We start from the raw sequence: 72,089 nt of genomic DNA on the forward strand, positions 1-72,089 counted from the left end.
ACGTCTTCGCATTACGCGTGTGGTGCTCTTACGAATTGAGATACCATGGCGCCGTGTTCTCATCCCCTTTCTGGAGCATTTACGTTTTACTGCTAGAACTAACCCTACGTGTGTTAGCCAGTGCCACCATTCACAAACATTGGCAACGGATGTGGAACATCACGCCGGAAGCATCACGAGTACGTGATCTATAAATGTTACGACAACTAGTCGATAAACCCACGCATACTACCAGAAGGCATGAACGTTGTCGGATTAGGGACCCTCGTAAGATACTGAATGAGAAGAAAGGGAGCAGAGGGGCCCGATTTTCATTATTCATATCACAAGAAGCTGGCTCTTAATGGATGGCAGAATGGCGCCGCAGTAGCTTAAGTGGAAAGAATATTGCACGGGTAATGCGAGGGCGGGAGTTCGAAACCCATCTGCGGTCAGTTATTTTTTCATTCGCTTTCATTTCCAATTATTTATTATTTCTTTAGCGCAAACGGTAAGTACAAGTAATATACCCTATGCTGTCTTAGGGGTGTTTTTCTGTTGGCTTCTTATGATTAATAAAAATCGGGCCCCTCGGTTCCCTCTTTTCACATTCATAACTTTACGAGGGTGGCGACTCCGCGAACGTTGATGCCTTCAGGTAGCATGTGTGGGTTTATGGACCAATTGTCATCGCCCAAATTGATCACGTATTCGCGACGCCTGTGGCAGAAAGGAAGTTCGACATCCGCCGCCAGGGTTTGTGAGTGGTGGCACTGGATAACACTCCCAGGTTTATTTCTTGTAGTAAAACATATATACCCCAGAAAGTGGATGGGAAGACAGCGCCAGCTATAGCTATGTTGGTAAGAGCATCGCGCTCGTATTGCGTGGACGTGGGTTTGTATCCCGCATGCAGCCAGTTATTTTGTCATCAACTTTCATTTCCATTATCAAATTAATACGCAATTACACTGTGTCGTATGTTGTCATGGGTGCACCATGGTTTTGTTTGTTGGCTTGTTATGACGTGATTAATAAAAAGTGTCCCATGGTTCTCGTGCTGCTCTTTCAATGCATATATATATATATATATATATATATATATATATATATATATATATATATATATATTGTCGCGAAGCACTTTGGGCAGTAAGCGTTCGCGACTAGAACGTTGGAGCAGCGAGAGGTAGTGTAGCCGACCGAGCACCGAAACAAGGTTGTTCTTTCTCGTCGTCGTTGTCTCTCTCCTGGCCACAGCCCCACTGCTCCTTATTTTACAGTACAGTTATCTCCCCCGCGGAAAAGGAAGCCGTCCCGGTGACCTACGCGTAGGACAGCACAGGCGGATCATAGTAGGGCTTGAGACGCTGGGCATGCACAATTTCGCTTCCACGACGGCGATGATCCAAAGGTAGCTCGAGGGGTTCCACAATATAGTTGACTGGAGACGTTTGTTTGATCACGCGGTATGGGCCTTGGTACTTCGACGCGAGTTTCGGTGACAGTCCAGTGGTAGAGGCTGGAATCCAAAGCCACACTAGCGAGCCAGGAGCATAGGATACAGGAGCATTGGAACTTTCTCGATGGTGCTTCTGGCGTTGCTGGGCTTCTGACGTAAATATACGGGAAAGCTTGCGACACTCTTCTGCGTGTGCAGCGGCTTCGGATAGGGTAGTTGTTTCCGTGGAGTCAGGGCGGTACGGAAGGATAGTATCCATTGTGGAAAAAGGTTCGCGTCCGTACAGGAGAAAGAAGGGCGAAAATCCCGTGGTAGTCTGCGTGGCGGTGTTGTAAGCGTAGGTCAGAAAAGGTAGAACATGGTCCCATTTGGTTTGGTCGGATGCAACGTACATGGCCAGCATGTCACCAAGAGTGCGATTAAAGCGCTCGGTCATGCCATTAGTCTGCGGATGATACGCAGTAGTGGTGCGATGAATGATGCGGCATTCTTTGAGGAGAGCCTCGATGACGTCGGAGAGGAAGACGCGGCCTCTGTCACTGAGTAATTCCCTGGGAGCTCCGTGGCGAAGGATGATGAGGCGCAGGAGAAACCAGGTGACGTCACGTGCAGAAGCGCTGGACAAAGGGGAAGTTTCCGCATAGCGCGTAAGATGGTGGATGGCCACGATTACCCAGCGATTGCCATGTGATGTGGTTGGCAGAGGGCCATAAATGTCGATGACTACTCGATCAAAAGCACGTGCTGGGCAAGGCAAAGGCTGCAATGGGGCGGTTGAACGACGAGGGGGATATTTACGGCGTTGGCAAACCAAACAGGAGCGGACATAATGATGGATGAATCGATACATCCCCCGCCAGTAGTAACGAAGGCGTAGACACGCGTATGTCTTCAGTACCCCTGCATGCGCACACTGGGGATCGTCGTGGAACGCTGCGCAAATATCCGAACGCAGGTGTCGCGGGATGACAAGCAACCATTTGCGGCCGTCCGGTAGGTAGTTGCGACGGTACAGGAGCCCATCGCGAATGGAGAAGTGAGGTGCTTGGCGACGTAATGCGCGATTGTTAGTGGGTGTCGATGGGCTGGACAAAAAACGCACCGTGGACACAATCCATGGGTCTTTCTTCTGCTCTAGAAGAATGTCCGTGGCAGCAAGGGAAGACTCGGACAACGAGGCGTTCGGGAAGCTAGCCTCGTCTGTTAGTGGCGAACGAGACCAGGCATCCGCATCCGAATGTTTGCGGCCAGAACGATACAGTACGCGAATGTCGTACTCCTGCAGGCGAAGGGCCCATCGAGCAAGACGACCAGACGGTTCTTTTAAAGACGACAGCCAGCACAGCGAATGGTGATCAGTTATGACGTCAAACGGGCGGCCATTAAGATACGGACGGAATTTGGTTATGGCCCAAATTATAGCTAGGCACTCCTTTTCTGTGACAGAATAGTTTGATTCAAGTTTAGTGAGTGCACGACTGGCGAAGGCAACGACGTACTCATCGAAGCCAGCCTTTCTCTGAGCGAGAACGGCCCCAAGGCCAACGCCACTGGCATCCGTGTGTATTTCAGTTGGAGCACTGGGGTCGAAATGGCGCAGGATTGGTGGTGACGTCAAGAGACGACGCAGCTTTGTGAAGGCGGCATCGAAATCCGGTGACCAGGTTGAAAGGTTGTGGCCACCGTGAAGAAGCTGCGTTAAAGGTGCTATTATAGTGGCGAAATTGCGGATGAAACGGCGAAAGTATGACGCTAATCCAATGAAGCTGCGCAGTTCTTTCAAAGTCGTTGGTCGGGGAAACTGGGCAACAGCCTGTAGTTTCGCCGGATCAGGAAGTACACCTTCTTTCGACACGACATGGCCGAGGATGACCAGCTGCCGGGCAGCGAAGTGACACTTCTTCAAGTTAAGCTGGAGGCCAGCATCGGCGATGCACTGTAGGACGCGTTCAAGTCGAAGTAAGTGGGAAGGAAAGTCCGGTGAAAAGATAACGATGTCGTCCAGATAACACAGGCATATCTGCCATTTAAGGCCGCGCAAGATGTTGTCCATCATTCTTTCAAATGTGGCAGGCGCATTACACAGGCCAAATGGCATCACGGTGAATTCAAATAAACCGTCAGGTGTGATGAAGGCCGTTTTCGGACGGTCTGACTCAGCCACTGGCACTTGCCAGTACCCGGATCGTAAGTCTAAGGATGAGTTGAATTCAGCGCCTTGGAGGCAGTCTAGCGCGTCGTCAATACGGGGTAGCGGATAAAGGTCCTTGCGTGTGATCTTAGTAAGTCGCCGGTAGTCCACGCAAAAGCGAATTGTGCGATCTTTCTTTTTTACCAGCACTACAGGAGAAGCCCAGGGACTGTGCGAAGGTTGTATGACACCGCGTTGGAGCATGTCTGCAACTTGCTCAGCGATCACGCTACGCTCCGTGGCGGATACACGATACGGCCTATGGCGTAAAGGCGCATGGTTGCCGGTGTCGATGTGATGGACGACAGTGGAAGTACGGCCTAAGCGAGATTGTTGTAGGTCGAATGACGTGCGAAAGCGGTCTAGAAGATGGACGATCTGGTCGTGCTGCGCTGGAGTGAGGTTGGGATCAATACTCTTGTAAAATGTTGGGTCACATGGCGGCGTGGGAGGAGAAACTTGAAGGGCCATAGCGTCAACCGGAGGAGAAGCCGGGTCGTCAGGGACATCGGAAAGGAAGCTTGGGTCGACTTCGTCGGCATAACCAAGACACTCATTGTGGAGCAGCCTAGCAGGGCAAGGAAACAGGTTCGATACATAAAGTGCGCTCGAACCTTGTCGAATAGCAAGAAAGGCGAAAGGAAGCAAGAAAGGATGGCGGCGAGCAACAAGCTTAGACGGTGTGAAAATAATTGTGGAGTCGGAAAACCCAACGCCGGAAACGGGCACAAGTGCGGCAGAGTATGGAGGAATCTCGGTGTCGGCGGGTACGAACGCACGACTGGCAGTGTCATCAGTATCGTCAAAAACGTTGGTGCCGAATGGCGACAGCGCGAGTTCAGCACGGGCACAATCTATAACGGCATGATGAGAGGAAAGAAAGTCCCAGCCTACAATCATGGCATGGGAGCAGCGAGGCAGAACAACGAACTCAATATGGTATAAAGCACCGCTTATAACAACACGCACGGTACACTTCCCTAAGGGCTCAATCGGCGCAGCACTTGCTGTACGTAATGAAATGTCTGAATAAGTCGTCGCGACTTTTCTAAGGGTATGACGAAGCTGGTCCAAATCACTGATATTGCTGCTCCCGTGTCTACAAGCGCATGAACGGCAATGTCTTCTGCATAAACTTCAAGGACGTTCGCAGGAAATAATTGAGGTCTTGAGGAGTTCGCTGAGATCGCAGTTCTTGCCTCCGGAACTGCGGTCCTTAGTTTTCCTCTCGGATAGCTTCAGGACGACGGATAAGCGGCGACAGAGAACGCCGACGGGGAGACGGAGACCGAGGGGTATTGAAGTGTCGGGAAACAGGAGACGAGGCTTCGAAGGGCTGAGCGGCAGGAGCAGAACGGGACGGAGAGTCGAAACCATTACTTTGTGCCCTCGGAGAATCCGAAGGATACCATCGACGCCGGCGGCAAAGCCGTGCGACATGCCCAGGTAGGCCACACGAATAACAGATAGGCCGATTGTCATGGGTGCGCCATGGATTGAGAACAGCGGGCGTAGACTGTTGGAAATATTGGCGAGGTGGGCGCACGGGCTGCTGTGGCGGCCAGTAGCTGCTTGGAGGGGCAGGAGAATATGTTGCAGCTGCTTGCGGAGGTGAGGGAAAGGCGCTGGTAAGTCTGGAGTGATTACCTGCAGAAGGAGGCCGTGGATTAGCGACAATGGCAGCGTACGTAAGTGGCACAGGCGTAGGAGGCGGTTGATGAGCAAGTGGTACTGCGTTAGCGACTTGTTCTTGTATCAGGTGACGGAGATCTGGAGACAAGCGCGGTTCTGAGGCTGGAGTGACTGGCAGAAGAGAGAGTTGGCGCGCCACTTCTTCTCGTACAAATTGCTTGATTCTGTCGAAAATTTCTGAACTGCAAGGAGGAGAAGTGACACCATCACTCAGAGCTGAAAGCACGACGTCTGGAGTGAGAGCTCGGCGCGTAGAAAGTCGCTGTTTGCGCAGCTCCTCATAGCTCTGGCAAAGCGTTATGATGCCGTTGACCGTCTGAGGATTCCTTGCCAAGAGTATTTGGAAGGCGTCGTCCTCTATGCCTTTCAAGATGTTCTTGACCTTGTCATTTTCGGTCATATCTGGGTCTATACGCCGGCAGATGTCAACTACATCTTCAATGTAGCTCGTAAAAGTTTCGCCCTTGTGCTGTGCACGACAGCGAAGCAGTTGTTCAGCCCGAAGTTTGCGCACAGCAGGGCGACCGAATACTTCTTGAAGTGCCGTGCGGAATGCTGACCAGGTGGAAAAGTCAGCCTCATGGTTGCGGAACCAAAGATGGGCGACACCGGAAAGGTAGAATGGGACGTAGCCAAGCCTGTCAGCTTCAGACCATTTGTTGTGGGCACTCACTCGGTTGTATGGTGACAGCCAGTCATCTACGTCATGATCGTCAGTTCCATTAAATATGGGAGGATCCCGTTGGCATGGCGCACCAGGACAGACGACTGGAGGCGGAGCCATGCGTGGCGCGGTAGGGCTAGTCTCCTCAGGCATGGGAGATGTGACAGGGATCGTCCGGCTTCGGAGTTCCAGGTTGGCAATAAGTCCAGCACCTTCCACCAAATGTCGCGAAGCACTTTGGGCAGTAAGCGTTCGCGACTAGAACGTTGGAGCAGCGAGAGGTAGTGTAGCCGACCGAGCACCGAAACAAGGTTGTTCTTTCTCGTCGTCGTTGTCTCTCTCCTGGCCACAGCCCCACTGCTCCCTATTTTACAGTACAATATATATATATATATATATATATATATATATATATATATATATATATATATATATATATATATATATATATATATATATATATATATATATATATATATATATATATATATATATATATGTGTGTGTGTGTGTTGAAAAGAAGTAGACGCGCCCCTGTCTATATGCCGGCTGAACAGGAAGGCAAAGGACCGTGCCGTGATCGCGAGCGAGCCCCGTGCTACGGACAGCCATTGCCATGCCTTTATATACCCAGCGTTCCACAAGGTTCTGAACAACAATAAATCTGGGCGCATTATATATATATATATATATATATATATATATATATATATATATATATATATATATATATATATATATATATATATATATATATAGTCAATGATACAAATTGAAATGTTGGACCACATTCAACTGGAGCTGGTTCGAAACTAGAAAGAAAATGTACTGCATTCTTAATCAAGAAGCCCTCTTGTACGTAACGGCCACCCCTCGTGGCGGAATAGTGACTATGATGTTGGGATACTAATCTTAAGGGCATGGTTTTGACCCGAGCCGCAGCAGCTCCAATTCGATGACGGTGAAATGCAATAACGCTCGTGTACTTAAGTGCTGGTGCGCGGTAAAGAATCCCAAGTTGACAACACTAACCAAGAGACCCCAACTACGGCAGGCCTCTTATTGAGATCGTAGTTTCAGGCCATAAAATGCCAGAATTTATAGGTAAATATTGAATGCCGTCGGTAACAGTTGCTCGTCACGTATGTCTGCGTGCAGTCAAACCGTAATGAACGTCAGAAGGGCGCGGACGCACGCAAACCAACATTTATCGAAGATGGTAATAGTAAAACAAAACAACCAGTAAACAAATAGTAGAGAACGAAGGCAACTAAAACACCTGCCTACATGAAGTCCGGCGCGCAGCGTTTAAGAAAGGAGTGAGAACGTCTCACAGGTTCAGTTCTAATGGTGACGACGATCGGTGGTAGAACTGTCGCGACGATTCTAGTTGAAGGTGAGCCGAGGCACGATCATACTCGTGGGAGGCGAGCCAACACAGGCTGATGGCACTGGTCGTCAGATGAGGCAGCCGACGCCCTCCGACTGCATCACCGTGTCTAGCGCACTCGCACGGGGGTGAGGCGGGTGGCTTCCACCCCCACAACTCTACTTGACACCTCGCGCAAGGGGCGGCCTCAAGCAAAGGCCTCGGGTGGGCCTCAATCAGGCCTCATCCCGGACTCGGCTTTACGCTGCAACGACAGGCGGCTAAGAGTGGGAAATGGGCAAGACTGCTCCAAACGATGTCACAGGAGGCGCCACTCCACATCTGCACCAACATGCAGGCGCGTCCTCCGGGCCGCCTCAGCTACAGCAGCAGGAGATCCCGGAACAAGCACGAGCCCCTCGCCTTCTCGTTTGGCACCCGTCTCTCTTCTTCTATGCTCTTGATTCTGCCAAGTGCTCAAGCTGTCCCTGGTGCGCCTTCTTCTGCTTCTTCTTTCTTCATCCGTTTGAAACAAAATTCAACACCCTCAAAAGTTCTCACAACGTCCACGCTCACACAAATTAGGCCAAACTAAGTCCCTTTGTTAGAATTGTCCCCGACTTCAGGAAGTTGCTTGGGAAACAACTGGCCCACGGTGCGCACAATTGGAAAACATACATAAACATGATTTGCATACCGCGGTACACATCTGTCCAATAGTAAATAATCAGAAAAATGAAGAATTCGTTGAGCAGAACAACGCTCGACTATGTCACAGATGGCTAAAGTAGTCAGGACCTATGTTGTCCATACCTTTTATATACTCCACCGTAATATTATATTCAGTAAGGAGCTAACTTTGGCGGAGTACTCGGCCGTTCATCTGTTTTGCAGAGTTTATGTAAGCGAGTGACTGGTGGTCAGTGTGAAGAACAAAGCGTTTACCCAAGAGATAAACGTGACACTTTTGAATAGCCCATACAAGAGCCAGTGCTTGTCGTTCAACAGTTGAGTAGCGGACTTCGCGTGGTAAAAGTTTACCGCTTGTGTATGCTACTAGGTGATACACACCGTCATGTCGTTGCATAAGAATGGCTCCGATGCTCGATGAAGAGGCGTCCGTTCGTGAAATAAAGGGTTTGTGTAAGTTCGGAGAATGTAGCACAGGGCTAGAGGATAGAAGATGTCGCAGTGTCTTAAAAGCTTCATGGTGACATTCATCTGAGGTGACCTTGTTTGGTGCCCTTTTCCTAGCAAGTTGCGTCAAGGACGCTGACACTTCGGCGTAATTTGGCACAAAGTCCCGGTTGTAACCAATTAAGCCTAAAAACTATCGAACTTTCTGCTTTGTTTGTGGTCTCTTCCTGGCTTGAATCTTGTCTGAGGTTTCTATACATGATCAAAGGAGGTTGTGGAAGACAATGCACCCTAGGAACTTCACTGAATTGAAAGCAACTTCACTCTTTGACGGTTTCTTCGTCAACTGTGCTGCTCTCACGTGTTCAAGAAATTTCGTGAGCATCACAATGTGCTCATCCCATGGTGTACGCATAACACATGCCCAATATGGTATGTGTTAGGCATCCCCTCAACCACACGTCTGTTCAGGCGGGTAAAGACTGCAGGAGTGGTCTTGATGCCGAAAGGCATGAATTTTCAATTGATACAGTGCCGACGATGACTGAAACACACTACAAACAAGCCTTTTATTCCTCTTTCATTGGGACCTACCAATAGCCCTTTGTGAAGTCGAACTTGGAAAAGTAAAGACTTTGTCCCGGTTTAGCAAACATCATATCGATTCGTGGAATGGGCTCATTGTTCATAATAAGCTTGCTCGGGGATATCTCGGTAGGCGAAAAGCAGTGGGGCCAAGTATCTATCCCATCTTTAGGGCACTCCTGGCAAATAGGCCGAATCATTTGTTTACGCGTTCCATTAAACATTTCCACAAGATCATACGCAATTAGATTGTACGGTGTTGTGGGCAGTTGTTGAAATGACAGCAGTCATCCCAGTTCCTGCATTAGGCTGAATGGGGAAGACTTGCCACGATTACTCACTATACCGCGTGTACCACCAACATGGGAGAACATTTCTAGTAAGCCTGCTGCCCGTTCTTTCTCATACTTGGTAATGTTACCGCATCGGAGTAGCGTGTAGCAAAGTCGATCATGGTCAGCACATAATTATTGATAATGCAAAAGTTTGTAATGATTCATTTGCGTTATGATTAATTGTAGCGCCAAAACTTCTCTTCTGCAATGCACTTCGCTGAGACCACAAATGTTTCAGCAAAAAAGGACTACAATACTCTATTTTGAAGTTTTTCTGCGCTCAACTCTTTTCTTCTGCAGAGCTTTCAACAGTACTCTCCTCGTATTGCACACACATAAGTATGCAATACTACAACAAAACAAGTTATAGTGCAGCATTATTAACAGAAGGTAGTAAGCGTCATTAAATGGACTGAACTACTACGAAAGCAAATTAATTTATTCAGACGTAGTCAAACCATTAATCGTTACACTGGCTAAAAAGGACAATAAAATTAACAAAGGTCGTATGAATGACAAGAAACAAAAAACAAAAAATTTCGAATTTAGAAAAGCATGCTACGAACAGGATAGATGGAAATAATGAAGTGCAATAAACAATTCCATGTGTCTTGCTGATACCCATTAGACCAAGGTCACACCTAGATAAACAACTCTACGAATCGCATACTGTAAAGGCGTCGTGATAATCAGGAAGAGAACGTTTCCAAAACCATGCTTTTTAAACCATTAAAATATTTATGGGATGAGCTCCATGTCTGTAACGACAAGCAACACTCAAATAATAACGGTGGAGTAGAGCACACACCAGATTAGTCGAAATCTGAACCAGCACGACTAGCGCGTCTGCTGTATAGGTGTACACAATACTCATCGTACATTCTAGATTAATGGCTGCTTTTGTTCACCTGTATGTGAGAGCACAGACACCGCTCGTCACGTGCGCACTAGCTGATAATACACTTTTTTGCTCTAGAATTTGCGACAACGTTGAGAACATTTCAGGCACTGTAAGTGTTCCCTTTGTCGCGCACAAATTTAATGGCAATGATAATCCCCTGAAAATGAACACCTGCCAAAAGTGATAGTGACGCACGGCAATCACATGTTTTAGAATATTTATTTCACACTAAGAAACGATGACAGGTGGCTATTGTTTTCTTTTTTGCTTTCTCCAGGGGCTAAATGTAACCCGTGCCACCAAGTTAGGTCTACGGAACAAGCGACCCATCTAATTATGAGAAACGTTTGTTAGATGCAACGAAAAATGTCTTTACCACGATAACTACAATGAAGCTGTTCGGCGGCTCAAAAATCATAAAATAATTGATATGACTAGAAGTCGGGTACCGATTTATAATTTTCGGAGTCTTTATAAATACGTGTAAAATAAAAAAAAAGCAGCATGCGCATAGACGTCTGCGCGCAGCATAACTACTGCCCAGTAGTGTACATTGTGCCTAAATGGGGACGGACTATATATGTATACAAATACCTGGAAAACGATGGACAGAGATTTAAGAACTAGTATATTCAACAGAAAATTGACCTCGTCGATTGATAGGAGCCATCCAATATATATCTGGCCTAATGAGTTACAGCAGCGTGACCTAGTGATACACCACACATGGCAATTTTTCAGACAATAAATTTTTTGGATGGGCGTAATGGGCCAAAAGGTAGGGGCTGGTCGGTGTATGGTGATATAGTAACTCCTAAGTTTATTGATTCTGTGCGGCTACCCCCAAACGTGTTTTCTTTTTTGTTTTCTTTTTCCTATTCTAACTGAATATATTATATCACGCTAAATATATGATACTCGCGAACTAATATTTGTCGCTATGAAGGTAAGCTACGGAGGTAACGCGCGCAAAAGTGAGAGCGCTTCTGAAAAAAGTCCCACGTTTTCATCAGCGTTAGTTTAAACTAAGGAACAGAAAACTGATACACCTTATTAGCGAAAGTAAAAAAATATGCAAAACATAGCACTGAATCTAAAAGTTTATTCATTTTGCGGCTTTTCCGTTCCGCGTCTGGGTAAACGCGAAACCATCGCAAGTGCCCTCTTAAGCAAAATTACACGCTTTTGCCACACAACGATAATCATCACCTTTGTCCGCATTTCCTTCCTTTAACACGGCGAGCCCGGTACTTCCCAGTAACGAACGGCATGCGCGTTATCAGGATGACATAGAATTCCCGATAGGAAACTAGCGGGCGCGGCGTTTTCAATAAAGGAAACGCAAGCAAGGAGGATGACGGTTATTTCTGTGTGGCAGATATCCATCCCAAAGGGTGTGCTTTTGCCTAAGATTGTGGAAGCTGCGTGGATTCACCCTCTGTTCCGAGCCGACGTTGAAGAAGCTGAGCCGACGCTGAAGTCAAAGGAAGATTTGACGTGTCGAGGTAACATCGGTCTCGACAGTTATCTTGCTTGTGTATCATTCCTTCCTTGTAGATATAGTAAATACATCTTTACATGGTGACTTCCGCAACTAACAATATCTTCCACACATTTTTTTCTGAATATGTGACGACGATTATAATAAAAGTATACGATTGGCGGGACAAAACCTCCGAGTCACCATATAAGATATATGATAGGTATTTTGGGTTTAACACGACGTCAACGACAACTACTCAAGTGCCGACTGTGCTTCCAGATAAGGTAAGTAGTTGTTTTCTCAATACACAGATCTGATACCGTGAACCAAAATCACAATACAATGGTGGCGTGATTACAGACATGCAATATATGAGGAGATACAGGCCTAAATTTGAAAGCATGTGTATTATCACTTCTATTTTTGAAAGAAAAGTGATTAGAACAATGTGAAACGCGATTTTAGCACCGAAGCGAGGTAATGACGGAGAGTTAATCATATGCGAGTGAGCACCCTCCCGAACCGTCTAGGTGGCGCCCATTTTGAAACACATGCATCCCCGCTAGCGTTGGGGTAATCGACAAACATGGGCGAAAGTAATGCATAAGAAGCATGCGAATTCGCCCGACACAAGGTTCACGGACGTGGCTATGTATACCGGCACGGACGCTCAGGCCGTCAGCGTCTTGAACCGGAACCTATGGGGGATCACCCTGGGCGACAGTGTTAGGCGCTCCCGCCGTTCACAAAACCCCATTTCACAGGCCATTGGAGCAAATTATGGCAGGCAGCACGTTATTGTGCTCACCAACCCACATACCCCTGGCAGAAGTTACACAAGTTGTACAGTAGGGTATTTAGTGTTTTCTATTCTACGCATGTCTGCCCTAACAATAACAGCCACGATCATAAGCACTCCCCCTCCCGCCCGTCACGAATCGCTAACAGGAAATCTGAAGTATCATACCAGTGCATTAGGGGATACTAGAAGCCACCTCCAAACAGTTTCACCGCATCCTCCAAAACTTCTGTTCTGCAGGACGGAAATTACCCCTACTTCAAACATTCTTCACTACAGACGAGGCGATCTCGTCGAGGCAATTCTAGAAAAACAGATTTCAATATCGAAGGCTGTTTCGCGTGATGTATTCCACACAATACCCATACACTTGTCCCGATTACAATGCGCCGGTCACGCTTTACTACGCCACATGTTCCTCCGAACTGTCAAAATCGATACCGTGCAACCAACATATTACCTGCCTTTAATCAATGCACAAGAGTGGTAAGTTTTGTTGTCGGCAACTACTGGAGTTTGATCGATCTGATCAAGAGAGTGCACCAGGCGCCTGCGGCTCGAGAGGGACAGGACAAAGGGCCTCATTCATGGCGGTGGCCTCCCAGTTGGGAGCGCACCGTTATGGGCATAAAGATGGGCACAAAGATGGCACCTTATTATGCGAATTATTTCTTCAGATAACACATATACGGAAACTCCAGGCGCATTTCGGCCGTTGCTGTCACCGTGATGCACCATAAAATGTCCAAGGTCGGTAACATAATTTCCGCGCGCAGTATGCTGCGTGTACGAGTGAAGGCGTGCAAGGATGGCGTAACAATCATGCGCACGCAAGGGTGGAAAGCGGGGAGTCCACGTGCCGTCTTCCGTCGCGCGCAAGGCACAAAGAAGAGCGATGAGAGGGGTGTTCTACTCCGGAGGCAGCTGGGTATACCGCGGCCACGCAGGCCCTATCTAGACAGCAATTTGTGATTGACACAGAATGCGCCGTGAGCTGGTAGCTTCGGTTGCGCTGTGTTCTCGTTGAAACAAGAGGCAGCACGAAGAGTGCGCATTTGGGCTGCTTGGTTCATAGTTACGAGCAAAAAAAAAAGGCCTAAACAACAGGACGGGTGAAGCCACACAGACATCAGCGCTGTCTAGCAACCAAAGTGCCTTTATTCGTTTAGTCAGCATCTATATACTCCGCCGCTATCTCAAACCACAGAATCAGCAGAATTGGGCATGCGCAGGGGGGAATTGCAATAATGTGATGGAAAGGCAATCTCCCTCGGAAGAAGAGAAATACAGGGAAGGCTTACACATCCTTCGCCGCTAACATGAATGTGGAAAGCTTCGGAAATAAGGCTTGCGCGGTCATCGCGGTATTTTGACAGGTAGGTCACATCTTTAAAAGACGGCTTGCAGCCACATTCATTGCAATGCAGTGATGACTGACTATCTTTAGCTCGTTTTTTAACTTTGTTTGAGTGCTCGCGCATGCGGTCATTTATGCACCACCCTGTTTGGCCGATATAAAAACGCTTGCATGAAAGGGGATTCTTATACACCACACAGTCACAACAGTCACCAACAAACATCTGTCTGTGCTGCTTTTTGCAACATTTTTTTTTGTTGCTCTCGGTTACCCGATCGACTTGATGGCACAGGCTACCTAAATTATTTTTGGCAGTGAGCAGCAACCTGACACCTGCCCTGCTGACAACCTCTCTGAGATTATGCGCAATGGTGCAGATATGGTATAACCGCAACCATTTGCCGTGAGTGATTCTCAGATTGAGAAGCTGCCGACTGCTTTCCTTTAAGGCTTGTTGCGAGGCTTTCAGCGATGCTGGTCAAAAGCGGTACCGGGAAACCTGCGAGCTTCAGCCTGGCTATTTGCTTTTCGAAGCTTGCATCCACTTGGTGGTCACAAGACCTTATGAGGACCGACATCATGCAATATCTTGCAATACCGCGCTTGACTATCTTTGAGTGCGAGGACGAAAATGGGAGAAGGGTCTTATAAGACCGAGGAGCGTAACCCCAACATATATGATTGCTTGAGAACGATAGCTCCAAGTCTAAGAAACGGAGCTTGTAGTCTGACGGATGCTCCATGGTGAATTCAAAGGAATCTAAAACTACGCGCAACAGGTCAACTATTATAGCAGCAGCAGGCTGCGCGTCAGTAGTGTGAGTATTGTAAAAAATTAAAAAGTCATCGATGTATCGCATCACTTTTACGGTGCTTGTATGGCTGAGCTTAGTTCCAATATTGCGGTCGTAGCTGGCTAATAAAATGTCACTAAGAACAGGGGCTATACACGAACCGATGCACACTCCTTTCTTTTTTATAAAAAGCTTATCCTCCGAGGAAACAAAAGTGGAAAGCACGTAAAACCTTAAAAGCACTAAATACTTGTCGACATAGATACCACATGCATTCTGAAACCTAATAACACCACATTTGTCAATGCAATGGTCGACTTCAATGGATATATCTTATTGAGGCAAAGAGTAATATAAGTCCTTGATGTTCACGGAAAAGGCTCAGACAGCCTTTGGACATTCCTCGCGGAGAAAGGTGGAGACAGTACCTGGTGTCTTTATGAGGAAGGGGTCATCGATGTCGAGGAGGCACAAAAACGTTTGCAGGAACACTCCCACTTGTCGTTGCCAGGCTTCGCCCTCAGAAACAATGGCCCGAAACGGGCACAGTTCCTTGTGTGTCTTGGCGCTGAAAAACACCGAGACTGGTTCCATTGCAGGCCTTTATGGAGGAGGCCAGCTTGGAGAGTCCGGCTTTTTCGCAAAGCTGAACAGGCCTTATTTTCACATTCGCAAGAGCCACTCCATGCACTTCCTTGGAGTTGCCTAGAATGGCTGAATCTACTTTGCTCTTGTACAAGCCACCAGGCATCACGTCAAAACCACCTTCTTTGTCGGATAGCAGCAGCTTGAGCACCGCATCCCGAAGGACGGTCACTACTGCGCGGAGCCCAACTGTGTTGCCTTTTTTAACCTGCTGCAACAGGCAGTCAACACCTTCTCTGATGCATCTGTCAGCTTCATCTGTTCTTGCTCTACCAACAGCTGTCCTGACGAGGCTGAGCAGTTCTGTTTTGTCCAGAGCAGAATGCTCAAAAAATTTAGGACCATTCTTGAGTAGATCAGCAACATTGTTCGGGATTGAGGCATCCCCGATTGTAGTCACCTCTTGGCCTTGCCCCGGATTCCTACGTTCTCTCCTAGGCAGTCGAACCACCAAGTTGCCCCACAGGAAGTCGGCTGTCTGAGACGCCAGTCAAAAATCTTGAAGAAACTTCTTCTGAGCACTGCGGAAATGCAGCTCATTCTGGTTTGCGACCTGCAAGCAGTCGGTGTATAAGTGTACCTGTAGAAATGCTTCCGAGAACAAAATTCGGAACATTCTCTTTATGTGGTCCTCCGAAGGCATCAGTGCCCCGAGCAACACGGCGACTTCCTGCGGTAGGTAAGAATGCTTGCGCGAGTAAGTGTAGAGGCGAGCTCTACAAGTAATGGTGGCGAGCGAATTGATGCAAATGACTGAAGAACTGAAACACGAGAAAGGTAGACACGAAGAAAAAGAGCCCGATGTAGGAGAAATAAACTGCAGAAGAGTACGCATTGGGGCTGGTTGGTCCATGATTACGAGCACCGATGATCGACATCGATGTCCTCTTCCTCATATGTCATCGATGTCCTCTTCTTCCTTCGTTTCCATGGAGGATAAGCTTTTTATACAGAAGAAAGGAGTGTGCATCGGCTCGTGTAAAGCCCCTGTTCTTAGTGACATTTTATTAGCATGCTATGACTGCAATATTGGAACTAAGCTCAGCTAGACAAGCACCGTAAAAGAGATGCGATGCGTTGATGACTTTTTAATTTTTTATAATACTCTCACTACTGACGCGCAGCCTGCTGCTGCTATAATATTTGACCTGCTCCGCATGGTTTTAGATTCCTTTGAATTGACCACGAAGCATCCATCAGACAACAAGCTCCGTTTCTTAAACTTGGAACTAACGTTCTCAAGCAATCATGTGTCTTGGGGTTACGCTCGTCGCTCTCATAAGAGCCTTCTCGCATTTTCTTCTGCGCACTCAAAGATAGTCAAACGCGGTATTGCTAGATCTTGCATGAAGTCGGCGCTCATCAGGTCTTGTGGCCACAAAGTGGATGGAAGCTTCGAAAAGCAAGTAGCCAGGCTTAAGCTCGCAGGTTTCCCGGGTACCACTTTTGACCAGCATCGCTGAAAGCCTGGCAACAAGCCTTAAAGGAAAGCAGTCAGCCGCTGCTCAATCTAAGAACCGCTCATGGTAAATCGTTGCGGTTATACCATATGTGCACCAGGTTGCGCATAATCTCGAATAGGTTGTAGCAGGGCAGGCGTCAGGTTGCTGTTCACTGCCAAAAATCAGTTAGGTAGCCTGTGCCACCAAGTCAATCGGGTAACCGAAAACAACAAAAAAAGTTGTAAAAATTAAGCAGCACAGACAGAGGTTTGTTGGTGACTGTTGTGACTGTGTGGTGTATAAGATAGCCCTTTGATGCAAGCGTTTTCAATCGGCCCAACGGGACGGTGCATCAGTGACCGCATGCAGAAGCACTCAAACAAAGTTCAAAAACGATATAAAGATAGCCAGTTATCACTGCCTTGCAATGAATGCGGCTGCAAGCTGTCTTTCAATGATGTGACCTACCTGTGAAATTACTGCGGTGACCACGCACGCCTTATTTCCGATGCTTTCCACATTCATGTTAGCGGTGAAGCATGTGTAAGCCTTCCCTCTATTTCTCTGCTTCCGAGGGAGATTGCCTTAATATCACTATAACTGCACCCCCCCCCCCTTGCGCATGCCCAATTCTGTTGATTCTGTGGTTTGAGATAGCGGCGGGGTATATAGATGCTGACTGAAAGAATAAAGGGTCTTTGTTTGTTAGACAGCGCTGTTGTTTGTGTGGCTTCACCCGTCCTGTTGTTTAGCGCTGTTTTTTATTACAGCACGAAGGTCCAATTCGCTTTCTGCTGCTACCACACTTACTTCCTCTTTTTGGCGGTGAGTTCCCACGGTCATCGAGCATCTCGGCATAGTGAGTTATCGAATATTTATAGCTTTACAGGGCTCATAGAACCACTAACCTTACTTTGCATAGCTGTGTACTAATTGGCTATCACAACGGACGCTTTGCCTTTCGGGCGGAACTGCGACACTTCATGGTATCGCTTGAAGAACATTTTGATGGGCCTAGATCTTGGAAGCCGCTCATCTACTCTCATCTCGCCCCTGTACACTAATCATCTTATAGGAGATAACATTTATCTGGCACCATGGCGAACAAAGTCTCCTGAGATTCATAGCGAGTTTTTATTCAGGTCATACGGCAAAATATTTCACAGACAGTTATTCTAAATCAGCTGCAAGCTTTCTTGATATCAGTTTACAAATAACGATAATAGCATATTCATAACTAATGTAAAAATCCAACAGACCACCACCGTTACCTTCATTTCAAATTAGCCATCTACGAAATTGCAAGACAACCATCCCGTATTCACAATTCCACCGATTCCGCCGCATTTGCTCTGACAGAACAAATTTCGAAAGTCAGGCAAAGGAGCTCAAAGTGGCAGAGGACTACCCGGAAATTTTATTCATGATGCTATTAGCGGAGCACTAGCCTTAGACGTAAATGAAATCTTATCGGGCTCAAAGTGGCGCCATCCGAAAATCAAACCAGCCTTGTCCTGATTTACTTGTATACACTAGCGCACCTCAACAACATCCTATTCAAATCTAAGAGGCTGCTCTTTAGAGCTAGAACAACCTAGGTTCAAAACATGGAATAGGACTTTAAACCTTCTGGCAAACAAAGCTCGCAAAGTCTGCAAGGACATCACTTGGATCTGCCTTGCTAAAGCTATTTCAGCTACCTTTACATTAAAAATTAAAGAACCTCTTAATTGTCACAGCCGTAATGATGTGTATATGTGTATGCTCCATTGTGATGCCTGGGACCAACGGTATATAGGCCAGATTGGGACTGGATTCAGGCTCCGTCTTCCCTTTTGCTTGCGAGTTCCACGCAAAATAGCTGAGGTAGAACAGCGAGCAGCTGCAGTGCTACAAGTTGACATGAGCAAAGCTTTCAATCATGTAGCCCGCCCGTTTTCGTTTGCCTTTCTAGAGGCAGTCAGCATGGAAGCTCGATTCTGCAAATAAATGAGGCTATGTTATAGCCATTTGAGCGCGCATGTTCATTAGTGACTACGCATCATCGCCGATAGCAGTACATTTCTTTGCCCAATTAGGGTCTTAAATTCACCTATCCTACTTTCGCTCTATATGAAGCCTATCTGTCGAAAGCTGTTAGGGGATGGGTTCAATGGAATTGATCTGGGTAACGCAAATGTTAGGGTGGTTGCATACACAGATGATATGACTGCTATCCGCTCCTCTGGATCCGAAGTGGGAAAAGTACTTGCTCTTCTAAGCAGCTTTTGTGCAAAGCCGGCGGCACATGTAAAGTTGTCGAAGACAAAAGAACAAGTTGATGACATAGCCACGCATGCTTGAAAACTTTCTGGGCATCACGTAGAGAACAGAGGTAAACAAGCATCTCGGCATAGAGCTCAGAAAAACTGCAATACCTTCCACAGGAACGGAAGCTATTGCCTTGAAAAATATTAAGGAAAAACACAAGCTTGGCACGGACACTGCGTGTCATGCTTTAACGGTAGTTTCACCTGCAAGAATGTTCTGCTTCTCACTGTGTAGTATGGCGTTCAAGTTGGTCCGCGTTACAGTGTACTATGGGGGGGTAGTGTGTTCAGGGGCGGCACGCGCCATGCATTGCTGTGAGGCGGAAAGCGTCGAAATGTCAGCCACTTGAATGCCAGCCTATCCGACAGCAGCGCCGCCGCCAACATCACCGCCACCGTCACTAACCTCTGCTGTTGTCACTTGTGATGGTTGTGCGCCGCTATAACGTGCGCGTCGAAATTTGGGTGTTTAGTGATTTTTTACAGCCTAAGCTGTTATGGGCTCATTCCAGTAGCCCTTTCGGTGGGCGACAGCGTGCGAGCCACCACCGATGTCCATAGCAGCTATCACCGGGAGGGAGAAAAGAAAGAAAGATACCCAGTTGCCGCCGAATTGTGTCCGGGCCCACTGCGTGGGAGTCAGCCACTCTACCATTGAGCCATGCCAGCGTTTGTTAGGATCCTGACGAAAAATGCACTATAAACGCGTACTTACGCGCGAGGAAACACGCGAGGTCACATGCGTGCCGTGTAGCGTCGATGCCTGCACACCGGTGCCTGGACAGGAACGCAGGCACCACGTTGCCCGGGTACCTACGTTTACTCTTCTGTTCACATTATGGCACCTCCTCGCAAGGTACAAACCGCCATCGAAAAATCGAATCGCAGAGCTAAGCGGGCGGCTACTACCAGGCAGCATCGGCCTTAGCAGACCGCTCTGCATAGAGCAGGACAAACAGGCAGGGCATGGTGCCCTAAATAGAGCTCCTATGGAGCCTATGAAGCCTCTCCTGCTTCTGGTGTGACTGTGGTGCCCGTACCGCGCATGCCTTTGACTTTTTTAACTTTGAGGATCTGTGCGTTAAGACTTGGGCGGAACGTACATGACTTCTGGTTCCTTGGTGTGCAAACTGCCCTCTATATGTTGTGGGAGAAGCTTTGCCATATATATGCGTTTCTTGATTGTTGTAGTGCTTACCTTTTTGGTTGTGACTCCGTGCCATGCTCATCATTGAATTATATCCATACTCATATATCACTAAAAACCAGATTGGCGGTACCAGCCGCAATAGTCACTGCTATAAAGTCTTGCTGCTTTGGAGCCTTCTTGCTGTTTGAAAAGTGAAGGGTGATTACGCTATGGCAAGAAAAAAGGCGAAAGCCTACGTCCTTGCATGTAGACGGATGCCGGTGCACTGGCATGCTGGTGCAGGCCAATCGTTCAAATGGCAAGGACGACTGCAAGCCTCTACAAATTTAGCAGAGGCAAACACCTGGGCCTCGCTGAAGCAAGCGAGGCCCAGCTCATTTCTCCTCTTGAAACTTTGGCAGACGAACTGATGCAATCTTTCGCTTGTATCAGGCAGCCAGTCCTTCAGATTGAGAACACCACTCGGCGTCGTCGCTGCTAGTTCCATTCTTGAAGCCATTGCTGCGTCGCCGGGACCATATACACTTCAGCATTCGTATCCCAGTTAACGAATGAATTGATTTCACTCTAAAGTGGTTCTTTTTATGCCACCCACTAAGTCCTCGTGCGCACTGCTGGGGGCGATGCCGATGCCAGAAAGCACGTGCATAACTTCCCCCACAGGTTTGCCATACATATCTGACCATTCTTGCTAACTTTGATATTGGTGAAATTTCTAGTTATGCCACTGCTGCGTGAAAAATTTCACGCCGCTTTGTAGAAGTGAATTATAGAAGTTCAGGAGCGCTCAATTACGGAATTTATTGCGTAAGAACACATGACCTACACACAACCTTAAGCGTGCACTTTAGCCAAGTGTAAAATTTTGTGACCTTCAGCACTACTGATAACACTGCCGACTACTCGCATGCGCAATTTATTGCCAATGTTGCAATTAAACACCAATTTTTAACTCTTCGAACCCATTGGTCATAACCTGTCCCTTATTTTTACAAGATATAGCCATGCTTCTTGTATGATTCAGAGAGGACACTGGCGAAACCAAAGGCAAACGTGTTACGACACATCAAATTATGAAGAAGCCAGTGATATGTAATTATTTGCAACGCTTGTACTTAAACAAGAAACACGAAGGGGTCGTCACGTATTACACAAAACATTTTCGCTTATTTCACCGAACTTGAAGTAGGTGTGTTTAGCAGTTGACTTTGTACTTTGGGATATGTAGCGAATATTGGCAGGCTAGCTCTGTGGAACGCTTCAATAAGTAGCTTTCTACAAAGGCTACAGTTAAGCTACAGCGATAGAGCGTTTGTCGTTCTTCACGCAGGACGCACAATATAATTCTATACAATATAAACATGATGCGCGACAAAGTTCGCGAGACACCGGTGAACACCATCTACATGCGTGTATAAAGTATAAAAATTGTGATACAAAAATAATTCAGTAATTATATCCAAAGCACCTAATTACCATTGACATTTCAAACAGTCAGTAAACGTCGGCTATAGGTTCTTTGTCTCTGAGTGGAAAATTTCTGCCGTAAATGGACCTACATGGAGGAGGGAAGCTTTTCATATAGCACTTATTAAAGATACAAAATGGAGGGTTTGATAGATTTTGAATAACCGATAATAGAAACACACCTTTCAAAATTTGGCTGGTTATTGTCTTTATGAGCCCCAACAATTGCGTAAATTACCGACTACTTGAGTTCAGTTATGTAGTTTTCTTATCAAATTGCGACAATGAACCTATAAAGCTTTTGAGCGCTTCTTGTCGCATAGCGGCTTAAAGATCTGGCACAGTTATCCTGTTCGTCGATGCTGATAAAGCCCTAAGCACGCAAATAAGGAGCACTGTGGTTCCTCCGATTAGTTTGGATTCGCGCTTTGACGGTGTGAAATGGAACAGCGGCAGCCAGATCCAACCGCACATGCAAGAAACGTGACTGCCAGTTGACGGTCAGGAGTGAATTTCTTGCGCGCGCTGTTTTTTTTTTTTGGCCTTCACAGCTCAATACACCAAGTTTTCGAGCACATTGCACATGTTCTGTTTGTTGCGTCCCGTGCACTACCTAGCTCTCACATTTTTTTTTTCTGCGGGCGTTCGTAAGGCTTCGATTTTACAGGCGCCAAGGCTCCCAGTACAGCGCGCACCCTTCAGAAGCCCTGCACACGCGCGGTTAGGCGCACTATCTAGCGCAGCGTCTCACTGTCCAAGCTCAAAACGGTGAAATGCACGGTAAATAAATGCGAAAATCAAGTACGCAAAACTGAGGCACATTCGCTTGAACAGAACGCTGCGTGGTAAAGGCGCGACAATTCTATCATATATCGCGCGAGCCTTGTCGATCTCAATGCCGATGACGAACTGCTGTGAAAGTGTGTAGTGTGATGTGCACCGCAGTCGTACACCCCATTTTTCATTTTTCAAGCATGACGAAACCAAGTTTTAGGTACTTCGTCGAGCTGTCTTGGCTTTTATTGTATAAATGGCACAAATAAATACTTCATCTGCATGCCCACGGCAACGTGTGAATGTGTTTTATAGTGCGAATCAATATACAAATTTTAATATCGTAGATAGCGCTGTATTTTATAAATGACATTAAATATTTTCAGTGCTTCGAAGATACTTAGAGCCACTAGTGTGCCACTGTAACTGGAGGAGTGCTCTTGATTCCGTTCACGGAATTATTATTTGCGACTAATTCGCTGAACACGCATAATCACGTGTTTCATATAAAGCTTGCTTTGTGTATAAAACATCAGTGGTTCCTCCTTTATTATTTAACAAGATCTTTACCTCTTATTTAGATTGAAGAGGCGTTCGGAAATAAATATGAATGTAATTAAATCATTGTCCTTGAGAGTTAAATTAAAGGAATCTAACGTGTTAAAAAAATATGTGTACATTTATTATGCGCAGGAATATAGGAGGAGTAGGCAGGAAAATTCTGTCCGTCCATCCGTGGTTAAAAATTGCGAAGCTAGTAAAACAATAGGGAGACCGTGGCTCGGTATTGAAACCTTTCCCATTACAGGAGGAGAGAGAGCAGTTTAAGGACATTGTATGGGCGCTTGCCTGCATCGGTAGGTGTGACATGATAGCGACTCATTGCCCGTGCAAACGCCCTCTACGGACGATTATGTTACTACCACAATACAAGCAGGAGTCATTGATTACGTTACGCACGTGGTATTCACTACCTGAAAACACGAAGCTACGTGTCATACTTCCGCACCCATAGACGATTACTCAGCAGGCTGAGATCAAACACGTACAACAGAAAACACGAGGTATGAGACTGATACAAGAGCGAAATAGAAGAGTGTTCGTGCATGTAGTGTGGAATGTGAAATACAAGACTACTTCAGTGAATAGTGGCGATGCACCATAAGCACAAGAGATCTTGTGCAAAGGAAGACGAAGACAGGCATGAGCGTTTCGCATGATCTGGTTTTCAACGTGGTCTCCGGCTGGAAGACTTTGTGAATACATCGTAATTACCTCTTTCGTTTGTATCTCTCCGCACGTAACATTTTGGAGGGCGTTCGCTATCCCTGTCCTCGCCAAAGAGATGCGCAGCGGTCGCAATATCGCTCTCGCTACCACGCCTGATTTTTTAAATATTTCTGGTGCTATTGCATATTGTCGCAGTACAACGCGGTCAGTAAACAGGCAGACGTTCAAGCACCGCAGGACAACTTGTTCAAATACAAAACAGGCCAGAGGCACGTCTTCGTCCTGGCCGAATCCCCGTCCGTGACCGACTGTCCCTATCTTCGTTGTCGTCTGCATAGAAGAATAGATGCGTCATTTGTCCCTCCCTAAGAGAGCATCGTCCCGATGCTGTCCTGTCCCATGTCCTCATGCGTGAGCGGTGTGTCCACAACCTTTCGCACTCCAGCAAGCGTACGTGTAGTTCAGCCTTAACTTCTCTTCGAATACCTTCCTCTGCTTCTCCTCACTCTCATGGAGGAAGTAAAATTTCGACAAGCCCTACACCATCTGTACGCTTGGAGGAAAGTATGGAGGAATCCACGTGGTCTCATTGTTGCAGGAACCTTTTTTGTCACGGCCCAATGGCGGTATTATTAAAGTAGTGTATGCTGTTCCACGCGTCTCGTAGCGAGGCAAAGGCATCGTGTATACACGTTTTCATTACTCTCCATGCTTTGTGCGGCAGTCTTAGCTTAACTGTGTTTCTGCGCCTGTTTCTACGATATTTAAATGCAATCGCGTTCTACTTTTGAAGACGTAGCTTAGGCTTCCTCCACCTTTTTCGAGCAGCCGCAACCAGCATACGGGTTTGTACTCATAAACTGCAGATGAGCTAGCCACATTTCGCAGTGTCTTCATGTGTGTGAAGGACGCTGTAGGTAATCGAATGTGCTTACTTGGAGTGCAGCGAGATTGGACAGGTTTATTTTGAAAAAAGCCGCCAGAAGCAGCGGTGACCAGCCTCAAAGTCTGATTTGTGGAGTTCATTAGGAAATTGTTTCAACGTTACAATAGAATATTCCGGCTACATGTCTTCGGCAATGGTATCGTGCTGCCAGAAGTAGATTTGTTGGTAGGATTGCTACTGCATACGCGTGAACGCGCCGCCCGGCCCACCCCGCGGGCTTACGCCCTGTAGGTGAGAGACGTAATCAAGCAGGAGAATATGCTATGACAAGATGGCGGAGTAAAACCAACTGCCGCTGTCACGGATGCTTCACAGAATGTAGTCTCCTCAGCGTTTGAAGCGAAGGCTTCTTTGCCTGTTCATTCGACGTTTCCGTTAATCCTACTGGTGGAAGAACTGTAAATAATAATAATAATAATAATAATAATAATAATAATAATAATAATAATAATAATAATAATAATAATAATAATAATAATAATAATAATAATAATACTGTTACTGCGCCACCCAAAGTGATGCTATTCAGAAGACGATTTATTGTGTGCAGGTTGAATCGACCTCGACAGCCATCTTGTTTATGCATCGTTGACTATTGTAAATAGATCTTTATAGGTGACTTCTGCAACGTTACGAATGGGTGAAAGGTGCGGGGTCACTGCAATTATAAGCATCAGAGCTCCGCAGTCGTCGTCACCTCGGACTGGACAATATGACGGACGAAGCAGAACCCCACATTGTGTGGACCACACCAACACCTACATCCCCAGCGGTTGTGCTGGTTAAGCCACGGAATCCAGGAACATTGAGTGGCACCATGCACCTCGTCATGGAAGACTTAACTGCCATGTATGCGAGTATAAGTGCCCGCAACAAATCGGATCCGACGATTATAATGGCCAACTTGGTCTTCTACCTAGAAAGCACGGCGAACGTGCAGTATGACAACCACGCAGAAGAGCTTAATTAAGACTGGGAGGCGTGCAAAGAGAAGCTGGGGAACTTTTCCTGCTGTCCCGCCGGGCGGGACAGTACCGCTAGGAAACTACTAGTCACGAGCACCCAGATGTCCACAGAATGATACGTCTCTTCAAGGACGTGCTGGCTCTGTGTAGCAAGGCCAACAGCGATATGGCTGAGTCAGACAAGGTTGGACATGTACTGAAGGGGATCGCTCACGATGCTTTCAACCTGCTCATGTGCAAAAAATATGGAACAGTATAGGACATCATCAAAGAGTGTGAACGCTTTGATCAGGCCAAGAGTCGCCGCCTTGCAACGCTGTTCGCACGTCTGCCGAACACACCCGCGACATCCACTTGTGACAACAGGCTAGGAGTGCAGCGACCATCATCATCAGATGACCTGACGCGGATGGCGCCCTTTCGGCCATTTTACCACCCCAGTGAGTAGAACTTACCTACAGCGCCATTTGTGCAGGAAATAGACCGCGAAGAGGGAGCTAACGTTGGAATTCATTCTGTATGTGCCTTTGCCGTTTCAAGGCTGTCTCATGCTCCAGGTCCATATACTAGTTCGCGATATCGTGCACGCTACCAAAATCCAGTCGACTGACAAACCACAAGCAAACGGCCAATCTGTTTCGCCTGCAGGTGTATCGGTCGGGTTGGTCGCCATTGTAACAACCGTACCGTTTCCTTGCCTCCGAGACCCCCATACACTAGTTGTAGCCCCGAAGAGAGCGAACCTCGTTACAGCCTTCATTGGTAGCGCAAAAACCAAGCAATGACGTTCCTGCTGCTTTAAACAGTCCCTCGTCGTCATCCCGACGTCACCAGTCCCGTTCGCCACTATCCCACCGGCCATCGTCGCTATCACCGCACGCTCGTTGCCCACCGCGCCCTATGCAGCCCCGACGCTCGTCTGCAGAAAACTCAGCAATGCAGCTCCCGGAGGTCACGCTGCATTGATGACTCGACCGCAGCAGCCTCTGATCACTTTGCCGACCGAGCAGAACTTGATGGACGTTTTAGCTGTTGGCGTCAGTGTTCCAGCACTCATTCACACTGGCGCGCACGTATCCGTGATGAATGCGCAAATGCACCGACACCTGAACGCAGTTCTCACACCCGCTGGATCACGCTGACGGAGAACGCCTACCATGCCTACCACGCCTAACGCCTAACGCCTACCATACCATGTGTGCAACGCTCGCATTGACATCGCGGGGCGCCTAATGACAGTCTTGCTTGCCGTTTTGGAACAATGCCTTTACGACGTTATACTCGCCATAGAAATTTTATCGCCCACGAAGCCCTCTCTCATTGTGCGTCTAGTGTAATTCAGCTTGAACTGGCGCATGGCTGCTACTGTCCATCAGTCACACAACCATGGTTATGCTCTCCCAATGGCATCCGCCTGTCGCCTCAAGCCACTACGCACGTCTCTGTATTGTCGTTACCATCTGTTCCTGACGGAGTCTATTTACTATGTCCCACGACTGACATAATAGTTCTGCGGAAACCCGCAAGGTGGAGAGAAGTAATGAATAAAGGGAAAATAATACATCCACCCAAACGTAGCTAAGTGCTTCACGTTTGGGAGGATGTCTCATTATCCCTTTATTCACCACTGACACACTGCTTGAAAGAAATTTGACCGTTCCCCATACCGTGCTCACTGTTACAAGCAATAAAACTTCACTCTTTCTCCATATCATTAACTGATCGACTCAAATTCCTGCCAGAGGCATGTCCTTGGGTGACATCTCAACTGTGAACGATTGCGAGATATCGGCTCTTGAAGCAGAAATTGCGTCGCCGTCTACAGGAACCTCAACTCATCTACTCTCACAGACGAAGTTAGCATCGTACCTGCTCTTCTCCCGGCACAAGCTACTGACCTCCACCATATCTTGGAAACTTCCCGCGACATTCTTGACCCTGATAGCCGCCCTTTAGCCCAAGCATGGGTGGTCCCTCATCGTACTTACATTGGACACGTCATTCCGATACATCGCCGGTCGTACCGCATTTCACATGCTGGACGCCAAGTGATACAACAAGAAGCCGATAAGATGTTGAATAAAGGCGTTATCGAGCCATCATGGGGTCTGTGGGCGCCCCCTGTTGTCCTTATCAGGAAAAAGGACGGCCGTTGGCGGTTTTGTGTGGATTACGGACACTTCAACAAAGTCACAATCAAGGATGTCTACCATTGCCACGTATTGATGACGCCTTGAACTTCTTGCAAGGAGCAAAGTACTTTTCATCGATAGATCTCCGATCAGGCTATTGCCCAATCTCGGTAGATAACATGGGCTGTGAGGAAACTGCTTTCCTAACACCTGACGGACTCTACCAATTCAAGGTTATGCTGTTCGGGATTTGTAATGCTTCCGCACATTCGGGATTATGATGGACTACTTACCTCGCATCTACAAACGGTCCACATGTCTGTGTTATCTAGAAGGTGTCACAGTCTTTTCACCAAGTTTAACGATTCATCTAATGCGTTCATCGGCTATTCTTGCCGCTTTCCAACGCGCCGGCCTGCAACAGTTACCGCTCTTGGCCATCTCGTCAGTGCCGCTGGCGTTCAACCCGACCATGATATGATTCGCGCTGTCCAGAACTTTCCTGTTACGTCTGCTGCCGGAAACCTCAGAACATTTGCTGGGCTATGCTCGTATTTCGATCGCTTTATGAATAATTTCGCCGAAACCACTCGCCCACCCATCTACTTAATTATTAAGGACGTTCCTTTCACCTGGTCCAAGCCAAAGCCTTCTCCACCCTCGTACGGTTGCTTACGGATCCCCCTTTGCTTATCATTATGGTCCATCTGCGACCACTGAACTTCACATGGATGCCAGTGGCCACGAAATTGGGGCTGTACATTTACTATGGCAGCGTAACGATGAGCGCGTTATTGCATAAGCCAACCACCTCATGTCACCCGCCGAGAGGGTTTTTTTAATTACCGAACGCGAGTGGCTGGCGTTAGTTTGGGTAGTCGCCAAATTGCGCCCTGCTTGTACGGCCGCACATTTTCCGTCGTTACCACTACCAATCACCATGCCTTGGACTGGTTCTCCTCGCTTATAGACCCCACTGGACGACTGGGCAGATGGGTGCTGCGCTTCCGAGATTATTTATTTGCTGTTTTATACAAGTAAGACTATTTGAACAAGGATGCCGACTGCCTTTCCCGTCATCCTGCCGACCGACATGAATATGATGAACATGACACAGACTATTGCGTCCAGGCCATTTCAGATCTGCACGACATTCGCACTGAACAACGGCGTAATGACTGCTTCCGTGTTCTCACCGATCGTGTCAATTCTGAACATTCGGAGCCCACGCTGCGCACGTTCGTGCTCCGCGACGACGTTCTCTACCGTCGCAGGTTACCCCCCGAAGTACCAGAATATTTATTAGTTGTACCACGCCATCTCCGCTCATCAATTGTTGAGCAGTCGCATGACGCCCCTACAGCAAAGCACCTCGGCGTTTCGCATACATAAGACCGTGTACGGCGCTGCTTTACTCGCCTGGTCTGCATCGCTCTGTGCATCACTACTTCGCAGTCTGTGCGCTCTGTCAGCGCCGCAAGAAAGCTGCAGTACTATCTGCTCGACGCCTTCGCCCCATTGATCTGCCCTCAAAGCCATTCTTTCGCGCCGGTCTCGACCTGCTCGGCACTTTTCCGACGTTGAATTCTGGCACTAATTGGGTCGTTGCCGCGGCTGATTACGCGACCCAGTACGGGATCACTTGAGCTTTGCGCACAATCTGTGCAACTGAGGCGGCAGATTTTCATGTACATGACGTCATGTTCCATCACGGCGCACCCGGGCAGCTCCTCACTAATCGCGGCCGCACCTTCTTGTCGAGAGTAGCTGAGGGCCTAATCCGCTCCCGCTCATTCCAATGCTTAGCACAAGCTTTTCACCTCCTAGCACCAGCAGACAAACGAATCAACGGAACGGCTCAATCGCACGTTAACAGAAATACTATGTCTAAAAAGAACTAAATAAAAGTTGACTTTCTCGTTTTTAGCTCTCAATAAAATCGCTTTTATTTTTGACGTATTTATAGCTAGCGAGTTGTTCAAACTCCAGGTATGCAGTTTCGCGAGCACGTTAGTTGCTCTGGTTTGAACTTCCAGTAGATCGGATCCTAAAAAAGTAAGCTGGTATCGTCAGCATAAAATATAAATTGGGTATTTTCATCTATCCTTACTACGTCATTAATATAAACATTTAAAAGTAGAGGCCCTAGGATGCTTCCCTGCGCTACTCCGCTGTTTAGGGGTCGGAAGCTTGATTTGTAGTTCAGTTATTAAGTGGGAGAAGTATGCCTTTGCCTTGCAGTGGGCGCAACCAGGCCGATGATGACGATAGCTATTCAGTTGTACCTGCTACTAGCGAGCACTCAAGTAGCACTGCATAAATGTCTAAAATGCCCCACGGAATCCGTAATCCTCTAGGTTTTTTAAAAGTGTGGTCTGATTAATCCGATCGAAAGCTTTTGAATAGTCGATAAATATTCCAACTATGTAAAGATGACGCTCGAAACCATCTAATATAATTTCCTTTTGAATAGGTAATGCTGATTCCATGGAACGTTTTTTACTAAAAGTAAATTGAAACGGTGTTATGATGCTATGGCGACTCAAAAAACTATTCATTTTTATGTGAATGAACTTTTCAATAGCTTTCAAAAAAATGGGCAGTATGGAAATAGGCCTGTAGTTTGATACAATATTTTTGTCACCGCCTTTGAAAATAACGGGGACTTTAATTAAGGGTTCGACAAAAGTTCGTCTGGTCAGGCATGGAAATGAAGGAAATTACGGTCACTGACCAAGTCTGATGAATAATCTGACGTTTCGGAACCACGTAGGGGTTCCTTGTTCACTAAGTTGGACAGGAAATCGTCGTAACTTATATAGCCGGCACGTGACATAATGAACGCGCATAAACGGCAGGCATAGTCCTTGGTGTCCGGCTCATCGTAGCTGGCGTCGATTGAATGATTAGAGATTCTAGCAGCCGTCGGGATGACACGTTCTTTTCTTGGGCAACAACAGTGGCATTGTCCCAGTCAATCTTGTAATTATGTTCCTGCAGTATCAGAAGCTTGATGTGGGTGAGTTGGTTATGCATACTTGATGAAATGAGCGCTACGAAGACGCGGACGAAAGAACACATGTACGACAGGCAAGGCGCTTGCCTGTCGTACATGTGTTCTTTCGTCCGCGTCTTCGTAGCGGTCATTTCATCAAGTATGGTCCTGCGCATGCTAAGCAATGGCATTCGTCGTGAGACTATAATTTCTTACGTCATGTTTATGTCCCTCGAGGCGTCTGGAGAACTTCCCTGTTTCACCAATGTATAATGCTACGGTCCTGCTAGATAAGAGTGACTACCACAAGAAGATGTTGGCCCTTTTCGAAGAGCATCATACGTACGCTCCTCTGGCTTATGACCCTACAAGCAGACTACAGACCAAACTCCAAAAATTACTGACAAGGCTGTTCAAGTTGGTCCCTCCGCCCCACGTGGGTCTCTATCACCGTTTGCTCTGCACGAACGGATCAGCCCCTGCAATCTACGGCCTGCCAAAAGTCCACAAGTTGACGTCCCACTTCATCCTATCGTCGACTTCACCAGATCACCGCTCTACCGTCTATCGGGCTACCTTCACCAGGTTTTGAGCCCTCTTGCCGGTAAGACCTCGACGCACGTCGAGAACTCATAAGCATTTGTAGCAAAGATAAACGACATCACTTTGAGTGAAGATGACGCCTTGGTCTCGTTCGACGTCACATCGCTTCTCACTTGTGTCCCAGTGGATTTGGCCGTAGCCACGTGCAAGGAAGCCCTAGAAGCAGACAGTGGTCTTCCTGCTCGCACGCCCTTCGACGTCCCCGAACGTAGCGAGCTGCTGCGGTTTTGTCTAAGCAACACATATTTTTCTTAAGGTGGCAGCCTTTATCAGCAAACGCATGGCACGGCAATGGGAGCGTCAATATCGGTCACCACGGCCATTCTACTAATAGAAGCCTTGGAAGAGAAAGTGCTGGCCACATTCAACCCGGCACCTAAACTGTTTTACCGCTACGTAGATGACTGTTTCTGTATTTTGAAGAAACAAGACATCCAACGCTTCCTGGACTGAACCCGCCGTGGTTGCTCAGTGGCTATGGTGTTAGGCTGCTGCGCACGAGGTCGCGGGATCGAATCCCGGCCATGGCGGCCGCATTTCGATGGGGGCGAAATGCGAAAACACCCGTGTACTTAGATTTAGGTGCACGTTAAAGAACCCCAGGTGGTCGAAATTGCCGGAGTCCTCCACTACGGCGTGCCTCATAATCAGAAAGTGGTTTTGGCACGTAAAACCCCATAATTTAATTTTTTTTTCCTGGACTGCCTGAACGCCCAAAGTGCTCACATACAATTCACTGTGGAACACAAGAGGGGCAACTCGTTGCCTTTCTTGGATGTACTGGATCGTCGGGATGGGGGTGCTCTCACCTTCTCGGTATAGAGGAAGCCCACACACACAGGTCGTTACCTCAGGTTTAATTCTTGTCATCCTGTCGGCCACAAGACATCCGTAGTGTCGTCCCTGATAACACGCGCCGTACGCGTCTGCTCAGGCGACGATGCACTGAAAAAGGAATTACGGACGATGAACCGTGAACTAACCTGCAACGACTACCCTAGTCGTTTCATATGCAGGACCGAGAAACGGATATTAGGGCCAAGCTCGGAGAACAACACGACAATCTGTGCACGTGCAGCCGTCCCTTACGTCCAAGGATTCAGCGAGGCACTGTCGCGCGTATTTTCAAAATACGATTTGCGCTTCGCCCACATCCCGACCAGCAAGCTCCGGAACCAGCTCATGAATGTGAAAGACAGGTTACCTGTTGAATCCTTCCCAGGAGTAGTGTATAAGATACCATGCGCTGATTGCCACAGAGTATATATTGGTGAAACAGGGAAGTTCTCCAGACGCCTCAAGGAAGCTAAACGTGACGTAAGAAATAATAGTCACACAACGAACGCCATTGCCGAGCATGCGCAGGAACATAATCAAAGATTGACTGGGACAATGCCACTGTTGTTGCCAAAGAAAAGAACGCGTCATCCTGACGGCTGCTAGAATCTCTAATCATTCAATCGACGCCAGCTACGATGAACTGGACACCAAGGACTATGCCTGCCGTTTATGCACGTTCATTACGTCACATGCTGGCTATATAAGTGACGACGATTTCCTGTCCAACTAATGCTATCTTCGGCTGGTCGTTTCTGTGCGCTCTAGAGCGCTCTCGCGAGCGGCGTTGTGTTCGGCTGGTTGAAAGAGGGTGCGCGCCCTGCGTTCGGCTGGTTCTTCTCGATTGCGCGATCTACCCGACTCTGCTTCGGGGCATACAGGCGACCAGTCGAATATACCATAATGGTATCTTCGACTGGTCACCTTTATGCCCCGGAGCAGAGTCGGGTAGATCGGTCGTTTCCCGAGCTCAAAGGTAGGGGACAAGCGCGCAAGCCGAACGTGCGACTCGCTCTCGGAGGAGGAAATTGCTGATGCGAAACCACGTGACTACTACCAACGTCCGATGTTTCGCCTATCCAAAGCTCCCGGCGCTGCCAAAAACCGGCGGACGTGCCGGCGGGACGAACGTTCGTCGAAACGCCAGCATGCAGTGGCCTAGTTTGCCAAGGTTACGGTGGGCCGTCGCCAACAGCAGCGACGCGGCGCTGCGATGACGTTTCAATCTCGATGACTGCTCCGACGACACGACAACGCCGCTCGCCAGAGCACTCCAGAGTGCTCAGAAACGACCAGCCGAAGATAGAATAAGTGAACGCGGAACCCGTACGCGGTTCCGAAACGTCAGATTATTCATGAGACTTGGTCAGTGACCGTAATTCCCTTCACCGGTGACTTTAGCAACTTGGAGCTGTGTCGGGAAATTGGCAGAAGAAAAGATTACATTGATCCCATGTGTTAGGGCTGGGGCTGGCGTACTTGACCGGTCGAATTTGTAGATCATCAGGGTCGGCGCAGTAGCTATATTTAGGGATGAGAACACTGCTAAGACGTTTGGCTGGGAGACCGGAAAGAAATACGCAAATTCACGTGCTCTCGAAGGCATAAATTCCATGTGGGAAGTATTATGCACACTGCTTGCGACAGAGGCAAAAAAAAATGTTAAAAAGGTCAGTTAGCTTACGGCCAGTGAAAGTATCGTTATCTAATTTGATCTCATTGGGACCAGTGTTTTCTTTAGAATAACCTTCTAACAAAGAATTTAGCCTTTTCCAGACAAGTTGCGGTTTTCTAGATACTTCGTGATTAAACAAGTTATAAAAGTATCGTTCTTTTTTTTCTGCGCAAAGGGCTATTTGTTTTATACCAATGTTTCTTAAACGCATGTAAATCGGAGGCGCTTTTTCTCCTAAGGACCTTTTGAAACAGTGCCTTTTTATCGATGATAGCTTTCAAGCTTTCCGAAGTAAGCAACAGCTTTCTTGCCTTACGGGGATGGGTCTTTTTGATGTAAGGAAAACTTACAGTGAAGAAGGTAGCGGCAAAAACAGCGCCAGAAATGTTGTGCGGCGCTCCGTTAGGAGTAAGAAATATCTACGCTGCCAATGACTCTAGCAGACGGCGGTTATACGCCCGTGTGTGGTTTCAAGGCACATAGAAATGAATGAGTCCAAGTCATTCTTATTGCGCGTTTCATAACAATTTTAACCATATAATAATAATTTTTACTTTATATGATAACTAATAAACTCAACTACGTAAGAACCATTTATTGTTATTTTGCAGCCGCGCACCTATGAAGGTTGCATACAACCTAATGGGACGCCATTTGCAAACGGAAAAGGCTGCACGGTAAGCATCACTGTGCCTTATGATATTGCGAAAGCTGTTTGCGCAGTTCATAACTGTTACGCACGCTCATCATTGTCCCTTCTCGTATTCTTCTCGCCTATCTCGTCTCATTGCTCGGAATACTGCATGTAGCCGGACAATGCCTCGAACTATTCTTGAAATTCCTATTGCTTTCTAGAGGTATAGACCGAGGAAGGTCAATCATAAATAGTCATACATCCGTACTATTTTACCCATGGTCACCTATGCACTTCTTTTGTCATTGCCATATTTGCAGCCTAATTTTTTTCTTGGTCAAAAAGAAATAAATTTTTGCCACATTACTCCGTAAGTATTTATGTTCATCATGAAATGCACAATCAGCAATACAAGAAAATATGTTATTATCGACAGCTCATTTAATATCCTTACTAGATTATTTTACATATGCAAGAACAGCAAGCAAATTTAGAGTGAAGTCTAGCGCGAGACTGAATCTGACATTACCCATTTATCACAGCTACACAAAAGCTTTCGTGCTTGAGTAACCATGTTTTTAGCGAAGGCAGAAGCTCTGTCCCACTTAGTCAAGCGTTTATTCCTGTGCCCGCGTCTGCGGAAAACAGGTGTGAAAAGGTCATTCATGTGCCCTTTCATCATCAATATGGTGCAATATAAAGCTCGTTCGCGTAGCTTTCAGAAACAGAAATATGCAACACTGGCATCTTATCTCCAGAGAAGTGCATCATTTCAGTGACTACTCGTGGGATCATTTAGTACCTGATCAAAAATATCTACCGAACAATATCTATACGAGAAGTAGCCTCTTAATATGAGAATGGAAATATGCGGGTGCTATAGAGAGCATTTTTTGCTGGAGCGTTTTCTGTTTATTAGCCTTCGTTCTACACAGCAATGAATAGGAGTTCTCAGGACTTCGCTCGTTCCTGCACCTTTAGAAAGGAATCTAACATCTCCGCAATGAAGTGATACTGACAGCAGTGGCCAGTAATAATTTCGTGTTTGTATGATATCTGTACCAATTATATTTCTTATAGATATCTTGCTGTTTACATGCAATAAACACTGGTTGTTAGTTAGGGTTGTGTCTCTCGATTTCACAACATTCTATCTTTCGCTCTGTTCAATTTTCACTTACCTATCTCAGCAACAAGCAGGTTATCCATTATATTTACGGCTAAGTATCAGTGTACTATAAAAAGACAGTGTCGCAATTTCGCAGGAGAGGCGATATTTTGATTGCGATAGCAAATTATTCGACATCTCTACTAAGTAAGGATACAAGTTTTATCGGCTATATGAACTCGCAAACATTCACTTGCGGACTAAACGAACAACATGGTGTAACGCATGCATAGTCAAACATAAAGACAATTCATTTGATGATCTCGGACAACCGCTGTGTGAACACTGGCTTAAAGATCGGCCGCCGTTGCAAGTGGATTGCGCTTCGTGCTGCCTGTTGCTTCAATGAGAAATATGAAACGAGGATACAGAACACACGAAGCCATCATCCATCGGCGCGCCACGACTTGGTACCCACTAGAGATTACTTCAATTTAGGGTCCGGCCTCAGCCGCGCCATACATGGGTGTTTGTCACCCATGCGTACGGTGATAAATGTAACATGATCGTGGAGTGTAGCGCGAAGTGACACGGACACAGACTAGAAGCAGACAGTCTGTTTCCGTGTCACATCACGCTACAATCCAAGATCAGGTTACCGTACCAATTCGCCCAACTTTCTATCTTTTTGCATGAAAAATGTAGCGTTGTTTCTCAACCTTTCCGAATTCACTGTGCTTGCGGCCACTTTCTAAAGAGCCTTAACTTGTTTTATTGGGAAAGCATTAAATGGCTCAAGGGGTAGAAAATGTGGTGTTGGCGTGACCAAAGTCTTCGAACCCTCCACCTTTGGTGAGAGTAAAACCCCCGCCATTGCATTGAGCGCGCCTTGTGACTAACACCGTTGGTCACGGGACATCACGGCGTTTCTGCTGACATCACCGCTCGAGTCACGTAGTCCCAATACTTGCTTTCGCATTCATCTATGTAAGGGCAAATCAATGCCCATGGAATTTTTTGCTGACGGTGCAGCTGACACATAATAAAACCTTCTTTTATGATTACAAACGGATCCCAATTACGATGGTACCATATTGCGTCCAACACAGTGCTTCAATATGTGTTTTTACCGGTGCGTATACGCAAACGACTCTCCTTTGCAAAGGTTAGATTGATCGCACACAATAAGGTTTCCCGATAAACTAGGAGTAATTGTTTAAGCTGTCTCACCTAACTAAATGGCACTTTAAACGTATACCAAACCGATGAATGGCGATTGTCACAAAACGCAACATGGTCTGGGCCCCTTTCTTATCCTCCATATTTGTTTCCTGATGTGGACATTTGTCCGAGTCATGCTTTATGAGAAGTCTATAGAGCTCGTTCTGTTTGTTTTTTTCGTATGCAAGTCCTCGCACCAATACACTCAACGATGAAGTCAGTGGGTTGGTCCAGACCGACAGTCGCACATGGTCTTCTTGGCCGCTGGTCACTCAATGTGAACCCGCGCCACTGACCTATAGGCACCGCCATCGCTTGAGCAGTGACGGCTTCTGCTGTGTGGTGTTGTGTTTTTCTCCACAACTTACATTCCACTCGACTTCATTTAAGTGGTGATTCATCGTCCAGGGCATCATCAAAAGCATCAAAACGATGCTCTGAAGGCACTGCTTTTAGGTCCCTACACTTAGTAGTTACTTAACTAGAGGTATTGGCTATTTCTCCTGGCTGTAACCAAAAATATAGCAGTTTCGCGCACAGGTCCAATAATTGACAGCGATAACAATCTTTGGCTTTGCGCTTGAAGTGTTTCTATGCTTGTGTTCGGCATGTTATCGCGTCTCATCGCGCAAATCAACTCCTGCTGTGCAGAAGAAACCACACCTTGGTAGTTACCAGACATTTCAAAACGGTGCCATGATGAGCTGCTTCCCCAGTGGCATTGAGGGAGTCGCGCTATAAGGTTGCTTAAAATGCGACCGACTGGAAAGCGTCAACGTCTGTGTCTAGTGAAATAGCAGATAACATTATCTTGTAGCACACTTTATGTTCTGCCCAGTTGATTGCCTATGAACGGGAGCACAAGTTCAATCTAATAGCGGGAAAGGCGCGCCGGTTTTGCAGCTAAATCGACTTCACATCTAGATATATCCGCTAAAACTCTGCGCTAGGGCCGCGCAGGCAACGTCAACAGCACGCGCGGATCATGTGAATGCCACTGGAGCACTGGTATTAGGATTAATTCACTCAGACGGTGCCCATAGGTCGCGTAGCCTTGTTGGTCTCCATGCAACGGCCGCAAATTGTCTGTTTGATCGAAAAACGGCCAATTTTGTGAAGTCATTGAGTCAACGATGCTTCATCCGCACGACTGGAGTCGCGAAGCGGTTGAACCACTCACCGGTGCAGTAGTAGAACGTCAAAATACGCCTGTGGTAATTTTTGAGTTATGGTTTTGCCAGCCGCACTAAAGGACAAGAAAAACAAGCAGGGACCACGACGCCACGCAGATGACTTCGGCAAGACAAATTTTCACTGATGCCACTCCTACCTTCCGCAGCCTGTCTGCCCGGTGGCTTTTAGAAACGACCAATAGGGCTGCTACTGTTTTAGTGGGCAAGAAAAATGGTGGCGTTCACATTCGCGTGAACAAGCTCAGCATCTCCGATATGTGCGCCTTTCTACAGTCCAGCTGCGTAGTTATTCGCCTGCTGCGTTCTAACACTCGCCCCCAAGCGTATTCCAAGTTTCGATAAGGACATTTGTTAAAACGCTTGCCAGTATCCCCACTCGAAGGTACTTAAAAAAACTGCAACACCCATAGCATAAGGTATGTGTCCGGTGTGCCTCATAAGGTATGAAGAAAAAAAGAAGACGTGCATTTTTTGAGCACCGTAGGAAGCCTGTATTTTTCTTCCCAACACAGTGCAGCTTTCGACCTTTGTGACCTCTGTGAGAGGGTTGGGATACACACACAAGGTGCATACAACAGTTTGCATGGCACCCGTGCCATGCAAACTGTTGCATGCTGGTGTGGCAAACTGGTGTGCCATGCAAACCCTACAAAAGTTTGCATGGCACCCGTGCCGTAAAACCGCAGTGCGATGAGGACCTTCAAGAGAGCAGGCAGCGGCTCTCCTCTGTTGTCAGCGTTACAATGCAGTTGCAGCTCTGCCAGTATGGCTTTAACAGCTCGCTTGGAAAAACGTTACCGGGCTAGAAAGTCCACTTCGTCGTAGTGTTCCAGTGGATTCTGCCTGTCAATCAGACGCCGCGCTGGAGTCAAAAGCCGAGGCTTGTACAGAGTAACGTAAAGAAGTTCATTTGCTCGTTAAAGAAACCGTGCATAGCTTTCGAAGCTATCGTCTTAGGATAAATATCGCAAGGCCGTGATTCTCGCCGCTCGCTTTTCCCAAAATCAAAGTAAAGAGATATGGCACAAAACGCCGTCAGCGGAACCAAACTGGACACCAATACACGGCGGCTGCCTACCGTGGCCTTATCTGCGCACGGCACCTATCCTAGCCGAGCGCACCGCGTACAAAGTCGTGCAGAGAAGCATGCGTTCAGTTAGAGGAGCATGGTTAGGAAGGATGAAGGTAGCATTCCGGCTCCCAGGGAGAACCAAGGAGGCCCTAATGTAGTGCCCCTTAATAAGCACGCGATGGTGGGCGAGTTGGTTATGCATGATTACAAAGAATGTGCCAAATAAAACAACAGACGAAGGAAGGAGACCCGAGACAACCACGTAGGTGCTATAACTGAGTGTTTTATTTCTTGACATAGGAACATGGAGTGCTTTATTTCTTGACGCCTACGTGGTTGTCTCGTGTCTCCTTCCTTCGTCTGTTGTTTTATTTGGCGCCTTCTTTGTAATCCCTTGACTAGGTACGTTCTAGAATTGACGCCAGGTCGCCTAACAGCGTGTGAGACATTCTTAGTAAGGAAAGGAGTGTTTCAGAATCCGGGCCAGAGTCTATTCCAAGCGTCTATTCGTTAGCTCCTGAATTTTGAAGTATGTTCCAAAATTTCATTTTCGGCACAGATTTTATAACTTTGGAGTAGCTAATAGCATGTCAAAAATTCTTCTTAAAAGGTTAGGTAAAAAGGGAATGGTATCTTAACTGAAAATGTTCCTGGTTAATCCGGCTATAAAGTCGGTGAGTCTAGCAATAATATCCCAGATAATGCAAGACTGGCGCTGAAGTGGACTTGCTTGAGGCATGGCACGATCACCCTTGTCTTACCTTCGCCGAAAGCGCCGTGGTGGTCGTGCTCTCGTTTGATCATTTCTAAGCGTAATAGACACTGACCAATTGTGGTCGGTTAAGACGCTTTACTTGGGCAATAAACATTTCTATACAAAAAAAGTCGACTACTTCTGCGTAGGGTCTTGCACGAAAACGGAGCTGGCAAGGTCTGCTTCTCCGCTATCAATAGTTTCTGCGAGCTCCAGGATTTCCCTAACATAAAATATTGGAAGCAACGCTCCAATGAGTCACCCCTTGAGCCTTCCATGATACAATAGCTTCAAGCGTATAGCCAGGTTGCGGGAAATCTTATTGAGCATACTGAGTAATATGAGCTGGTGCGGCTAGCACAAAAGTTTCAACAAGACCCGCGCTTTTGCGCTGTGTTTACTTTATGGGGCGTCTGTAGTTGAGACTATCTAGAAATAAAAAAAATGTTTAAAGTATATACTGATAAATATGAAAGGATGTCAACTGCGCCATGAAGTAGTTTTGCGGAGTACTTCGACTTCGGGAGCCTAGTTAGATCTTGTAGTCGATTAGCAAGAAAACAAATACAGGGTGTCTTTGAATACCCTAGGAATGACGTGGGTATTTTGTTCCATATATTTGGTGAGGCTTCTGATATTCCGGTCTCTTCGTTTCTGTTTAGCATAGTCGTTTGCGCTTATTGTGCAAATGAAGGTGTCCTCGCCTTTGTTCTCACGCGGCATTGGGTCAAATTGGGGGGCAAGACAAGCAAGAGTGTTTCCTTACTGACTTGTACATCCCTGTGAATTCTCAATCTTGCGGGTTGAGGCTACAACGAGCAAGGTGGCCTGTACGGCCCTTCGATTTGCCTACCAACACAAGTCCTCATTGTCGCTTACGACTTTTAATAACCTACCGTTAGGCAGATTCAAATTTTCCCTGAAGCGCAAATGATAGCCCGGTACACTTCCTCAGTCGCAAAATAATTGGATTATGCTTTCTAAAGCGAACAGCAAGCATTTGTTATGACCATTTCAGTGTGTTCTTTCTGCGTAAGCAAAGCAACGAGTTCTACGCTACTGAAATCGCTGTAAAGTTCCGTATCAGCATCCTCGTCAAAGTGGTTGACTACTGGTGATCCCAGCAGGTGTCGTTTGAGCTCTTGGAATGCTTTTATTTGCGGCGTTTCCCACTTGTACTTGACGTGTGATATTGAAAGATGGTTCAGTGACCCGGCGGTACATGAAAATTATTTATCAAAGGGCCAGTTATATTCGCGCATATTTCGCGCTGCTTTCTTATCGACTGCTGCGGGAATTTTGTGATAACGGCTGTATTTTGTGTATCGGGGCGGATTCCAGGCTTGCTTATCACGTGGCTGAGAAACAGGAGCTCCGCTTTTCCGGTTCCAGGGTGAGTCCCGCTGAGTTGACTACCTCTAATACTTTCCGAAGCGGCCTCGGGTGATCGTAGAAATTCGCGGCAACGACGACGACATAATCCAATAGACAAGGGAAGTATTCAAGCCTTCCAAGAGTGTGTCTACCACGTGCTGGAACTTCGCAGACATCGAACAAAGTCCTAACAGCAAAACATTGAACTGGAAGAGGGCGTGCGTTGTGACAACAGTGGTGGTCTCTGCATCCCTGTCGCTTACCTTGAGTTGCCAGCAGCCCATCTTTATGTTCATCGACAAAAAATACTACCTAATACGGAGTCAGTCCAACATGTCATCTATTCGAGAAATGTAGAAGATGTTTTTCTTCGTGATTGTGTTAAGCGGCGATAATCGGCGCAAAAACGCAAAGTTCCATCACCAATACTACAGGAGAAGCCCACAGGCTTTTCGACTGCTCGAGATGTCGCGCTGCGTTTGGTTGAATTGTACTCATATAGCTCCACGTGCTTGCGCCAAAACTTGGTACGGGCTATGACAAAGTGGACGAGCCAATTCTTCAGAAATGCGATACATAAGAGCGAGTGGATTACGAGAAGCTGTCTTTCTATTGATGGAGGCGACATTTTAGCTCTCATCTTGTGTAAACGTCGGTGACTATTAATGCAATTTCTATTATACCACAGGCCTCAGCGAGCTTACCGATAATTTCCTTCTTTCCTTCCCTCCTCTCTCTCCCAGTCATCTTCGTTTTCCCCTTTCCCATTCCACCGTTGTAGGGTAGCCAACCGGACGTTATTCTGGTTAACCTGCTTGCCTTCTGTTTTTCTCTTTCCTCCCTTTGCTTATGCTTGGAAAGGCTCGGAATAATATTGAAAGGTAGTTCAGGAGCACGGAGGATTGTGGTACTCTTGGTCTAAACGCGTTAAACAGATCCAACGCTGACTGCTTCAATTTCTTCTATTCATACGATCTTCGTGACCTTATTTAGGTTTGATATTCATGGTTCAGTTTGCCACCATTATCCGCAGCGTTCCTCTGCGCAATTTACCCACCCCTTTCCGACGCCAAATTCTCGTCTGAGTAGCAGGTTTTGGTTGCTCTCGACGATGCCTTCCGTGTCGCCGGGCACTACAGTCTGTGGGAAATCTTAATGCCAGCGCGGGGAGGAATAGAGAATTAATCTTCCAGCCCTTTCAAGGCAGGGTTCAAGGCACTAAGGAGGGCACTAAGGTACTAAGGTACTAAGCAATACCGCCATTTCGTGCGGTATTGCTTATCCTTGGGATAGCGTTACTAACTTGGAGTTCAAATGGATGGCTGCGGCATGTTGGTCCAGGAAGTCCATGCCGACATTAACGTATCGTGAGCATAGTTGCACGATAACAAACCTCTCAGGGTACGTCAGGTCCTGAACGGTAATTATTGCTGTGCATTTTCCAGTTGACATGTTAGGGGCCCACCAGTAGTCCTTTCCGCACTGTCTTAACTTTCAACAGCGCGGCGAAGGCTCATCTCATAACGAAGTAATTGTCTCCCCTGACAACCAAAGCGGTGACTGCGTGGCGGTTGAGAAGCACTTCAAAGCTAACCGCACTTTGTCCTACAATCCAGTTGAGTAACGGCATCGACACGGCTGCGTCGCGTTTGCCAATTTATGTTACGTAATGTCGCCAGGTATTTTTAGCTGGCATTTTCGCAGCTTTGAGACTTCATTAAGGTGGCCTGATGTTGTAACTACGTCATCGGGACGGCATTTTCGGCAAATTCGTTGGCGGCAGAAGATGTTCGCAATTTAGACGGACAGCAGTGTCACATACATTGGCCGCAGCTTTTAGTTTTCCGTACACTTTCTTACAGACAGGTCAGAGGCTGAATCAGTGTACGGTAGGCGATGCGGCAACGGGTAGCGGCCTCGTAATGGCAACCGGAATGGTCATTGAGGGCACCACTCACTGGCGGCGAAGTAGTCGGTGACATGGCTGTTCACCTTACCTTAGGGCGTGGCGCGTTGATGGCAAACCATTGTAGTCCCATGTCGTGGTATGGGCATCGGCGGTTCACATTGCCGACTTCTCCGCAATGATAGCAGAGCGAGCGGTGGTCTAAAGCGTGCCACACGTCTGTCGTCCGGGTGCAGTTGCACTGGGTGACGGGTGCACGTTCTGGCAGTGGTGGACGATGACATTGAGATGCGATAGAGCCTTGGCGTGATCGTAGAGGGGGAAGCTTGTATCCAACCGAGCCAATGTTTCTGACTCAGCCTGCGGTGAACTGCTGGATATCAGCATTCGAATTCACCTGCAACTACGATGCTGGAAATATTGTTTGTAGTTGTTCCCTAACAACTGCGTCTATCCTCTCCCGGATGTCGTTGGAATAGATTGCTCCAAAGTCCGCGGTGCCTGCATTGATCGACGATTATATAGTGTGGCGTGCATTTTCACCTTCATTTTATTTGTTGTAGCCACCATCACAAATTTTGCTGCGGACTTGGGTAGGTTCCTCAGCAGAACAGCGAAATCTTCTTGCTTCATTCAACGCATGGGGAGCCAATTTCTTTTCTCCTCAGTCATATTCATATCAGGGAGGGGGGAGAAGTCTGGCCATTTGTTTCGTAAAAACGGTGATCTTGTTATAATGATAGTTTTCTGAGGACGCTTGTGAATGCCTTTTCGAACACGTTGTAGAGCAGGCATCTCAGGAACAGCAATGTGTTTAAGGAGCCTTCATTTTTCGAAGCAAGTTCTGGCGGCTTCTTCCAGTTACATATGGACGAGGTGGAGCTTCTTTTCGGGGTTCTATTTCTTGCAGACCGTGTTGTAGGTTTACACTCAATTGTAGGGTGTATTAGTTTAGGTATCCGGTTTATCCGCCCATGTGTTATGTAAATTAGGAAGCTCTGTGAGTTCTTCAAACACAATTGGCGTCGGAGGCATCCACCATATCATTGTAACTAACGTCGTTGTCACACACTTCTAGTCTTCTCGGGAAGAACTCCGTGCTCCGGAGGTAGGCTTTGAATCCTGCGGCTAGGTCGACGCTCCGAGCATGTACCAGTTGTGTTCATGATTTGCGCTTTACGGAAACGATCGGTGTTGATTTCAGCAGGGTTCAGCAGATTTAAAGCTTTACGGACGGTCAAAAGGCAGAGTGGCGCAACGCAAGTCAAGAAACTAACTGTTTATTGCCCTAACCTGTGCCCAGCAAAACAAATAACACTCGGCACAATGTTAGCGGCAAGCCCACTGATCAATAGTCTAATTTTGATTTCAAGCGCGTTCAGTGCCTAATTCAGGGAGGGGGGGGGGGAGAGTGCCTGGCCCCATCTCCACATTTTAAAGAAGGGCTCAGTCCCCTTCCGCCTGTTTACTGTAGCCCTACGACACTTATTCGAGAAGCGCTGGAGATGATTTTATAATTTATGCTTATTTCTAGAAAAAGTTGGCTTCACTACAATGCATGATGTTTGCTTTTTCAGAGCCAATGAACTATTTTACCTACGTGCTTCCATAACTTGACCTCTATCATTTCCATATCCTTTGATTGAAAGCGTTACTGATATATCTTCATCAGCAGCAGCCTAATGTTTTATGTCCACCGCAGTACAAAGGGATCTCTCTGCAGTCTCCAATTAGCCTTGTCTTGCGCTAGCTGATCGCAACTTAGGGCTGCTAATTTCCTTATTTCATCACCTAGCCTAGTTTACTGTCATCCTCGATTGCGTTTCTCTTGCATTCTTGCCCCTTTTGTAACTCTAATGGTCGACCCGTTACTTATCCTATGCATAAGATAGCCTGCCCTGCTACACATGTTTCCCTTGATGTGAGCTAAAATCTCGGCTGTTCAAGTTTGCTCTCTGATACAGTTCGTCCTCCTGTTGTCTCTCAAAGTAACACCTAACGTTTCTTTTGTTACATCGCATGTTTGCGCGAGTCGTTAACTCGTTCCCGAGCTTCCTTGCTAACCTCCAAATTTCTGCCCCATATGTTAGCAAAGTTAGAATGCAATGATTGTATAGTTTTCATTTCAATGACATAGTAAGCTCCCAGTCAACATTTGCTAATACCTGCTGTATGCGCTCCAACCCGTGTTACTGCTTCTGTATATTTGCTCGTATTGATCAAGGTCTCGTGTGAGTAATCTAACAAGATAAACGTATTCCTGTACAGGCTCTGGAGCCTGACGGGCGATGCTGAATTCTTCTTCCCTTGCCAGGCCATTGAGCATTATCTTCGTCTTCTGCATAATAATATTCAACCTCGCGCTTACACTTTCTGACTTAAGGTCCTCCATCATTGTTGTAGTTCGTCCCAAGTGTTGCTGAACAGGACAATATCATCTGAAAACCTAACGTTGCTAAGATATTCGCCGTGGATCCTCAATCGTAAGTCTTCCGAGTATAATAGCTAAACACTTCTTCTAAGCATTCAGTGAGTAGGATTGGAGAAACTGTGTGCCTTTGACTGACCCCTTTCTTTATATATATCTGTCTAATTTTCTTGTGGAACACCATAGCAGCTGTGGAATCTTTATGGATAGTTCCCAGGATATTCACGTAATTCTCCAACACGATTTGATTACGCAATTGCTCTGTGACTGCTGGCGTCCGTACTGAATCTGCAAACCCACGGGTATCTTCGTGCAATTATATATATATATATATATATATATATATATATATATATATATATATATATATATATATATATATATATATATATATATATATATATATATATATCTTTCCATCCACTTTCCTTTTGCTTTTCTTAATTATTTTGTGCATTTCAATTATTTCTTCTGCAGCTAATTTGCCTTTTCCGTTTATTCATATGAATGGTATCAGATCTGGTAGCCTTGGTGCCATTACGTAGCATGCAAGGGCTCACTAGCCACGGGCCTGCTCACCTCAGACCAGGTGCAACCTTGCAGCATCGGGCAAAAAGGTGTGGTCCACGTCCTCCCACCATTGGTCTGAGTTGCGCTGGCTAACACTTCTGCGGATAGATCTACAGAACATCAATACCCAAATTAGTGGACGGATGTCGCTTAGCCCACCTGATAGTGCAACGAAGAAGTATTGTGGAGGTTGTTGGCTCGGCTCCCGCCGCCGACAAGTTATATTTCCGTTAATTTTCATTTCCCTTCCCCCCTTCATTATTTTCTACATTTCAATTTCAAGTACCGCTTATTTTCCCGATGCTTTCCTTATCATGTGTGTGCGTGTGTGTGTGTGTGTGTGAGAGAGAGAGAGAGAGAGAGCATGCACCAGTGTGCGCGCTTTGCTGGTCGCCGTTCCATGACACTCTCCTCTGTAGCCGGACCTGAGGACCTGAGCCCCTCGGATTATTTACATAAATCGGCGAAGGCTCCAGCGTAATCGGTGGTGTCCACGTGCCTTTCTCAAAGTACAACACGATTTGTGTCACACATACAATCTGATTAAACGAGGTTCGACGAAACTAGACCATGGATAGAGTCAGCGCTAACATTAAAGAAACTTGCGATGAGAAATGCGCGTCTTGTGCTGAGTGATACCATTGTAAAAAAAGATTGGCCAGTGAAAAGTGTTCAGCTAAAACAAGCAAATTATACGTTCGCCAATACTTGTGATTTTATATTTGATATAGAAACATTTGATGCATAAAAAACAAAAAAATTTGTTTCGTTGTGGGTGAGATTGTAGTTCCCGTCATATTTCTTTTAGATTTGTCGCTTGACATCCGTGTGCATATGCTGCTTATTAGATCCTATATTATCTTTCTTACAGAATAATTAACAAACATAATGGCTGCAATCTTACTTTGTTACGGGAATCAAGCACATTTACATCCGCCTATTTCCTTCAAGGTTACAGCAACCACCAGCTTCCGCGTCAGATGCGAAACTCCCGCTTGCCATTGGCCACTTGTTTGAGGTTGTCGTCACCAGACCGTCAGTAACAGTCGTTTTTACGGATACTGTCCAATTAGGTGTGGGTACTAACCCGGAACTTATGAGGACAGAAGCCATTTGCCCGAGACGTACGGCTTGAATTTCAAAATGTGTACAATAGCGGAGGGCGATGATGTAGACCACGCTGCTACGGCGACTGGTTGAATTTTGTAGGTAACGTTCGTGACTACGTGTAGCATTCTGTAGGCACCATTATTGTGAGATAAAAGCTTTTTCGACAGGCCGACACGGCAAGACAAATACCAAAATATCGCGTGAGAACCTTGGAGTAAGGCAGACCTCCCTATGGCGGTTATCCTGCAGATTTTTTTAAAAGTTAGGGATACTGTAGGGCACACATGGCGATATGAGGCGCTATATCGGCTCCCACTATGAAATAGCGAACATGCATATTGAACGAGTCTAGCGCAGCCACAAGTATCGAGTGGCAGAGAAGGTTCGCGTCCATGGTTGTAAGAAAAGTAACACGAGGCAAAGTAGCATACAAAACGCGGTGGTCGATATGAGCGTGCATCCATATTATCAATATATCGTTGTATTGCGTCGCTTCACCTGCGAAGACAAAACATCATAGTCGGTTGCGACTTCAAAATGCTGAGTTTACAAATATCGAAATCTGTGTGCTCGTACATCACACAATATTTGTTGCTCTTTTGCATGTACTAGTCGTGGATGCCAAAAATCAAACAAGGGAAAAAGTAAGTAAAATTATTAGTGTGTCGATGCGCCTCATAACGTGTCGCACAGGCTAACGGCGCCTCGGCGAAAGAAGACTACTGCAGCTGCATAACATCTAATTTCATTATCAGGTTAAAACACCAGTTGTTCTTTGAATGTACCGGGAAGTACATTTCTGCCTGCTGCAAATAAATCAATAGCCACGTGTAGCGTGTCACTGTGGGGTGGATAAAGAGGACTGAGAGAAATCTGCTCGTGAGCATTTCTATTTTTTCATTTATCCGAAATGCTACTGGATAGGTATAAAAGAAATTGCATTGAACCCGAACAAAACTTAATGTTGTTTCGGTTTCGATATCCTCCTAATGACACAGTAGAACCTGTAACGCCTGAAATTTAGCGCTGGAATGGCATGGAAGGCTGGAAAATGACAAATTAGAAAACAAAATTCACACTGAAAGAAAGAGTGACTGTCAGCTCTAATCATCATGTAACGAGTATCGGCTGCAATCTTCGATTATGTCCGACTGCCGCTTTGTCTGCTTCTCAAATGAATCGACCATATTGAAATGCCGCATTGCATTCGCACATGGGTAAAAGTTGAGTTAAAGGTTTATTCTTCTAATTACCCGAATAGATTTTATGGGTTTCAGCGAACATGTTACACACCTGAAAGTACAATATCCATCATTTTGTGATCAAAATGAGACCTTCAGAACACTGAAGTGAGAGTTCAATTGTGCGTCATGGCAAGTGAAAAAAACGCTTGTAAGCCACAGCATTAATAACGGATACGCTACATTTCTGAATTTCTTTAAGTTTCATCATTTTCAAAACTCAAAATATTTCTCACTCTGAATAGAGCTCTTACTTTTGTAAAATGTCATTGACTGAGTTTAGTACAAGCGGATATTGGACGTTATTTTCTTTGCACCTTAGGGTATGGCGCCGCTCGCCTAAGTATGCTTCTTGAGTAATGCCTCATAGTTAGTAAGCGCAATTTATTTTACGGAATAACATGTTGCACTTTTAATGCGAACAATATTCATCGCCTACTTCAGCCGTTTCCAGCCTACCTAACCATCTAGCCTCTTACGGAAACCCAGTGCTCGAAGTTGTTTATCTGCTTGGGTCACTATAGATGTATCAGCTGCTGCTCGTGAATTCATCGTGATAGTTCCGTCGTTGCTAGTACAGCTTCGGGATGTCTCTCTCATCATGCCGTCGTCGTCACATTTTTTTTACCTGCTGCACACCTGAGAGACGCAGGGGCACGCATTGAAGCTGACGACACCTAGTTGTGTGTTTTGAGCAGAATGTAATTTATTGATGCTATCTCGTAGCATATGTATATATATATATATATATATATATATATATATATATATATATATATATATATATATATATATATATATATATATATATATATAATATATATCAAGGAAGACGGGAGGGGAAAGGGGATGGGAAGAAAGCAACGCATGATGCGCATGCCTCACCACCAGTTACAAGGTCGTGCGATAATGGGTGCCGTTGTCTACAAGACTGCTCTAACAGAGTGGCTTAAGTTGTTTAGTAGCTTCGGAAACTAGTGGTTTTCTGTTGGATCCAGTGCCATCGTGGTCATTGCATCATCATCATTCAAGCGTTCTCATTCAACTATCGTAATGACGTGGTGGTCACGCCATCGTCGTCATACAGTCGCCATGTATTCGTTGTAACAACTTCTTCACGATGCCGTCGTGGTACTTCAATCGTCGCAATTCCAGCTTCGTAATATCAATCTCGTCGTGCAGTTCTCGACATGCTTTCTTCTACGTGACAGTGGTCAAACCTTTATAACTTGGGTCACTAGTTATATCCTCGGGGTCGTGATGGCGTCGTGGTCGTTGCATCCTCGTCATTCCAGCATTGTCATTGGACTTTCGTCAAGCCGTTGTCAACACAGTATTGTCGTCATACAGTCATCGTCACCGCATCGTCGTCATACAGTCGTTATGCAGTCGTTCTCACGCCATCGTCGTTATGCCGTCGGGCCATTCGATCATCGTCATTCCAGCTTCGTGATCTGAGTCTTTTCACGCACTCGTCGTCATGCATTCTACTTCGGCACAGTGCCCAAGTTGCGTAATAGCAGACAGTCCTTATCATGCATTCCTTGCCAGACTGGTGCCATCATGACATCGTGATCGTGCTATAGTCGTCGCTTCAGCTTCGTCATCCGGCTCTCGTCATGCCGTCCTCTTCACGCCATTGTCGTAACACAGTATTCAGGATAGTCATCTTCACGCCATTCGCATGACGCACTCGTCATCCCATTGTCCTCATGCCATTTTTATCTCGTTTTAGCCATTGCGTCACTGTCGTACAATCATCATCCTGCATTCTTGTTCATACTGTTGTCGCGTTGCTCTTGCGGTCGTTTCATCGTTGTCATTGAAAGATCGACATCTGACATTCGTCATGGCATCATCTTGAGACATCGTCATCACATTGCCGCCGTCATGCCATTGTCGCCATGTCATTGTCATGGCACTGTCATTTCACCATCGTCCACACTTCATTAAAAGTCATCTCATTGTCCCAATGCCGTCGTTGTTACATTATCTTCGACGATACATCGGCCTCAATTGTTGTCTGTCCTTCTATCCTGACCATGGTGTCGTCGTTTATTCTTGCTTGCACAACCACTGTCATGCAATCATCGTCATTGCGTTGTCGTGGTCAAACACACGCTATCATGCAGCCGTTGTCATATTATCGTCGTCATGCCGTCGTGGAGGTGTCATCGTAGTCATTCCAGCTTCTTTATCCGGTTGGCGTCGTGGCATCGTACTCGCGCCATCGTTGGTAAGCAATCGTAGTCAACTGATTGAGTTCATGTGATCGTCGTCACGCTGTTATCGTTATACCATCCTGATAGCTTAAAGTTTGACATCTCATAGCCGTCATGCTATTGTCCGTAAATCGATCTTGTCTTTTGATTGATATATCTCCTTCATCATTCCATCACCGCTGCATCGTGGTACAGTCTTCGTCATGCTACGACGCTCATGGTCGTATTTGGCAAGTCATTACCAAATCAAGTTCGGACGATATCGGAGCATGTGTCTTTATAGCCAAATGTAATTCGCAAGAGTCGAAGAACGGACATGTGGATAACGTTGCACCTCTAGTTTGCAGCATGAAGACCATAGGAATAGAGATAAGGGACATAAAAGATAAAAATGTCTCTCACTTCTTACGTTGGTTGTCGCACTGCTAACATAAAATACAGGTGAATAAACAACAGGATATCACTACATTGCTGGAATGCTATTTGAGTTACAATAAATGATGAGTTCTGCTGTAAATTTGTAGCCTTAGTTCTTTGGCGAACAGCCTGGGAAGCCGCACCAATTGATGGAGGCAGACAAAGCGAAGTCTCGTTGACAAGCTGTGTGGAACCATAGTCTTGCCTATTAGTGGTTTGCAGAATGAAGGAAAGTGAGCAGCGACAATTCTCTCAAAACGTGTGCAACAACGTCACCAACGTGTTTGACTGGTTTAGCAAATACGACGTCCAAATACCTTCCTGTTGTATGAAATAACTCAACGAATAAGGTCTATGCGTGAATAGGCTCCGGCCGTTAGGGCTTCTATATTATTTGATTCGATTGCTGCCTATGGAGCAGCTTAGGGTAGTCATTAAATCAGGCTAAGCATATTTATTAAGAAATTAAGCAAAGGTGAGATGTCCTTTGTAGAACATTTGTTTCAACAGAATTCTGCATACATGTACCGCTTTCGACAAAAAATGTAGGCTCATTTATTTGAGAGATGTATACACCAAAACATCTTATCATCCTTTAATGATAAATTACTCTTGTTTTATGAAACAGTGAATGTGCACTTCGAAAAATTATTGGCCGTTAGCGACATGCCATAAATGCATGTAGTGATTTTAGTTCTGTGATAGAATATTTTCGGTGATTAGAATTGATAGACGTATCATAGCATTCTTGTGCTCAATAAAAAGTAGCATGTACACCTCATGAGTGCACTGTAAAAGTGGAAACAGTGCCACGTGGATATTCGCATGCCATGTCACTTTGTCTTGTGCATGCTTGTCCGCATCACGCAGCTGTAAGAGCTGGACACGGTGTCTATACCGCAGATTAGAAGGTCGAATTACATTGGCTGTAGCTTCGCATCGTCATCCCATTTTCCTCTTTCTCTTGACTCCTTTACCGCAGTGGTTGAATAGAATGCCAGACACATGCTGCTGGAGCCAAATTTTATGCATAAACATTTCTCACTAGTAATATGCGGCTTACTTTACAAGCTCCAATGTATTTCTTCGGGTAAATACACAGCGAATGTGACGGCAGTTTATTGTTAGAACAGCCAATGGTAAGGGCGAGGACGGTGCTTCACGAAACGGTGTCTTAACACAAGCGGACACTGCCTGCTGTGTTAGGACGTCGTTTTGCTTTTCATGCATGCTAGCTTTCACAGCCTAAAATAACATTGCGTTCATGGTACATGCGCGATGTTAGGCGAGTTGGGATGAGGTAGCGCTTGCAGCAAATTACTTCTCTAGGACACTTCGGTTATGGGTGTGCTAAAATTAGGATATAGAGATATATATTTAGTGAATCTTGGTTTATTCTGTGACTGATTCCTTGATTAGCCAACATATGTTTTTAGCACTGTTGCTCAATTTCACGGGATAATACTTAACCTATTTTTGTTTACATTTTTCCGGGTACGCAGGGTTATTTGTGGGCCGTATGAGTGCGCTTTAATTTATTCCTAAATTTTCAGATAAAGAGAAGAACAACTGCAGGTTAGTCCTTCTTTGCCATATGCGTCTAGGATGGCTTGTATTGAAACGATGACAAAAGTATGCTTTGAAAATTTTGCTCTCCACGTAGATAATGTAACCGTGCTAAAGTTTCATGAGCCTTACGGCCACCTATGGCAATCCCCATACAAACTTATGTGTGGGCCTATGACTATGAAATATAGTAAAAATGCAATTTCTTTTCTTGCAGGAAAGAGTTTTTCCACACCGAAGTCGAGGAAGGAAAAATTGTATGGTTGGTAAATGTCATAATGGGTTCTGCGTCGGTACAAGCCTACAGGAGTGCGAAACCAGTTGACATGGGCCTTAGCAATTTTGCAGAAAAATGAAATGAATAAATAAAGCCAAAATAATGGCACGTAGCCGTGCGAATTCTGTCAGTCACCTAGTTAACAAAATGTCACTTCACTATGTACGTCTACGCTTCTATTTAAACCTAGTGGAGCCCGAAACAAAAAGCAAGAACTGCAAAAGGGTCTGTAATTCTTAACGGAACCCTTCCACACACTTTAAACATTGTAAATAAATTATACAAGGTGCCAAAGAATGCTTCTGCGAACAGCTGAACGATATATTCCTCCCATGCTGTTAGGAACTTTGTCCCATTAAAGATTGGTCGTGTTTTGCTATAGCGACTTCAATTGTCCGCCATCTAAAAGCACATGATGACGACTTGGCGCCCAAATACTACTATTGTTATAGAGTTGTGCAAATGTCACAAGCAATTTACACTTCACAAAGGGCCATAAAACATGTCTGCTGCAGCAAAAAAAGGTTATTATACTATGCGGAACAAAAATTCATGAGCCATTCCACTCTGTGAAGGTGCATGAACCGCAAGCTGTTTACGGAGCGACACACACGTGACACAGGATTTTGAACAAAGGTACGAACGTATTTGTTGTCCTTATCTGTCGTCACCATGACGATATAGGTACGCACACACGTTCCCGTACCACATATGTTATTAAGTGTGTCCGTCACATAAGATGGCTACTACCCCCTAAAAAAATGTCTCATACCCCCGTAAACGCCGCATTCTCATTACGAAAGAAGTAAACTTCCATGCTGTAATGATGAGTGCAATGGAGCCCGCTGTGGAAGAACACGACGACGACGATGAACGCATGAGCAGTGGCACGAGCTTGTTCGCACGGTTGCGCCAAGGGGCGCCAGCGAGGAAGCTGGAAAAGACCTCGACGACCACGAACACGCTAGCAATGGCAGGAGCGCCTTCGTCCGATTGGCGGTACTTTACAGGTCGCCGAGCCCACAGAGCTACGTGAGAGTGAGCTTTGACGATTGATGCACTATCACCAGCGTCGGCCCAGACGATAACAGATTCAGCACTCAGATGCCATGAAACCCCGGATATTACGCATGTACAGTTTCACTGTAAAATTACAAAATGCCACTGCGTTCCAAGCGTCGACATAAAAATTCAGCTTTGTACTTCTGGTATCCGACGGCTGTTGTATGATCGGCATTGTGCTGCGCCCCTCTACCACATTGCAAGATCGTGGAGTGAAAACGTCGTTGCAGCGTATACAATATGAGACAGTTACCAGACAGGACAGCATTGCACCATATTGTTACGTGTAGCTGAAGCCCGATGCTATATACGCTATTTACAGAGACGCTAACGGAAGGCCAAAATGGCGATGCTATATCAAGCGGGCCCACGTCGTCTTCCTCCTCCTCAGTGCAGCCACACTGTGGCGGCTGTTCCGTAGCATCACCCCCGGCAGTAGAAGCACCATCCCGGTGCTTAATCTAAACATCCGCGGTTAAAGGTGTGTGGTATGGTTTTAGTTTCGCCACGTGAACGATGTCACTTGCAGCCGACGATGACGCTGAGAGGTCGGCGGGGATAACTTCATACGTGACATCGGTCACTTGTCGCACCACACGGTATGGGCCAGTGTAGAGCGACAGCAGCTTCTCAGAAAGGCCCACACGTCGAATGGGTGACCAGAGAAGCACCAACGAACCCGGAATAAAGTGCACGTCGCGATGGTGGCAATCAGAGAGGCGTCTCTGATGCTCCTGTGAAGCCTCGAGACGGGTGCGGGCGAGCTGGCACGCGTGGTCGGCGTGTGCGATCGCGTCGCGGGCGTATTCAGTGGCTCAACGCTTTGCCGAGGGCAACAAAGTGTCTAAGGGCAACGCGGGTTCTCCGCCGTGTAGGAGATAGAATGGTGAATAGCCGGCGGTGTCGTGACGCGATGAATTATACGCGAACGTCACATATGGTAAGTGAAGATCCCAGTCGTGGTGGTCAGTCGCGACGTACTTCGAAAGCATGTCGGTGATGGTCTGGTTGAGACACTCCGTGAGGCCGTTGGTCTGTGGGTGGTAGGACGTGCTAAACTTGTGCTTCGTCGAGCAGGAGCGGAGGGTGTCCTCGACGACTGCCGACAGACAGCTGCGGCCACGGTCAGTGAGTAATTGGCGCGGAGCACCGTGTACTAAAATTATGTCATGGAGCAGAAGTCAGCAACGTCAGTAGCACAACTTGTCGGAGGGCTCTGGTGATTGCGTACCACGTAGCATAATCAGTAGCAACGGCGACCCATTTATTTCCGCAGCCAGAGAGAGGAAACGGTCCAAGCAGGTCTAAGCCAACACGGAAAAAGGGTTCCGGCGTGATGTCGATCGGCTGGAGACATCCAGATGGAGGTGTGGAGGGCTTCTTCCGGCGCTGACAGGGCTCACAAGCGGCAACGTAGCGCGCACGGAGCGGGCGAGACCCGGCCAAAAGAATCGACACCATATACGGTCGTATGTGCGCGAGACGCCCAAGTGGCCAGCCAAGGGAGCATCGTGAAGTTGTTGGAGGACAGTCGAACGCAGGTGCGATAGAATTACGAGTAGAAGGTCAAGGCCGTGTGGATCGAGATTGCGGCAGTATAGTGTTGACTCCAGATGGTCGATGAGGGCTCGTAATGAAGGATCGCGGCGTTGCTCGTTGCCGATTTCAAACAATTGGGACACACAGAAAACGCCAGTGATGGCGTCCGCATCAGTTGGTTCGTCGACGGGGTAGCGGGATAAACAATCGGCAACCGGGTGCAAGCGCCCCGTCTTATATACCACGGAGAAGGTCTATTCTTGCAGGCGTAACGCCCAGCGAGCGAGTCGTCCCATGGGGTCCTGAAGCGAGGATAGCCAGCAGAGCGCGTGGTGATCAGAGATGACACAGAAGGGGTGTCCATACAAGTATGGACGAAACTTCGCAACAGCCCACACAAAAGCGAGGCACTCGCACTCTGTGACTGGATAATTGCGCTCCGCGGGTGATAGAAGTCGGCTGGCATAGGCTATAACGCGATCATGCCCATGCTGGCGTTGTGCTAACACTGCTGCTATGCCCTGACCACTGGCATCAGTTCGAAAATCCGTTGAGGCAGATGGGTCAAAGTGGGCAAGAATTGGAGGCGTGGTAAGGAGAGTAGTGAGCTGCGAAAAAGATGCGGCATGGCCAGGTCCCCACGTAAATGGGGCGTCTTTCTTCAAGAGGTCGGTAAGGGGACGTGCGATGGTCGCAAAATCCTTCACAAAGCGTCGGAAATAAGAGCATAGCCCTACGAAACTACGGACGTCCTTCGTAGACTTCGGAACAGGAAAGGTCGTGACGGCGCGAATCTTGTCCGGAGCAGGTCTCACGCCTCTGGCGTCCACGAGATGTCCAAGGACGATGATTTGGTGGCGAACGAAGTGACATTTTGATGAGTTCAACTGGAAACCGGCGCGGTGGAAAACGTCGAGAATGGCTGAAAGGAGGTCTAGATGTGTGCCCAATGTAGGCGAATAAACGATGACGTCGTCCAGATAGCACAAACAGGTGGACCACTCAACCCCTGAAGCAAAGTGTCCATCATTCGTTCGAAGGTGGCGGGCGCGTTACAGAGACCGAAAGGCATCACCTTGAACTGATAAAGGCCGTCCGGGGCAACAAATGCAGTCTTCTCTCTGTCCATGTCGTCGACGAATATCTGCCAGTATCCGGACCGTAAGTCGATATAAAAAAAAATATAACAAAAACAAAAAAATATAACAAAAACAAAAAATATAACAAAAATATAACAAAAATATAACAAAACGCCACGTTCTATTCTTCTTTTTGACAAGTACGACGGGAGAAGCCCAGGGACTACAGGAAGGCTCGATAATGTCCTTCGCAAGCATCGTTTTGACTTTTTGTTGGATAACAGCTCGTTCTGGCGCAGAAACACGATATGGACGTCGGTGAATAGGGTTCGCATCGCCAGTGTTTACGCAACGAGTCACGATGGACGTTTGACCTAAGGGCCGATTGTCAAAGTCAAAAATGTCGCGATAGCCTTCAAGAACGCGGCAAAGTGCTTCAGCTTGAGCAGGTGTAAGGTCAGAGGAGACCACCTTCTTAATGTCGACATCAGTACCGTGCGATGACGTCACGGTATGGGCTGAGCTGTAACGGTATGGGCTGAGCTGTAGCGATCTTCCACTGTGAATGGCTCGACCTCATCATCCTGCAAAGCCCAAATTATTGCCAAGGAGATCCCCTTAGGCAGAACTTGCGCGGTTAGCGCGAAATTGACTAGTGGAAGGCAGGTGCGGCTGCCAGCAATTTTTAGCACAGTGTGCGGCACGATAACACCTTGTGTAAGCATAACGGCCGGAATTGGTGCGGCCACGTAATTGCCGTCAGGTACAGCTGGTGAGGACAACAAGTCTACGTGTGTCACAGAGTGAGGTAGTAGGCGAATAAAATCTATGCAGCTCAGATGGCTTGTAGGCGGTCCACAGGGTCGGCAAGAAGAGGCGAGTCAAGGCGAAGTGAGCCGGCCGAACAGTCAATGAGGGCAGAATGATGGGCGAAAAAATCCAGACCGAGAATGAGTTCGTGAGGGCAATGCTCGATGACGGTGAAGAGAACGACGGTGTGTCTCTCAGCAATGGTGAGTTGGGCAGAACACATTCCAACAATAGCGACAGTCCCTCCGTCGGCGACTTGTACAACTCGGTTCGGGGCAGGCGCCAGAACTTTCTTTAGCCGACGGCGAAGAGCAGCACTCATAATGGACACATGCACCCCGCTGTCAATCAACGCGCACGCAGGAGCATTGTCGACGAGAACATCCAAAAGATTCTTGTTCGTGGGTAAGGTGAAGCGAGGATTTCATGCCAATGTCTTCAATGCAGCTTCACCTCCAAGAGCTGCCCTGTCTAGTTTTCAGGTCGGGCGTGCGGTGAGTAGTTCGGAGAAGGAGCACGGCGAGACGGGGGCGAGTGAGATTGACGACGGGAGGGAGAAGGCGAGCGGGAGTAGCGGGGTCGTGTCAAAGGCCTCGCAGGGTCAGATGATGGGGTGGGCATAGAAGGGGTGAAGGAAAAGGACGCGCTAGAGGTGCGAGGGTGGTAATTAGGAGAATAGCGTGTCGGGGAAGTCCAGCGGCTGCGGCAGTGGCGAGTGACATGTCCAATGCGTCGGCAGTTAAAATAGATCGGCTTGTCGTCGGTGGTTGGCCATTCGGAGGGGTTGCGCTGTCCATAAGAGTTAGACGGGCGCGGTGGGGCCGTGCGTGGAGAGAGAGGTTCTGAGCATACGAAACGAATGTAGTGCAGTCCGACGTTGGACAACTCTTGACGGACAATGGCCTGGATCAAGGAGATTGTCACCGCAGAATGATCAGGTGGCGGGAATGAAGGGGCCGCCGGGTGTGCCGCTTCAACCTCACGACGAATGATGCGGGTCAAGTTGTCATATCGCGGTGGCTGGTGAAAGAGGTCCTCACAGGATGACGTAGCAGCTGTGTTGGGAAGTCGCATGATGTGCTGGGATACCCGGTGGCTTTTAGCATGCTCGAGACGGCGGCATTCCTTGGGGGTCGTATCGATGCTGGTGAGGTTCGTAAACACCAGTAAATTGAAGGCGTCGTGAGCAATGCCTTTGAGGACGTGATTAACCTTATCGTCCTCAGACATGGTCGGGTCAGCCTTGGCACAAAGGGCCAAGACGTCGAGAATGTACGACACGTAGGATTCGGTCGACGTCTGTACCCGTGTGGAGAGGGCTTTCTTGGCATTGACTTGGCAACCGAACGGATTGCCAAAAAGGTCGCGGAGCTTCTCTTCGAAGAGATCCCAGCCCGAGATCTCCTCTTCGTCAGTCTGGAACCATGCAAGTGGAGCTCCGTCGAGGTAAAAAAGAACGTTCGCAAGCATGATAGTCGGATCCCACCTGTGACTGGTGCTGACACATTCGTATAAGCGGAGCGATTCGTCAACATCAAGACTGCCGGCTCCGTTGAAAACACCAGGATTCTGAGGGGGGAAACGGCGACGTAGGTCGGGGCTGCAGGCGGAGACGGTTGTGTAGATGATGTGCCGCCAGCAGGAGCCGAAGTTGCATTGTCGCCGTTGCGACCGCTGCGAAGGTCCACGACGGGTACGGGGAACGTCTGCCTCCACCACATTAATATTACGTGTAGCTGAAGCCCAATGCTATAAACACTATTTACAGAGACGCTAATGGAAGGCCAAAATGGCGACGCTATATCAAGCGGGCCCACGCCTTCTTCCTCCTCGTCAGTGCAGCCACACTGTGACGGCTGTTCCTTAGCAATATTATCACCTAAAAAGCATTTCTACTGCAATCCATATCCTCGCGTAGCCCTCTGCTTTCTTCATTACGGTTGGACACAACACGTCGGATGCAGCAACGTGAAGACGCACGATAATGCAGTCTGCAGTGACATTATCCTGGGCCAGTAAATTCCGTGTGCTAGTTCCCGAAAATGTGAAGTAAAGAGTGCGGCATGGCATGCACAAACGTTTGAAGAAATAATAAAAAAAGTTTCGACTAAGCAGCCGCCTCTCGTTTGAGCAGCGCCATTCCGTACGACATGAAAGCTATGCAGAGGCTTGCAAAGGCAGAATAAAGTTTGTGCCACAGGCACCATTCTTTAAGTGTAGCTAAGAACTACCTTTGATATTGTAAAATGAAAAAAAAGTACGCTTCCTTCTTATGACAGCAAGATTACTTCGAAAAGAATGGTTATTATACTTGACAGTACTCTGCTTAAACATTATGAATTTTTTTTTACTGAGGTGCATTTTATTAGAATTGCGCTGCAATCATGCTGCACCACATGTCTCTGGCAAGAGGTATTCGGCGCGCTTTTCATCCTATGTTTGCTGTCGTCTCTGTGTTTTCTCTGAGTTTCACCTCTGAGTCTAAAAGCGTACTGCAATCGCAGTACGCTTTGGTGCGTTACGGTGCGCATTTCGCTTTCTGCATAAAAGTTGTAGACACATTTGCTAACTTAACCGCAAGTAGACAGGTAGCGAGAACGTGAAGCTAGTCTTCATCGCAGTTCTGTAATTTGTGTGAAACACGCTTCACTAGCCGTTTGCTGAATATGAGCACGATACCATAACGTCGGTCTACAGTTGTTGACTGTAAAAGTGCCGAGGGGGCAAAATTCCACTGCACTAGTTACGGCGAGACGGGCAACTTTGGCAATCCTGGTTAGGATGAAGCCTGTGAATTTAGTGTGTCGTAGGTACAGACCTCCTAAGTGGTGGCATGCATGGGAACTCCTAAATTGTAGTTTCAACTGTGCACCGTGCCGTCCTTCAATAGTTGGAGCGTTACGGGCACCGTCCCGATTTTCCGTAAGCTGTGCAGTGCAAATGGTCGAAGAAAGAGCGAGAGCACAAGCGTCAAACATAAGCTTGAAAGTACTTTTATTTTTCATACAATCAGGATTTTTGAGAACTTCCCGAACTTTAGGGTGAGTATATGCGTACCTAATCACCTTGCCACGGACGTGGCTGGATAGGTAGGCCGTGGTCTAAAGGAAGCAGCATCGGGCTGCTGTGTTGAAGGGACAGGATTGCAAACCAACCATTGGAATAATTTGGTAGAATCGCAAGCGGCAAACATGGGCGGCTGCTGCTAACTACGCCACCGAGCAAACTCGAGACATCGAAAGCATGTGACAACGGTGCACTGCGGGCACCGCCACTGAAGTTCTCTCCGTCACAGCCGAACGTGCGTGTAACCCTAATGAGAAACACAAAGACGTCGATCGTCGAGCCAATTGAGCCGATCGTCAAAACAATTGCAGTGCCCGCAACTCTAGTGGTGGGCCATCCACCAAATATAAGTAGTTTGGATTAGTGGTTCCGCACGTTCCATCCCAGCTACAACTACGGGAAAACGACGAGTAGTGGGTACTCAGCTGTTGCCGGCTATGCATGCCAGGCTAATTCCACCTGCTGCAACACTACCGCCACCCCCTAGTGCGCACTCCTGAGGAAGCCGATGCTCCTGCGAGCATCAGCGAGAGTTGGCCGTTGAACGGGCTCGTCGTCGTAGGGCCTGCCTACGCGCGAAAAAAACACTGGGAGAACCACGAAATAAACACTCCTAAAGCATGCTCCCCACGCTAAGCTCGCAAAAAAAAGAAAATGAGGTGAAAGAATAGTGATCCAAAATATTTAGAATATAGACTGCTTGCGAAGTTTTACTTGCGTGGTGTAACACTCGATGAAACACCAAGCACACACGTGCACCATGTACACAGTTTCGCTGTTCGACCATCTACACAGGCTACAAGCCGCGGTAATTTTTTTTCTTCGCACTCTCATTATAACACGTCTGTTCAAACGCTACCTCCTGGCGGCAGCGAGGAGCGAGCGAGCGAGCCAGCCAGCCAGCAAGCAAGCGAGCGAGCAAGCAAGTGAGCCAGCAAGCGAGCAAGCGAGCGAGCAAGCAAGCAAGCAGTAAAGTCGAGCTGCCCAGATAAGTGCCTACGGCATTCTGCTGATCGGCAGAAGGTGTTCTCTCGCACCTAATAAAAAAAAGCCTGTCATGCAGTGTCAAAGCAGAACCATGCAATCATCTCCAGTAGAGACAGCTTATTGAGAGAGGATACGTGAAAACATTGGTTATCTTTAGGAGATTTGAAAAAAGAAATCAGACTATCCAGCAATTCCACACACTTTTTCACATTGGTTACTTCTCTCTATTAGGCTTATACACAGCAGCAATAAGCATCTACTCGGGCACATGTGAATTACTGCTGTCTGTGCTGCTGTCACTGCAACCGCATTCACACCAGTCGAAGGTAGTGCTCGTGCTGTTGCCGCGTAGTGTCGTATAATCTAATAACGTTGTGCCGGGCAGCTCAGTCTTTCGGATTCATTATACGTCCTTCACTCACTCAGGTAAATCCCGCTGGAAGGGGGTCACCGTTGTCATGGTTACGAAAATGTATTTAGAGTTCCTTTAGGACGTGTAATCAGACCTTATGGAGCCTAAAGAGACTCTGTAGGAACTCGCGCTCTATACAGTCGCCTGCACATAATCTCTATGTGAAGTGTAAAGCAACTTGTCTATAGAAAAAATGTCATTTCGCAGACAATAGAGTTGGATTAGAGGTTGGATTGACGTCATATGCATTGAACTCTATAAAATAGTTCTTATAAAACATGTTACCAACTTTTAACGCAACCTGTTTATAGAATGGCTGAGCACGCACTCTCCTTAAGCGTTCTATAGAGCGTGTATAGGCATGAGATGTACTGAATTCTATAGAAGAACATTTATAGAGCATTTTAGTACTTCTAATGCGGCCTGTGTATAGACTGGCTCTACATTCACCCTCAAGAAGCGTTCAATAGATGGTGTTTTGCCATCATATGTACTAAAGTCTATAAGAAAAAATTTATAGAACATTTTCATCACTTCTAATCTAACCTTTCTACAGAGTGTCTCTCCACTACTACTGTGGAAGCGTTCTGTAGTAGGTGTATTCAAATCATATGTACTAAATTCTACAGAAGAATGTTTATAGAACATTTTTAGCACTTCTAATGCGGCTTGTATATGGACTGGCTCCACATTCGCCCTCTGTAAACGTTCTATAGAGGTTGTATTGACATCACATGTAGTAAAGTCTACAGAAGATGTTTATAGAACGTTTTAGGCCTTCTAATGAGGCCTGTCCATAGACTAGCTCTACATTCACCCTCTACAAACGCTCTAAAGAGGTTGTATTAGCATCACATGCACTAAATTCTGTAGAATGTATGTAGAACGTTTTTAGCACTTTTAAAGCGGCCTGTCTATAGACTAGCTCTCCATTCCCACTCTTAAAATGTGCTATCTCATATGACGCCATATGTACTGAATTCTATAGAGGAACGTTTATAGGACATATAGAAAAGGTAAACTGTGGCCTGTATAAGAATGGCTTCATATTTTCACTCTATAACGGTTCCATAGAAGGCGTTGAATACTGCTGAAAAATATCTTTCTAAGATAAGATAAGATAAGATAAATATCGTTCTATGTTGGAATCCCAACAGTGCAGCAATGGAAAATTTTGTAGATGGAACGAATGATATGAAAAAGTGATGTACATTACTTCACAATGAATTTAACAATTGCATTTGTCAATAACGTGGTGCGAGTAGCACAGCACTGAGAGCGTACCGAGATATTGACACATCCTAGTAAGATTCACGTGCTTTTACACGTTTAGATGTACTGCTTCTTAGTTCGATGTACAGAGCTGTATCACTAAGTTCGTGCAAAATTACCACGCACGCCACTTTCCGAGGAATACCGAGCCTGATTATTTCAGACCAACTCCAGAGGTATTTACTATCAAGCAATATTATCTTTAAAAAGACACTCATTGAATAAGGCATACAAAATAATTGAAATTAGACAAGGTAATGTCATGGAAGCCAAAAAAATTTCTTTATGGGGTTTTACGTGCGAAAACCACTTTCTGATTATGAAGCACGCCGCAGTGGAGGACTCCGGAAATTTCGACCAATTGGGGTTCTTTGAAGTGCACCTAAATCTAAGTACACGGGTATTTTCGCATTTCGCTCCCATCGAAATGCGGCTGCCGTGGCCGGGATTCAATCCCGCGACCTCGTGCTCAGCAGCCTAACACCATAGCCATTGAGCAACCGCGGCGGTAGTCATGGAAGCAGGCATTGTGGTTTCTCTAGCATACGCAGGTCAATCACAGATATGACCAAATAACACTAAACAAAACCGCGCATAAACTCCCACGTCTATTTGCTGAAATGCTGTGTCTAGAGCACTTTCGTGTCGAAACACATCGCAGGTCGCCACTCATTTCTGACACACACCAATCAATTGTGACTACTCCAGGCTGCAGAAACGTGCACTTTCTTTTCGAGGAATCTTCGTTGGTAACGCAATGAGAGAGAAGGCACGGATTACATGAGCGTGATCCACGCACAATAATTGCACCGCCACTCCCGCAAGATATCAACTTCATAAGTGTAACCTGCGCAACACGACCCAAATTAACAACCCTCGTATATTTGTTGCTATGTGACGCACACAGGTACAAAGTGCACGGAAACATCACACACTTCACATGTGTACCTCCGAGATCGTGTCAGCAATTTCTGGGCTACGTTTAAACGACAGCAGGAAGTCACTTCAACGGGAAACGAATTAACGGCGTAGGTAGCGCAGGCAACTGCTACGCGAAACATCATTTAGGGCTTTAAGGCAAGTGACTGGGAGATGAAATCGTTCAAATTGCGCCACAGCAACAGCTTTCTCAAGATAACTTGTTCAGGTCTTGAAAGCCATGCTTTTCCTGGCTACATGCAGCATGAGCGATCCAAAAGCAAGAATGCAACATGTAATTTGTTTCTGCGCTAAACTATCGCTCACAATATAATCATGTCGATGCTTCTTTTTGTCTCGCAACATAGGTACGTAGTTGAGCACAACATCTCAAAAAACCTACTGCAGTGATAATTATTGCAAGGACCACAGAAGCCACAACGGCCGCACACGCGTACACACGGCGCTGGCGGCGCCGGTCCCACGCTACAGGTAAAATACGACGTGTTGTTATTGCTACGTCTTCAGTAGGTAGTGCGAACTGCTTAGATGTGGATTTTTTATGGTGTGTTTTCGGGTTCGCTGTAATGAAATGTTGCGTGCATGAAAGTGCCAGAAGATGGTTTGCGTCTCACTGTAAACTCACCGTACGCATGGCACACAAGCTAAATGTAGACCAATGATTTTCCTACCATGGAGTGCGTTCCCTTTGTCTCTGGTTGTCGTGAAAATTTTGGTCGAAGTTGCAAAGAAATAAGGCGTATTATTACGGTGTCTCATCTCGTCCGCTGCGCAATGGCAGGTATGCTGCGAGTGTCATCGTCGACGCAGGACTGGAAACTTGGAGAGTACCTTTACAACTCGTCGTGCTGTTAAAACAGTAAGCAATCGTGCTTACTAACTACACGTGCGTTCATGCGTGTTGTGCCTGCTTCTCGCGTGTGGATAGAGTGCCTTGCGAACGAAGGAAATGGAACACCCACGACAACAATGAAACCTGTGCTGATGCCTGCTGCGCGCTGGTTGTCAGAAGTTTGTTACACAACTCTATTGTGATAATGCGGAATCGATAATCGTGATAAGCGTTTCCCTCTCCTGAGAAAAGTTACTTTCGTAAATCGTGTTCATCTTGTGAACATGTGCGTGAGCTCCCGCTTGTCTGCTAAAGTTGCATGGTAAGAGCCGTCCACCTCTGCACCGTACCTTTGGTTAATGACATTTCCTCGCTTTTAAATGATTCGGTCTTGCGCACAATCTCTGCTTACTATAGTTTTGGTTAACAAAGTGTTCTAGGGAAAAAAATATAAGCTAATCGCAGGTTGCTACTAGTACAGGTTTATTTTCAACACAGGGTGCGTTGGCATAACTTTGACTTGACTAAATATCGCAGGAAGAAGTTGCCTAAAATAAGTGATAGGAAAAAGCAAATACATTACATTGCAATGAGGTGCTGCGGCATGTCCAAATTTTACTTTGGTGGACAGGTCCCTGTTATCATAACATTCAATGATTTCAACCTTTTGGTTTCTTGCTACATTAGTGCAGACATTGCTCTCGTGCCTGTTTTTAGATGCTGCTTGCACGTGTTCATCATATCACACCTTTATAGTGGCGCTGCTATAAGATAACACAGAACTCATTTTGCAGTGATGAGGCTGTTACCCATATTAGTAACCACAAGATGGAGGAGTCCACAGAAAAGCAGGCACCCTAGCAAGATATGGCTGCAGCAGCATGGCGTGCGATCTGGATGGCCATGTCAGGTGTGTATGAAGCGTACATGTTCCCAAAAGTGGGCTTTGTATCTTTCATGGTGAAGTGTATGAACATATTAGTTAACGCAGCTTACTTCACGTATTTACGTATTTTTTGTGTTTGTGCTACAAGCTCCTGCAGTCTTCTGTGCATTTAAGAATTTGAAGTTTAGTGGGATAAATTTGTCACAGCTCTAAGCAAGCAGTCTGCACACCGTTGTTTATCATTGATATCTTTATAGTTATTCCTGTCTTGTTCCTAAACAACAGCCCCTGGCAAATACACATGTGATGAGCTTGAGTTTCTTGAAAACTTTTATGAAGGATCAGTATTCGGTATGCTGAAGTTACTTCAGTAACAAATAGCCACAGACTGATTTAGGTCCCTTCTGATCTACGCATGATGCCTTTTTTCGGGCATTAAAAATGAAGGCTCGCTCACAAATCTTGCTATTTATCTGCTATGCCTCACTGATTTCCCTGGCCAATTTTATACAGTGGATAAAAACAGATGAACAGTTGTAATCCATCATGAAGACCCGTCGTGGATATGCAGGGACAGGTTTTACAACCATACTGGTCTTTTGAATTAAATATGGTGATCTCTTAGGCCCATAATAAGGCACCGGCAAGTTTGCCCTATGCACGCTTTACCACATGTGAAAGGAAGACACTACAGTGCCTGTGACACACACTGGACAAATTTCGTGGTATCTTTCACTGAGCAAGCCTCCCTTACCTGCTTGCCTTTCTCAATTCATTTGCGCACTGCCATGCATGAGATGGTTTCTTTATTTTTCGCTCGATATATAGGCACCCTGACTATAGGGAGGCTTGCTTGTTTCTGTCAAGGGTAGTATAGGCTATTCCTGTGATGATGTGTATATTTGGTCAAATGTACATGCAGCAGACGGGCCGGTTCACCAACATGTGGCTCATAGAGCACAATAATTGAATCGAGGGACAAGTATGTTAGTCCCACTTCATCATTAACCGATGCGACTGGGGCTGCGCACCGCATTTTGACTGTTCATCTGTTTTGTACACCTACTGCAACAAATTGACCCCCGAAATTGCTTATTATTGCCACATAAAAGAAAGCATCACATTCTGTTCACTGAATTCCGCGCAACCTCCAGTAATAAAAAATTAGCTTGTTAAAACTAGTTTCACGCACCTCATTTCTTGCCAAACCTGCTTGACCTATAGTGCAGCTGTGCAACCAGTATTCAAATATGCATAACTTCTCAGTGCAATTTTAGTTTTCTGTTTTTCGCGTGTTATGTTGCGAGGATCATTTCTAATTAAAACTGAATTAAGTTTTTTCACTTAAAATTTTGAATTCTCGGCATTGGGCTCAGGATACACATAAGTGTACATACCCATACTAGATTAAAAACTAATTGTTTCGATAAGTCAAAAAGCACAAATACACTGGCTGTTATCCAACATATTTTTTTAGAACAAGCGCAAAACATTATTCGTCTCCATGCAATGGATACTTTCATGTATTATGGTGATTACTCAATCTCGAGCTCCATGGGAGAAGCTGAATACTTGCATATTAAGCATAGCACATACCAACTATGGCTAACAGCGGATGGAATAATAATTTTATCAACCACTCAACAATAGAAAGCAGTAGGTCATTCCATTTTTTTTTCAATTCTTTTTATGTTGCTATGCAGTGTGACGTCTGTATAGGACTTTTAGTTCACCGGTATTCCTACTTGCTTATGTTATAAATGCAAATGTGTTGTCATTGCAACATGCGGTTAAGGTGTAACTGGGCTCTTGTCGCGTGTAGCAATGATATTCTAGTGCCAGGCGTATTGGCCCAGGGCTAGTGTCACAAAATCTTGTGAAAGTGAAAATATTCTCAAAATATATTCTTTAAAGAACTGCCCCTCATTGTGCAGAGTGGTCGCGAATGCGGGGCGTTCTGCCACTTTTCTGTTACAATTTTTTCCTCAAATACTGAAATGAAACTTGGCATAGCGCTACAACTATAAACCTCTTTGTGGCATGTTTGTGCCTGCTAATAAATTCTGGATGGATGTTCATTACACATTTCTAAAGTTAGTTTCACTTCTATTTTGCAGGCTCTACTTTTGCCGATTACTATAAGGATCAAATTAGGCTAAAAACTAGACTTTCGTCGTTGCTTTCCCTGGGAGTGAAATAGCTGGCGATAATGTAGAATGAACTTGCAACATGTGAGCAGCAGCCAAAGCTGCTGCTCACATGTGGAAAGCGCCGGAAACCGGTATGCCAAGGCAAACCGCAATATATACTTGCTTACTTAGCCATTTTTAATTATTTATTTGTTTACATTATGAATGCTTTGCAGGCTTCCAGCAAGGATTCAGGTAAAATAGAGAATTATGGCTACATTAACGTAAAGGTGTTACTCAAAAAAGCTTAATTTACATAGCAGAGTCACACGAAGAAACGTTTTTTTTTATTTAGGCAACTAGTCTGCTTTTGATACGAAATAATGAAAACTGCGAAATTAAAAAAAAAGCTGTAAAGTTAACAAACCTTATTTGCAAATGAAAACAATATCATATTTCTATTGTACCTGACACCGCAATTTAATTTTGCAAATTCGACATATCATACGCTGTTCTAAAACATAATCGCTAATTTTTGAGTATATGCACAAAATTCTCAAGCACTGTAACAATTTCATGTAAGCTGTATACTGATTTATTAAATATCTTGACTTCAGACGTAGCACATGCAGTCTGCAGAACTGCGATATCTGTACTTGGCACAGAATTGTGGATAATTAGGCTTCGTGATGTTATTTTCTTAAACCTGCCAATTTTCAATAATTTTTACTTCTAAGCTCTAACTAAAAGTAGTCCTTCCTGAAATTAGTGCAATTAGCCTTCACAAAATGCTACAAACTTAATTCAAATTAGTCCTGCAGTTGTCTCAAAAGGATTTCTGTATTTTAGATGTATTTGAGTAAGGAAATTGGAGTTGGCCCTGAGCTAAAGCTCGAGACCAACTCCAAATTATAGACCTAATGGAAGAGTGATAGTTGTTTCTTCTTATTTTGTAAGTTACAGTAGCAAATTGATAAGGCTTTCTTCCTTTAAGATTTCAAATTTTGAGCGATTTTTGATAAGAACTGATGGCCTAAATGTAAAAACTATGACTTTTTACATTTTTAATGCAGCTAACCTCGTCAAATTTGGTCCCATATTCCTCGAGAAAAACGATTTTACTGTTCATATGCAATAGATAGGAGGTCCAAAGCTAAATCTTTTCTTAGGTATTGTGTGCGTCAGTGCAATTTGGATTGCCCTCCATAACTTTCAAATATTAGCTCTGACATGAAATTTTCTTCCCATCAGCGAAATTCAAGCTTCTAAACTTTATACGATATATGGTTTACTTCTCTATGGACACCACTATTTGCCACATTTTTGCAAGGACTGTAGTGTTACTTTTACACTATATACTCCTTTACACTATATACCCCTCTAAGGGTCCGCCACTGGCGGCGTGTTGAGTTATAATATGTCCACTCACCTCTCCGCCTTCTACAACGTATGCACTAACACTACTGAATTTCTTGCAACAATGCATCCCATTTAGGATCGTCGAGTTAACCGAGATAAAGTGTAGGCTGCGTTTCAAAGGAACCTTCTACAGGCAATTTGTTACAGCTGTGAGACAATTATCGGTGCATAGCTACAAGATAACTTACGATGCACTCTTTTTCCCCCGATCCTGTTCGCACGTCTCCACTACAAGTTCTACTGCATCCAACTTGTATCTATGAAAGGATAGTAAAAAGAACTTACGAAACATGTCTTCAGTCAAGGAAAACCATTGGCGCTATAACGTAAAACTATTCCAAACTTTTCTATTCCAATTCTGCTATCAGCCCTCGACGATTTACCAAAAAGTTTTTTCGACCACCCCCACTTCACCTGTCTGTCACGCGACGTCACGAAAACCGCGATCCCTCCCCATCTGATATGATGTGTACACACGAATTATGCATGATTTGACAGAAAAAAGGAAAGCAGTTATTTCTGATTCGACCCCTTTCGCCATTAGCCCTCGGCTATTGGTAAAAAGTTTTCGGGCTACACCCACTTCACCTGCCTGTCACGCGACGTCACAAAACCCCAAGAATTCACGGCGTCAAAGTGACGTGTATGCGATAAAGATGCATTAATATGCCGAACAAAACGGAATTTTCTTCGGAATAGCCGCAGGCTGCACCATTCCGAAAGGAATAAAAGATGGCTGCCGCCGATCGCTCAGTCACTGGCTACTCGCACCTGCAGGAGAGCGTGGGTGTTTTTGCGTATAATAAAGCTTCTTGCGTGGCCGTGTAACGTTTTTGAGCACTTTGGGCACGTTTACTCCCTCATTCTGCCCACTATTCTTCGCTGAGGGTCCGTTTTAGCGTCATTCTTCAGCTTCCGTTGCATGCCGCCGCGATTTTCGACCAGCCACCGCAAGCTAATTAACGGAAAGCCGACCAATCGTAGATGCCGGCACCACCCTCTTCATCCGGTTATGGACTTTCAGTGCAGTGGCTCGGCCCCATCGAATCCCTCTCCCCTTGAGCGTTCTCCTCGCTTCTTGTCAGCCAATTAGATACGACAAGCCGCTCAGTATAGGCAATGTTATTCGTTTTTCAAGCAAACAAAAGTGACCTCCTATGAACGAGGAGAGCGTTTGATTGGTCTGTTCAGACAACCCTGCGGGTGACCGCCTGGTGAATGCGTTGGTGGTTACGCAAATTTCACGCCAGGAGATTGGAATAGAAACATATTGGAATAGTTCTACGTTATAGGGCCCCATATCTGGGAACTTTATAAATGACAGTTCTAGTTGGCTGTATTAATGATCTTTTCTTTCAAACAATAACAAAATATATTCATGGAGTAATGAAAACTGGCTTCAGAACGCGTAGGAAGCCTATGCTTCAGTTTTAAGAAGCTATGGATATAGTTTGGCCATTTCAATGACGTTTACATTTCGGAATACAGGGTACATATTTGTCCTATGCAAAGCTTAGGCTTTCTTCAGCGAAATGTACGCCGATTGTTTAAAGAGTGCAAAGGACAAGGACGAGGCGAGTGCACAACACAGCGCTGAGTTCTGCAGTCACCTCGTCCTTGTCCTTTGGGCTGTTGAAAAAGAATGTCACACCAACTTGCCCAAGCTTCTGCAGTGCATGTGTAAAGAGAATAAGTTTGTTTGGATACCCTGCCAGTTGTTAAATATGACGGAAGCCATTTTTTCTTCTGAGAGTGAACGTGGTGCCGGAGGGAGTGCTTGCCGCAATGCCCGAGGTTGCAAGAGCCGCCGTGCCTTGATTGTGAGAGGACTATGTGCTCCTCGGTGGACGTGTTCCTTGCAGTACACCAACTGCTTATTTCCTGCAGAGGAGTTGTTTGTTGAAAACTTATTAGCATCACATAATTTCAAGCTTCCCTCAAGAGAAAAGTATATAATAGCTGTGTCTTACCAGTACTCACCTACGGGGCAGAAACCTGGAGGCTTACGAAAAGAGTTCTACTCAAATTGAGGACGACGCAACGAGCTATGGAAAGAAGAATGATAGGTGTAACGTTAAGGGATAAGAAAAGGGCAGATTGGGTCAGGGAACAAACGCGAGTTAATGACATCTTAGTTGAAATCAAGAAAAAGAAATGGGCATGGTCAGGACATGTAATGAGGAGGGAAGATAACCGATGGTCATTAAGGGTTACGGACTGGATTCCAAGGGAAGGGAAGCGTAGCAGGGGGCGGCAGAAAGTTAGGTGGGCGGATGAGATTAAGAAGTTTGCAGGGACGGCGTGGCCACAATTAGTACATGACCGGGGTTGTTGGAGAAATATGGGAGAGGCCTTTGCCCTGCAGTGGGCGTAACCAGGATGATGATGATGGTGATGATGATGAATTTCAAGCTGTGGTAGGCAGAGGCTGTGCTTGCGCTTCTTCAATCGCCTAATCTGGCGGTTGCAGGACCCGTTCGTGGCCACACTGGCAGCAATCTGCTGCGCGCGTCGTATGGAGGTACGGCATTTTGTCTCATCCGCTCAACCAAACTCTTAGACGAGCTGAAACAGCACATGGGATTTACATCATTTTATAACAATTAAATATGGGGTTTTACGTGCCAAAACCACTTCCTGATTATG

Source organism: Dermacentor albipictus, chromosome 2 (genome assembly GCF_038994185.2).
Source record: "Dermacentor albipictus isolate Rhodes 1998 colony chromosome 2, USDA_Dalb.pri_finalv2, whole genome shotgun sequence".
Taxonomy (NCBI): domain Eukaryota; kingdom Metazoa; phylum Arthropoda; class Arachnida; order Ixodida; family Ixodidae; genus Dermacentor; species Dermacentor albipictus.